We start from the raw sequence: 71,936 nt of genomic DNA, 5'->3' as shown, positions 1-71,936 counted from the left end.
ATTTGTTCATTATTCCAAGCGTACAGAGCAGTTACACAAGCTCCCATTCCTCCTAGGGTAAATCCTTCCCAGGACAAACTCAAGAACACCAGAGACAACTATATTATAAAGAATTACAGTAAAATCACAATAATTCTATAGCAAAAAGGAGGAGGAACTTTCATTACAGTCTCAGAAACTTATTTTACTTTATAGTCCATCACTTTGCTACGTACTTTTCAACATGGACTCATACTTTAAAGTGTTGTGGTGTTTGTTTTTTTTTAATTGGTAGATGTTGGCAACGTCAACAAAGTTCCAGGAACCTACACAGAGAAGTTACGTGAAGAGTCTACCATGGCAAAAGTGGGTGAGATCTCCCCACAAAACCAATCATTGCTGAAATTCATGAAAGTGAAAAAGCTACTCTGTTCACTAAAAACAAAATGCATTAAATCTTCTTTTATTATTCCTAAATTCAAAAGAAGGTAGGTCCCGACCCAAGAAACAGCTAGAAGTTACGAGAAAGCAATTTTATTATTATTTTTGACTGCGAACACGGAATTGTTGCTCATAGGAGCAAGGAGCAAGAAAAACAGTTAGTGATTATTCAACAATTTAGGAATGAAGGCTGTCTTGCCAGATGTTTTGGTGGGCAGCCCAAATGAGGAAATCCTCAGCTCTGAGTGGATTCACCATCACCTCTACTTTAAACAAGTGAAATAAAGAGCAACTGAAGATGAAAGGGGGGAATCTTGGATTCTGATCTCTGCTGGCTGAACGGTTTGTGCATCTTCATTTTTTGTTCATGCAAAATATCAAAGTAACAGGGGCAGCAAGTACCATAAAACAGGAATAATTTCTAATATTGGTCTAGCAGATCTAGTCCTAGTATCCTTAATAATGACTTAAAACAATAAAAAAAAAAATATCGCTTCTTGCTCAGCCTTTTGACACCACACATCTTGCACTCTTGCCCGGACGGTACAATCAGCCCAACAAGAGAACAGGAGTGTGTTCTTCATTTAACCAAACAGTATAAACAGTCTTTTTACACAGGAGACCTTTAGCATGCAGATTATATTGAATCTGGCTTTCATGCTTTCTGAGTGGGTGCTGATTACCAGATAACTCATTAAAGGTGACTGCATCAGGCTGTCATAAAGGCTGATGAGCCTCCCTATAGCCAGTGGGGATGGTTTCAGTCCAGAGGGGTATCCAGAGTAAGAACCTGACCCCAGTGGTCTTACCTGCCTCACTCTGTGGCTCAGGGAAGCTGAGGAAGACTGCCAGGGAGCAAAGTCAGAGCTCCTCACAGTATGGTAACTTCTCTGAATCACCTCCTGGCAACCACACAGGGACAAATCGGTGGCAGCGATGGTGCATCTAGAACTGGCATACAGTTGTCAAGGACATACAAAAATCAGCCTGAATCCCTTCACCTCTGATATTACTGCCAACCACAGAACAAGTTAAGCAGATACTAGTAATAGCTAGGGACCAGATCAGACTAGTGACTCATGGCAAAATGTACCATGAGCTCTTCAGAAGGGACTTACTCAGGAAATGAGTCTCACAAAGATTAAATTAACCACCCAATATTCCTCTCACTTCCCAACTTCGTCTACAATTACATAAAAGTGGCTGTGGCAGACGCCTTTTGTGCTGAAGTCAACATTATCAGAGCATGTGATCCCAAAGAAGCCCTTGGCACACAGAGCCCCGTTTGCAGGTCCTGATCAGACACAGGCGCCGAGCTCCTCACCCCATCGGAGCAGTAGATGGGAAACCAGAGCTGTAGGCATCTGGGAAACTCTACTGGCAAAGGCTGGAGCACTGATGTTGTCTCAGGTAGCTACAGGACTAGAGGGAGATGGTGGAGGTTGTGCATCTGGACTCAAACACACAAACTCCATCCAAATCTGAATTGGGCCCTTCAGTCTTGCTACAAGTTTGGCTCCAAAAGGAATGCTCTCCGAGGAACAAGGAATGGAAGAACAAAGAAAAGGAGGTCAGATCCCTGAAATCACCCAACATAGCTCTGCATAGTATTATCCAAGCAGCAGTTAAAAAGATTTTAGAATAAAATTGTGTATAAAAAATTCTCCTTTTTTTTTTTATTCAATTAACACTGTACACTGTTGTACAAGTGCTTTAGTTGCAAAATATCTGGCACAAATTTAAAGCCATTTCAATGCAATATATTACACCACTGCTTAGGTATTGCTCATTAGCTTTTCAGAAGGTTTTCTCCAGTCACAAACTTCACATTCTCAGAGATCTGCTGACATCTCATGGAAGCTCAAATGGCCTTTTATTTAGGTGCAGATAGTGTTTTATGTTACCTCAGTATTGGTCAGCTGCAGCAGGATAGCATGTCTTTGCTTAAGTATTTTATTCTAAATACTCTCAACTGACCTTAACTCAAACCACCACGGATGAACTGAGTCAGAAACACGGATGAGGGTTAAAGGCAGATCTTATCATGGGGATCACTGCCTCAACTGTATAAAACTATAAAATATGTGTCCTTATTGGGGTGACAGAGGCTATTTACATTAGTATTTGATATGAAAACACTCCATACCATCCACTAAATGCAGCTGGTTCTTTTTCAAAGCCTAATCTGTGCACCCTTTCTCATTTTCTCAGGTAGTGACAATAAACGAAGCTAGTCTTAACTAACTGGTTAGCTCTCACAGCTCTCTTGAAAGATCAGACTTGGAACGTCACTGGAACTGCTTAGCACTGAACTGGGAAAACACAAAGGCAATTATTCAGTTATTGTGGAAAAACTGAAAGCAGTAAGGTAGTAGAGACCATTTACCTGGGACTATGTATTTCTCATCCATGTTTTTTTTTTTTAATTAAAATTTAAAGATGTATTCTAATGCTGTTATACTCAACTTTCTCACTGTAAGCTCCCAAGTGCAAACAACACATTTTTGGCCTAAAGTACCTTGCTCACCAGACCAGATTAACCTATAACAGTAAGAGGTTTCTACGACAGCAAGCAGTACAAGCAACACATTTTCATTTGCAGCTGCACACGACTGCCATAGTCCAAACCAGAGAATAAACCACTAATATCCTCCAGTCTACAAAGGCAGAGGGTTGCATGGATTTTCAGTCTTTAAGTGCTGTTGTTAAAATACAATATATGATCAACTTTGGACCTTTTAATATAGGTTTAAATGAGAAAGGTGTAAGATATTGGGCAGGGGGGGGAACTCAGAGAACTTAAAGAGTGTCATCTTTGTCACTGCATGTTTTTAAGAGCACAACAAAGATACTAGAAACAGTTTAGGTATAGCTTATCCTTCCTTTGGACAGTGGAAAGGTCTAGATGATCCTTCAGGGTCAATTTTAACTCTGTTTTCTACTATTCTGTTACAGGGACATTAATCGTATTAGCCTGAACAACTTCAAGGGGATTACGAAGTAGTCATGCACTTAGAAAGCATGCTTGCTCACACACCGTAGAAATGTAAGCTTCCTAAAACCATGTCTGTGATCCACTTTAGTGTTTGCAAAGGAAATATGCATAAAACAATATTGTTCAACTCACTGTAGCTGACACGCATTGCTTTTTTCAAACTTCCACAAATGGTGGTTAAAAGTAGTAGTAGTCTAATTCTGAAATACAGTTTAAAAAATAATATTTATGATTAGTGCTTTGTTTAATTAACTGCACATTTTTTGATCTATCTCTGTATTGCCACCAAGGAAAACATTCATTCAAAATGTCTTTCAACAGAAAAATTATAAACTGAAGGGGGTATTTTCTTCATACAATAAACTGTCACGTATTGACCAATTTTGCACAACTTGATGTGACTCAGATTTTACAGCATGGACTCCTTACAAATTAAGGCTGAAGTTCAACCAGCACCAAATCTCTTCAATTCCGCACAGAATGCAGTCAGTCCTTTCTTTGACCTGCAGCTCTCACAGGATGGAGGGTGGAAAGAGACGAAATCAGGAGCGAATCATAAAAATGAAAGGTTAAGAGTAGGCAATCAGCTATTTCAATTTCCGTTTTCATTAAAAGTGTAAACATATGTCATAAGGATTGTACTACAAAACCTTGCATAGGTATCAGAAATAGGTCTGTTTATCCCAGATCTAACACAAGGCCTCCCATTCACCCAGGAGAGCTTGACGACATATCCAAAAACACAGCTTTAAGCAGCAGCTACCTCCTATACAAACTATGTGTCTTCTTTTGAAATCACTTCGTTTTTTTTTTCCTCAGAAAACAGTCCCCTCTATGTACCCACAATTCCCACGGGTTTTGAAATCTTCCAAAAATCAGGTCAAGCAGCTTCAAGGAAAGAAGCAAGCGAATATCATATATAATGTACCAAAAATTTCAGCCTTAATTACCTACTCTTAGGAGAGAGATAACTGGTATTGCTCTAGCACCTATGCACCTTCCAAAATTGTGAGGAACAAGTTAAGCCAAGCGATTTTAAGAGCGTTATCAAGATTTAAAGGGTTTCTACATGAGGGTTTCTACGTTTAAGTGCATGATTTATTTTTCATAGTATTTTCCACAGCCTCTCACTTACACATTTCTTACTCTACCAGCCCCGCTTTTCACCCATTGGGACCTTGAACATGCCACCATTTCTGCTGTTGCTCACAATGCTTTGCCACCAACCATGATCCCTGGAATCCTGTGACAGCTGCCTGTCACACCGGTGCCCTATTTGTCACACACACACACACCTCATTGTCCAGCACCACATCACCTCAGCACACACAGCAGGACGGACAGGCTTCCACCACCTGAACCAGTGCTGGTGCTACACGGGCTCCCCAGAACGCATGGACTCCCTTGCCTCATCCCACTGCTCCTGCACCCATCCAGCTGCCCCATAACCCTAACAGGCATACATCCCATCACTGCCCCACGCCCCCTAACACATGTGCACCCTCTCACACCCCTCACAGCCAGAGAGCCCCTCAAACCCTCAGCATCCCCCTTGTCCCAACCAGGCGGTCCCCCACTCCCTCAGCATCTCCCCCTCCAGCCCCAAACAGACACTCTCTCACACCCTGAGCTCCTCACACCCGTCACATTCTCAGCACACTCCCCCAAACCAGGCAGCCCCTCACTCCTTTAACACCCCCCACTTTAATCTCCTCCCAACCCCCTTACTCCCCCCCCCCCCGATTCCCCTCAGAGCCCCTCACTCCCTCAGCCCCCCCCCCAGACCCTCACTCCCTCAGCCCCCCCCCCAGACCCTCACTCCCTCAGCCCCCCCCCTCAGAGCCCCTCACTCCCTCAGAGCCCCTCACTCCCTCAGCCCCCCCCCTCAGAGCCCCTCACTCCCTCAGCCCCCCCCCCAGACCCTCACTCCCTCAGCCCCCCCCCCTCAGAGCCCCTCACTCCCTCAGCCCCCCCCCCCCGAGCCCCTCACTCCCTCAGCCCCCCCCCCCGAGCCCCTCACTCCCTCAGCCCCCCCCCCCAGACCCTCACTCCCTCAGCCCCCCCCCCCAGAGCCCCTCACTCCCTCAGCCCCCCCCTCCTCACAGACCCTCACTCCCTCAGCCCCCCCCTCCTCACAGACCCTCACTCCCTCAGCCCCCCCCTCCTCACAGACCCTCACTCCCTCAGCCCCCCCCTCCTCACAGACCCTCACTCCCTCAGCCCCCCCCCCTCACAGACCCTCACTCCCTCAGCCCCCCCCTCCTCACAGACCCTCACTCCCTCAGCCCTCCCTCCTCACAGACCCTCACTCCCTCAGCCCCACAGTCCCCACACTCCCCTCACAGCCTCAGCCCCCCGTTGCCCCGCACTCGCCACCCCCCAGAGCGGCACCACCGTCTATCACCATCACTCCCACGAGTTCCCCCCCGCCCCCCGATGAGATGGGGGGAAGCGGCGCCGGCGCATGCGCAGCCGCCCGCCCGCCTCCCCCGCCGCAGCCCGGAGGGTCCCGCCGAGCCCCGCCCCCCCGGCGCCACAGCGCGCGCGGCCTCCGCCAGCGGAACCGGCAGCTGCGGGCGGCCCCGGCCCCTCACAGCCCCCTCCCCGTCCCGTACCGCAGCGGACCCCCCTCCCCGTCGCCTAGGTGAGGAGGCGCGGAGAGGAGGCGCGGGGGAAGGGGGGAAGAAGGGAGGGAGGTGCCTTCCCGCCGCGGTGCCGCCTCAGGCGGAGCGGAGGGCTGCGGGCCGCAGGGGCCTGAGGAGGGGAGAAGCGAGCGCCCCCCTAACCCGCCCCTCCTGAGGCGGTACCCGGCGCGGGGGGGGGGGGGAGGGGGAAGGGGGGGTATCTCACCTGACCGGGTCCCGGGGGAAGCGGAAGAAGGCCAGGTCAGACTGGGTGCTCTTGCGTGTGCAGTTGGGAGCCGCACAGAAGTTCGGCATGGTCTCCCCCCCACCGGATTGGCGCCGCTGCCCCTTTAAATCAGCGGGCCGGAGGGAGGAGAAGGAGGAAGGGGGAGGGGAGGGTGTGTATGTGGGGTGGAGGAGGAGGACGGGGGGGGAGGGAGGGAGGGGTGATGGAGGAGGAGGAGGGGGGGGGGGAAGCGGCTCTACACTGCTGTGAGCGGCCGGGAGGATTCACCGCCGCCCTCCGCCGGGACAAGAGCCGCCTCCTTCCCACAATGCACCGCGCCCGGCCGCTCGGCGGGGCCCGGATGGGCGCTGCGCATGCGTCCCCCGCGGGGCGCCGCTCTACCCCCGGCCCGGCGCGCGCGCGGGAGGGCGGCGCGCCTGCGCACGGGGAGCGGCCGGTGGCGGCGCCGCGCATGCGCAGGGGCGGTTTGTCCCCGTGTGGAGAGCAACATATGTATGTGTGGTGCATTGAGGGTGTTTACCGTAAAAACGAGGACGTAGAGCGAGATCGTAATCTTTTGTCTATTCTTTTCTGTTTTGCTTTTTAGGAAGATGCTGTTAGTCTGCAGCCCGGATGAATAACGAGAGAAATGACAAGTGTTTTAAGCAATAAAGTCATCAAAGCGGGAGTATGCCTAGTGTGAAGACTTTGCCAGGTCTGTCATCAGTAAAAATGAAGCAAAGCTTAGGAAAAAAAGAAACAGGGAACAGAAAACTGGATAGTTGGAGGAGTGAAAAAGACTTGTTCGCCAAATGTGGCCTGCTGGTAGTGTGAGGGAGTAGTTAAAGCGGCTGCGAAATGTGTAAATGCTGGCGGCAAGTGAGAATTGTTTCAGGTGCAGCGGTGCTATGGGGTAAGAATTCTGCTGTGATACATCTTATCTATATCTTTAAAATCGCATAAAGATTGCCCTGATATGGAGATTTGCTGGGCTTCAAGAAGCATAATCCAAATTTAGGAAATAGCCAAAGTATGTGTCTTTTCAAAAAAGTGCATAAAAGAAACCAAAAAAAATTTACTCATTTGATTCCTTTTGGCTAGCTCCAAAACTTTTAAGCATCTTTTTTTTTTTTTTTAATAAGAGTAAGACAAAAGCTGTCTTTTACATGAGGAAGCATTGTCATCAAGTGCCCTTCAAACTGGAACTCTCAAAGCATGTTTGATTGGACTGATTGCAGTAACATCAATTTATTTGGTGTTAATTCTTTGCCAGAACTCTAACTCAGACTTGTAGGTAAGTTAATTCCTTCTAAGAAGTTCTGAGTAGTCATTTAAGCCAAATCTAAAGATAAGTTTAGCTGCACCTGACTGCTTTCATTTTACTGGGCAATTGCCAATGTTTTGTATACAGTGAACTCTATAAGGGAGTTATCAGATAGTAACTTTTTTTTTTAAATACACTAATTTGCCTCTAGGTTAGATTCATACCATCTGATTTGCTTTGCAGATTGCATAAATGTTAATGCTGATGCAAGGGAATGCACAGGAGAGAGCAGGATCATCTTCATTTGCAGTAATAGTTTAGAAGCATGACTGTATAACGTTAATGTGAAGTTCCCTAATTTTCAAACACTTTTAAAATTTGTTTTGGTATGAAAAAGTACTTATTCCCCCTTAAATATCTTTTGTCCAAGGTTGAAGGGCCTTTTCCCTTCCAAATCGATTCACCAAACAAAAGCGTGTGTGTGCTGAAACTCCTTAGGGTTCTGAACAAGCAGAATCAGAACATTATAAAAGCAGTTATTAAATTAACCATGGCATATAGTTCCAAACGGCTACTTCTAACCGAAGCTTCTGTTGGTATTAGATCATTTGAATCACTATACAAACATGCTATGGCTGTTATTGTCTAAATGTGTATATATCTGCATATGAGCTTTCCTAATGAAATGGATGCAATGACTTGTGCATAAAGTTAACTTACTGAAGTCTGTCAGATGATGTTTTATATGGGGAGACTAGTTTTTAAGTGACTCCTATATAATGGAAAGAAAATTAACGTAATTATTTTCAAAACCCAACAATATTACTAAAGTCCATTATTTTTAAAGAAAATTAGTTTATATTACTACTTAGTTGGAAGTTCCAAAAATTATCTTTTGTTGTTGAGTACAGAAATCTCCAACCACCTTTTTTTTTTTCTTGCAGAATAGCCTTTGAAGTGTACATATATAATTTGTACGATGGTGCTTTTGTCTTAAATAATCCTTCAGGTTATTCAAGTATTGTTCACAGTATTTTTTCCACGTGTCTGTCTATTGTCTGTTCACATTGAATGGGGATTATAGACTGTATTAGTAGTGTTGTACATATAATCTGTATTCTCTGGATAAATGATTCTTTATGGAATTCTGTGCCTTTGTGTGAATTTTTTAATAGCTTTATTTCCCTGCTGTGCCTTTAAGTTCAGCTATACCTTAAATCCAGGATTTTATATCCCATAATAGTGGTTGTAAAATAATCTCTTTCATGTACTTCTGGAAATGCACTGCGTGTCTGTTTCCCAGGGTAAAAGTCAGTATGCCTTTATTTTCTGATTGTACTGTTAAAGTATGACTGTACTCCTGCAGGTTTCCTGCTGTTTAAAGTTTGTTTGCAAGAAAATGTTTGAAGTGTGAAATATTTCTATGACTCTTACTACTATTATATTCTCTTGCAAGCCTTGTTGATGTTGGGAGAACCTGTCTGTAAGAACTAAATGGACATCAGGTTAATCCCATAGAGGTATTTTTCTATCCTTGCTCCCTTTGAGACCCGCAATGACGGGATGAAAAATAAGTTGCTGATGTCCAGGGCTTGCCTACAGTTCTGGAGAACTGGGAGGCAAAGGTGAGGAATAACCTAAGTCTTGCACACTGCATGAGGGAGGATCTCTGACACCATGTGAGTGCTTGCCGAAGTAGGCAATACTAGTGACCAATATGCAACTTGGCTCCAACCGTAAATTGGAGTAATGCAGCATCCTGGCTCCTCCCTCACGCTTAGCTTTTTGCAAATCCAAGTTAGCAATGTTTATTATGATATTTAAGGGCTATCAGACCCAATTCCCATTGCATTTTCCCTATTTCACGGGGATCTGTCTTCCTTTTTTTTATGATTCTGATTCAAAGAATGCAGATTTTCATGGGTTTTGTATCAGGTCTTTGATATGAGGAAATCCAGAGAGCTGTTGGCGTTGCAGCACTGTACTTTTATGTGAGGGTGTTGTGTCAGAGTCTGCCCAAACGACGTGGTTTTGTGCACAGGCATAGCAATTTACTCACAGCGGTCTATATTCCCTCCCTGCATAGGAAAGCAACCTGCTAAGTTCCAACCAACCGCTCTGAATTCAGTTTTCTCTTCCACCGGAGCTGCTGCAGTTTCTGCAGTGTTCAGCCAGCCCAAGCAGATGATTACAGCCTACTGTGCTGCTCTGTGGGCAGCCCATGTTCATGGAAAGACATTTCTATCACCACGAAGGAGTTAAAGTGAGGGAATCTGGCATGTCTTTTATTTTCCCAATCTGCTTGCCGCAACCCAGGAGTGACAGACCGGTTGTCATTTTTCTGCACAAGTCTTGCTAACCACCGCTGTTAAGACCAATCTCTTAAAAAGTACACAAACTTTTCCCAAAGTTTCAGTGAAGGTTGCACAATGACAAAAATGTTGCTGATTGTGGTTTGCAAACTCAGCGCCCGCTTGCTTTCCTCCTCCATTGCTGTTTTCACTCCGCAACCATACTGTGTGTTCAAGTAATCATTCATTTCCAAAGTGTTCCAGGATTGATATAATTTCTTGAATTCAGGGCAGAGCAAATGAATGGGATCCTACAAAAACAGTTGGGCACAAAGCATTTATAAATGATTGTGTTGGTAGGAAAAACAAGGTCGGTGATTGTCCAGGTAAGCAAATGCCTAGTTTCATTGGCCATTAGGTAATTATGATTGTTAACTGTTTATCCTGTTGTCTGTGGAGCTTCCTTTGTTATCCAGTCTCTGTAGAGTGATCGAATTCATCCTTTGCAGTTGATGTGTTCACTTGCTTCCCCAACATTTGCAGCACATCCAGCCTTTTAAAAATACTTAGTTATAATCAGAACCAAATCATTCACTGATGAGTTGATTTGGACTTAAAAGCAATACACAGTCTGTTGATGGGTTAAAAGTGCAACTCGAGGGAGAACATGCAATCTCCCCTAAAATACAACGCAAATCGTGTCCTAGCAGTGCTGAACCGCTGCTAATCTGGGATATGTTCTTTGAATTGCAGAAGTATGCTAGAGTTGCCGATGGTTTGTAATACACGTATGTGACTGTAGATAAGGACACAAGTTGCGCAGTGGAGTGATAACTTTAATACTTTGCCTTATTCCCACGCTTTCTATTCTAAGAAGCGCCTTTGCTTTCTTGCCAGTAAGTTTATATGTTCTTCACCAATACAGCATGCTACAAAGGGGCTGGAGGTTTGCTTCTGCCTCCCTAGATTGCAGGGGGTACCAACTTTAATTCGCTCTTTGATATGCCGCAGAATGACACAATGAAGGTGTTTTTTTTTTTTTTTCATTATCTGAGATTATCTAATCAAGTTTTTGCCTCAGTGTAGCAAAATGTTTAAATAGGTGCTCAGCTTGATGCACGGTGGCATTTTGATGGATTTAACCCTTGCTGAAGTTAGGTACTTTCAGCGCTGAAGCTTTACAATTTGTAAAATAAATACATGTGTTGAATATAATATGCATTACTTATAATAGGTGGGGGGGGGAGGTGGAATCTCTGTGAACTGGCAACACAAAGCTATCTTCAGTGAAAGCAGTTGAAATATCTTTGTGGATTTAAATACAAATCGTCCTGGGTGACAATCCCTGTATCTGTAGGCTGTATATGAAAGGCTCCCTGGCAAGCTGCCAGCCCCTAAACCATGCAGAGGCTTCTGCTCTTATCTTAACCAGGAGAAAAAAATGTGACAGGAAAGCATTTGAGGAGGAAGAGAGAGTTTAGGAGTGGTCTGAGGGCAGTAGAATGAAATTAAAATAGAGATGCTTATGCCAGGAAAGCATATGGAGTCACTGAATAACTTCTTAAGAGAAGTGGAAACTCCATTGGTTTGGCCATTTAACCTGGAAACTATAAAGACCAAGAAATAATTTAACTTTTGTTAGAATCTAGGCTATTTCTCTCTTATGCAGGACAGGGAAGATACTTTAAACCATCTTTAAATTCCCTAAAAATCTAAATTACCTACAGTGTTTCACTCATCTTCATATAAAAGAGTTTGTATATCTTTTCTCAATTGCTGGCAGACTGATACAAATAATATTATTTTTCCCTTGATTTTCCAATTTTACTTTTGAAATTACCAATGTAAGACTCTTGGAAGCTGAAAATTCACCGTTTATGGCAGAAAAGAAGCAGCTGCAGTAGCTGTGATCTCATCTAGTACCAAGCTGATGCGCCTCTCTTCTACCTGGGAAAGGTTGCTCTGAAGAAAAAGGATTATTTCCAAGTCTGTATCAATCAGGTTGTAGCGATGCGACCGGAGATGCGCTTAATAATCCGGCAAGGCTGCCGTGCTTGTTCCCTACGAGCCCCCGAAGAGCTGAGAAGTGCGGTTTTGTTGCTGGGGACCTGGGCTGCATACAAATCACCTTCTCCAGGAGAAAATCACCGCTCCTCCCTTGGGCCGTCTCACCACTGATGCTTCCAAGCTCATTGTTTTCCCTCTTCCATTGTCTCAGGGGATTGAAGGAAGTGTGGTCAGACATAGGTTATTCTGTAAGTGTCCAGAAAGTTTAATTAATGAGACCAGTGATGAGAATCGTATTATTTAACCTGATGGGGGAAACATTGCTGCTATTGACAAGTTTGTCTCTTGTTTTGCTTTCTGAACAGTCAGAAAGTGCTGTGTAATTTTGTGCTGCCTTAAATAATGACTCAGTCAGAGACCAGGGATGTAGGTAATGAGAACTAGGAAAGCGATTAACATCTAGAAGGCAACTAAGGCTAGAAAGAACACTGGCATTTTCACATTTTGCATTTTCTTCCTTCATCCACAATGAATTTGTTTATTTTACATGAATTTACTGAGAAAAGTTGCCCTGTGGGACGCGTAGCCATTTTTCTGTATTAATGAACTAAGCCTAAACCATATTGTCTTTATTTTCATTTTGGTTTTTAGTATATAACTGGAACACTCTTGACATTTTGTTCATCAAGCGTAAATAAATGCTGTCAAGTCTTGGTCTCTTTCGGGTGACCTCCCTGGGTTTGGCTAGAAGATGCAAGCTGGCTCCGTGGAGTCATTCTGAGTCCAGATAACCTTAATTTAGTCTTCTGGAAAGATCCGTGCTGCTCCTGGAACCGGTTAGGGCTTCTTGACATGAGAAGAACCTCCTGACCAAAGCCTGCTGGGCTCTGTGCATCCGCTGGTATGCACCTTGCGTTGGTGGATCCATCCCAGTTGATCAACCGCCGCAGAGCTCTGGCCTTGGTTCAGGTTACTTAATGCTTTTTGGGAATCATTATTTATGTGTTTTGGGGTGATTTTGCTTTGTCTATGGTATCTCCCATTTTTATGGGTAATAGAGAAATGATTGTAGGTTAATCTGAAGTAAGTGGCAATGGTGCTGTTGTAACTACAAGCAGAATTTGGCTTTTGGACTTTCTGGACCTCTCGCGCATATTTCCAAGTGTGCATCTTCATCCTGAATGAAAATAAGAGGTATTCTTGGAAATCATCTTACAACATCTGTAGAAACGCAGCAATTGCAGCTTCAGACACTTCATAGATAACTGGTTAATTTTTCACATCTCTCCTCTGTTCTGGTGCTGAAGGAAATGAAGCGTATACCATTTTCTTGAGTACGTACATATGTACGTACATGAATGTGACTGTGTGTCTGTAATAACTTTTCATCGCATTGGCCAGTTTCATCCACGTTTGAAAAAAAATATTAAAGATCTAAAAAAAAAGTCATCTTGATCTAATTCAGTTGAACGAATATAGCTGCTGAGCAGAGCTGAGAAAAATGGATTTGTGCAACAAGCTGCGTTGTTAGCTGAGATTTCACTGGAGAGCATGTATGAGAACAGAGTGCATTAGTAAACACACAAACTCGAAGAAAACATTCAGCTAAAATCTACACCTTAGTACATAAATTTTCTTTAAAAAAGAGGTTTGGGGATTTTCTTGCTCGCAGAATGATTTATTCTACAAATACAAGGGCCAGCTGTTAAACATCTCAGGTGCAATATAAACAACACTCTTCTAGAGCATCAAAGTTACAACTGGCAAATAAACCTCAAAAAGGTTATTTTATTCGGGTTTGCGGCGAGGCTGTCTTGCCTGTTCCCACTAACATACTCAATGGCGTTAAAAAACACATTTCCAGATGAGTTTGCAGTGGTGTGTCTGACCTGCAAAGGAAAACTTCAGCTTCTGGTACTAACCTGGTCTGCATCTTCCTCAGTCTTGTGCTGAGGACGTTTATTTTTATTAGGTAATATTATACAAAGGTGCTGCTGCTTGCCTTCAGCTGGTTCTTGTTTAAGAAGGCATTAAAAAAAGAAGGAAAATTGTTCTAGCTCTTCTGTACTGTTCAGTATAATTGTTTTCAAGTACTTGAGATTTATACCACTGCAAAGAACAATAGGAAATTGCAAGTGAGAAAATGTTCATCAATGAACACAGGGAAGAAACGTTTTTATCTATAGTTAGGTGGAAAGAACAGCACTTGCGAATCTGGAAATAGGTGTTGCGATTCAACACACAGCATCCACCTGCCTTGTCTTCACCTCAGCAAATGTCCAGCTGTTCCTGGCATTGCAAAAGCAAACTCTGAAATAAGATTTTCTGGGAGACAGCAGCATAAGGAGGAGCCCTGCACTCCTCTTCATCAAGCTGTCCGTCCCCCAGGCGCCTGTTTGCTTTGCAAAATCAGAAAGCGTGCAAGATGAAGCGTGGAAAATAAGTGCCTGCAGCAAAAACAAAGCCCTGGGAGATGGGACCCAATAGCAAAAGCTCATCCCGAAGGGGCTTTGGTATGATTTTCCAGTGATCGCCTTGCAGACAGTTATGGATCACATTTTTTTTTTTTGCCTTCTCACCGCAACACGCACCTGCAAAAAGGCAGATACATTGTTTTCAAGCTTCAGGTGCACCGCAGGGATATTTTATTTTCTATTTCTAATCTCGTCTAAGGACTTTTAAAGAGATATGATTACTACTTTTCTGGGAAATCATAGAATCGCCGAATGGTTTGGGTTGGAAGGGACCTTGAAGATCATCTAGATCCACCCCCCCTGCCATGGGAAGGGACACCTCCCACCAGCCCAGGTTGCTCCAAGCCCCGTCCAACCTGGCCTTGAACACCTCCAGGGATGGGGCAGCCAAAGCTTCTCTGGGCAACCTGTGCCAGGGGCTCACCACCCTCACAGTCAAGAATTTCTTCCTGATACCTAATCTCAATCTCCCCTCTTTCAGTTTAAAACCGTTCCCCCTTGTCCTATGGCTCCCCTCCCTCTCCAGCTTTCCTGGAGCCCCTTTAGGGACTGGAAGGGGCTCTAAGGTCTCCCAGGACCCTTCTCCCAGCTGAACACCCCCAACTCTCTCAGCCTGTCCTCCCAGCAGAGGACTTCCAGCTGTCGCAGCATCTCCGTGGCAGAAGATCAGAACCAGATCAGATGCTTTTTCTGTAAATCTGCAGAGGTGCCTCCAAAGAGAGGGACCCCAAACAAATAAATCCCTGGGGAATTACACCCTCGTGACCCACATACCCACCCCTGATGTGCCCTTCACACGCTGTCTGTGCGTTGTTTAGTCCCATGGTGATTTTTGGGCTGGGGTCTTCTAATGTCTAATTGGATTCTTTTTCTGTGTCCGGGCAGGCAGGCTCTTATCTTCTTGTTTTGCAGTTTCAGCCAAGGGTTGGAGCCTCTGTATCTTCTGGTTTACACTCCTCGTGCACCTGAGCTCACTGGCAGAATATGGGGAACCCAGGGGTCATAGAACCGTCTAGGTTGGAAGGTACCTTTAAGATCATCGAGTCCAAACATCAACCTAACACTGCCAAAACCACCACTAAACCATGTCCCTCAGCACCACGTCTACACGTCTTTTAAATCCCTTCGGGGATGGCAACTCCACCACGTCCCTGGGCATCCTGTTCCAATGCATGACAACCCTTTCAGTGAAGAAATTTTAACTAATATCCATCCTAAACCTCCCCTGGCACAACTTCAGGCCATTTCCTCTTGTCCTATCACCTGTTCCCTGGGAGAAGAGACCGACACCCCCTCGCTACACCCTCCTTTCAGGGAGCTGTAGAGAGCGAAAACAACTCCCAGACTTGGGAAGAACACTACCAAAACAGCCATGTAAATTTACATTTTTAAAAGACTAAACGCGGCACTGCAGCTAGAAAAATTACTAAGAAAATTAACCGTGTCACGGCCTAAAGGTTTCAGAAAATCTCGCAGCCTCTGCTGGGTACAGCTGAGCAAACAGCCTAAATCCCACTGTATTATAACCCTGGGTAATTTATCCTAATTAAAACTTACATATTCATGCTAAACAACTAATATCGCTTGACAGTGGAGAGCAAAATCCCCCCCTGAAGCGTCGTGGGGTTGTTGGCCCGGCCCGACACCGCGTCACCGCTTTGAAGTCAGAAAACCAAATGACGTCAGGGCCGATGTCAACCCCGCCAGACTGCGTTGCAGAAGCAGCCTTAATGCCTTAAGTTTAGGAATATATGCATTTCCACCGGTGGGCCCAGGCGGACAACGCGCTGCGGGGGTGTTTTGTCCCCTTTCGCTGCCCGTCCCCATGGCGGGACGGGCGGGCGCCGCTCCCCTCAACCCCCTCCCGCCTCTCTGGTGGACTACAACTCCCAGGAGCGCCCTGCGTCTCCGCGCATGCGCCGCGCGCCATCTCGGCACCCCTCCTGCCATCTCCTCACTCACGGAGGAGGGCGGCGGAGGAGTGGACTACAACTCCCGGCGTGCACCGCGGCGGCCCGCGCATGGGCGGTGCGTCCCGCCGCCATCTTGGCCCGGGGAAGCGCCGCCGCCGCCGCCGCCACTAAACAAACCCGAGAGCGGCACCGGGGGGGGGAGGAGGGGCCTTGCCGCCGAAGGAGCCTTTCGATGTGCCAGGCACGGCCGGGCAGGTGGGTTCCGCTTTCCGGTAGCCCCGCCGGGCTTCTCCGTCTTGCCCGGGGCGCTTCCCTCCCCTCAGGGAGAGGGGCAGCGTCCCCTTCTTCTCTTGGACGGCGGGGACCTGCCGCCCCCTCACGGGCCCGGGGCCGGCGGGCAGCGCCCCGTCTCCCCCCCCCCCCCCCTCCTCCGCAGGCCGCTCCCGCCGTGAAGCAGCGACCGCCGCCCGCTTTCTCCTTCCCTCCCTCCTACCAACGGGGGCCCCGGGGGCGGCCGCCCCCCGAGCCCGGCGGGGACCGAGGGCCGGGGAGTCCCCGGGTGGCGGCTGCCTCCAGCCGCCCTTACAGGAGATCCTCCCCCCCTCTCTCCCTCCAGCCCGGCGCTGGAAGGTGCGACGGCGCCGGGGCTTTTGTTCCCCTTGCCTCCCCCTCTCCTCCCCCCAACCCCCCCCGCTGTGTCGTTCCTTGCCCGGGGAACGCGGTGCGGCCGCGGGCTGCCACAACCCGGCTCTCCCCGCTCGCCTCCGGCTCCTCTTTTTTTGTTTGTTTGTTTGTTTTTTTTTAATTTTATTTTTCTTTATTATTTTTCCCCCTTTATTATCCTCGTTGCAACGGGGAGATGCGCCCTCCTCCTTCCCCGCCACCCCCGGAATCTCGCCGAGATGCGATCGGGCGAGGGGATGTTCCCCTGTTTGTTTGGTTTTGGTTTTTTTTGGGGGGGGGGGGGGGAGGGGGACACACGGACGGGACTGGTGCTGATACGTGGAAAGCAAATTTTCACGGTGTTTTTGCCGTTCTGTCATATAATAGGCTGGTGCTAAATGCATTCCCCGGGGGGAAGGGGTGGGGGGGGCGTGCGGTTAGCTGGAAGAGTTCTTATAATAGGTGCTCTGTGCATAAAGAGAGGGAGGAGACTCGAACATCAATTCGGAGAGCGTTACAGCATGGAGAAAAAAAAAAAAAAAAGGGGGCTTGAGAAGGAGATAGGAAACTCGGTAAAAAAGCTTAGGGGATGCATCTGAGCAAGAGAGTGTAGGAAGTCCGTGCCCTTGTGAATTCCTGCATGGCAAAGCATGCCATTGCGAAGGTTGGAGCAGGGATGGGAGCGATTGTGTCAGTGGAGTTGTGAGCAGGCTGAGGAGAGTTTGCATTAATCGGCTTTGGAAATCAATAAATGATGGACTCACCCTTACTGTGTTTATATTCCTTTTTCAGCGAGGCTGAGCTCTGTGGGAGCGCAAAGACAAGGGAAAGATGCCTGTGGTGTGGCCAACTCTTCTGGATCTCAGCAGAGATGAATGCAAGAGGATCCTTCGCAAACTGGGTACAGTAAGATACAATTTGTGGGTCTGTATGTTTGCCCTTTTAAGATTTGCCTGGCTGATGCTTCCATGAAATACTTTAATATGTCTACAGGCAACTTACAAGTCATTTCCTGCATTTTGCATGTGTCATTGGTTTGACAGCCCTGGCTTAAAATGATGTTTGGCAGATGCTCTCTGCCTGAGCAAAATGAATAGAGCAGAATTGTTTTGGTTTGGTAGAATTTCTCATGGAAGTCCTGGTCCATCTCTGCCTCGATGTTGCAGTGTTGCATTGCTGTTCTTTTTACGACTGTTAACATGAAACGGGATACTCTGTGAGAGGAGGGTCTTTGTTTTTCAGTTGTGTATTAGACACCTTTTTCTACCAAAAAAATCATGGAACCCTCATTTAACTGGCACTGTGGGACTGTGTTCAGGTTGTAAAGTATTATCGTAAAGACCTGAAACAGAAGAAAAAAGGTAGTTTGTGATTTGCATTTACACACTGATAGGGAAGAGTGAAAACAATGTTCTCACTTAACTCATAACAACAGGAGCTTTTTGCATTGTTTCAAATGTGGTCCGATATCTGAGAGCCCTGCCCAATAGATATATATTGGGAGATCTTTTTTTTTTGTGCTCTGTTCTTGTAGGTACATGTGTACAAGGAGACATGCTTATGTATGTTGGAAGTTAAAAAACGTATTTGCTCTTTCCTCGCATCCACTTTTGGCTACCATAGGAGAGAATCCTTTGTTAGATGGTCGATTTGATCTTGCACAGTCAGTTTTGAGTTCTTAGAGCTGAATTGCTTTTTATTCAGTTAAGGATTTTTTTGCCAGTTAAATGATGTGCAGCATTAGAAGGGAAAAAAACCTTAAATTTTTTTTCAGACTTTCTTCTGAGGAGCATAATCTAGGAGATGATGTCAGGAGGAAAGTCGAGGCTGCCTCTAACTTCCTGTGACAGTCAAGTCACAGCTTTTCTTGTTCTCATTTTACTTGAATTTTAAAAGATGATGTGCTGCACCTCTTAACTGTGCCAAGGTTTTCATACATTATGAAGCCATCCACTTGATTTTCTGAGAGTTGAGAATATATTTTCCCTTGGTTTGCCCTTTTTATTTCATTTCTTGGGAATCTGGGATTTGCGTTCTGTTGAAGCAGACGGTGACGCAGATGTTGCACACGACATTGCTGCTAAACTGTACATCCATTAAGGTGGCAGCCCTAGGTTTTAAGGAAGGCTCAAGAAGTACAAAAACTAGGAGAAAGTGCAGGATGCCAAAAGATCTAGACCGGATCTGTGCTACTAAATTTTGTTAACGTAGCTGTGCTGGCTAGGAGCGTGGAAAAAAAAACACTTCCACCCCAGCTGCCGGTGGTGTGCTGGCAGAACCTTGCTGGTGCAGCTGAGCCAAACAGAACTGCAGCTACACCTCCTTCAATGACATAACCTAGGCTGACAGGAAAAAAAAAATTAAAAAAAATAAATCATCTTTTTTTTTTTTTTTTTTTTTTTTTTTTTGCTGGCATGAGCTGTGTCCCCACAAGGGGGCCCTGCCAGCGTTAACAGAGGATCAGAGCCCGTCGCAGCCGTCTCCCAGGGTAGAGAAACTCAGTTTAAATAGACGCACCGCAAGATTGGAGGGTGAAAGAGCACGGGCAGGGGAATAGCTGTCTAACGGTCACATCCAGCAATATTCATCTGCTTGATAGAGTCCCACTTTACCAGCTCGCAGCCCAACATCTTATTCGGTTGACCATTTGGCAGTAGTGGGGTGATCCGTCATGAGTGAAGTGCAATGGTGTAGGTGAGGCTGTAATGCATCCTGAGGTGTGCAGCACCTAGCGTTGTCCTGCGGCAATTGTGGCTTATAACTGACTGAGGGGATGACGGTAGCGCCTTACACGTGAAGTAGTGATATTTATTTGTGAAACCTTTTTTGGCTGGTTCATGTGTTTTGTGATAGAGAGTGCACCAGTTAGTGATTGCTACATAGACATAAGGGTGAGGAAGCTGGTTATAGCTGTTCTGTAATCTTTACGAGCTTCCAAAAGGCCAGATTGTGCATTTTTAAAGCCCCAGTGTAGAGGATCTCTATTAAAAATGCAGAGAGAAAAAAAGAAAATCTATCCTTGCTAAATAATTATACGGTTGTATCTGAGAATTACTTTGTTGTTAACAGAGGAAAATAATTAGTATCTTAAATATTGTAACATGGTTGTCTAAATAAATGTTGATATTAGTAATAACCATTGCATTAATTAGCAAATGTTTTATAACTGAAGCTCTAAATGCTTCTGTAGGTCACTCAGCATCCCTGTGCAGGCTGCATAGTTAACCAAAGCGACTCTGCTTTGTGTTTTGTCTGCTTAATCAGGACAGGAGAGCAGGACTTCTTTTCAGCACAATTCCTTGATTTGATTTGTAAATTAGCCTTTTGGAATCCTAAACTGAAAGCTTTTCAGAACAGCATCAGTCTTTCTTTTGCAGCAAACTTCAGAGGTGTTAGGTTTTGGCCTGACCCTTTTATTCTCGCTTTTGGTTGACTGGGATATGTTGTGGGGTTGGTTTGGGTTGGCTGCTGAAATGGGGAGGCCGAATGAAAGGCACCTATGTAAGTATCAAAAGAATTTGTATTTCTGGTTTAAAGCAGGAGTTTCAGTAATGTTTCCTTAAACTGTGCTAAGCTTAGAACAGCAAGTCATTCTCTGGCAAATTAGCAGACTCCATTATTTGCGCTAGGTGTATTTTCACCCTGCTTAGTAGGACAAAATTCACAAGTTTCAGTAGCCTTTAACTATTCTATTTTTCGAAACACTGATAGCGTGACATTTACATAGGTCACCTGGAATTATAAATTTACGTTAAATCAGAATTGTATTTTTGTGAGTTAATCTTCATGATGGCTCTACATTTAAGAATAGCTGGATTGTTTCTTTTGTGTTGAGCAGGTTTAATTCAGTGTGTTGCATTCTTTTCAGATTCAAGCAGTTGTACCCATCAAGTAAATGGGCATAAAAGATTATGATGATCTTATTTAACAAACTAGAGCTGATATTCTTCATGCTAATTAAGCAACGGCATTACAGAAAAATCAGTTGCTCTTTTAATAGTGTATTTCTTTTTTAAACGAAGCTTTTCCATGGAACTTTTAATAATGATATGCGTTAAAGATTTTTTTTTTCTCCTGATTCTAGAGAATTCTGAGCTACTCTCCAAATTTGGGGACTGTTTCTTCAAGCTTTCTGGCTGAACTGTCAGCTCAGAGAGAGCTTGAAATATTTGGTTGGGTTTATAAACTAGATAATCCTCTGTGATGATACAATTGTTTAATAGAAAAGCTGTACGCTGCAGAGTAATTGACTGAGAGAGTTCTAAATCATCAGTCTCCTTTGAAAAGCACTAAATAATTGAAAGACATGTTCCTCTTAATGCTTTTGAAAATTAATAGAATACTGTCAGTAATACTGAAAATAACATTTTTTTCCTTTGCTGTGAGCGTTAAATAGAAATATTTGCTCTAATTCTTCAGAACTGGAGGCATATGCAGGTGTCATCAGTGCCTTACGTGCACAGGGAGACCTTACAAAAGAGAAGAAGGATCTTCTTGGAGAACTCTCTAAAGTGCTTAGGTAACTGACCTTTTTAAAATAACAACCAATGACCTGTTTTCTTTTAACGTATTGTGTGCTTTTTCTATCACTAATGTCACAAAACATATCTTAATTTAGAGAAGTAATTCTTCATCTTCTGGAGGTTTAATTCCTATTCTGATTTCAGTTTTTAGTAAGGAAAACAACTGAGCTTCTGTGGTTGAAGCTTTACTGTTTTGTTGGTGTTTTGTGAGATACTGAGTGTTAAAAGGATTGCAGCTAGCTCATGAGCATGTGCTAGCTTGGAGTTCGTCAAGGTAGGACCTCATGGTCTTTGGGCCCAAGTTACATCAAGAAAGAATGCTGCATGTTCTGTGCAAATTTTTCTACCATATGCTTTAAATTTATCGCTCTCATTAGGAGGTTGGATTCTGGCTGGTTTTGCAGGATTACCCCTATGAACAGTAATGTTCTTATTCTTCAGTAGTATTTTTGAACAGTAATACATTCATTTTTTCTGCCTGTGATAGCAGAAGTTAAGTGACAATCTCTTAAATGTAAATGCCTGTTCCCTTTTGTCTCTTGAGTAGATTATTCACAAGTTTAATTTTAGGTAGAAGTTTTAGATAAATGTTCATGTCTCCCTCTGACTAAAATATATTGCTGATTTTTTTAATAGTATTTCCACGGAGCGACATCGTGCTGAAGTTCGGAGAGCAGTAAATGATGAACGACTAACGACTATTGCACACAAGTAAGTTACGGGTCATTTTCTACGTGATTTCAAAAGGTACCCTTTGGAAAATCCATTGTGCCTTAACTGAACGATAGAACTTGAAGATTGATAGTGGTTTAAAGAACAGTAGTTAAAACTGTATGGATGAAGGAATTACTGTATCAGATTTACATCAGGGAACTAGAAACAGTTATTTAGTGCTGTTGCATTTTTGGATCTGAAGGCACCCCATTCACTGTACAAGTATGATATAAGAAACAGTCTTTTCTCATGAAAAGCTTTCTGTAAGATAAACCAGAAGAAACAGAGTGAAGAAAAGAGAGAAATCCATAAGCAGGATGAACACGTTTGGTTGTTTTACCTTTAATTTTATTTAAATATATTTGGAAATGTTCTATTAAGAGGGACATCACTAAGTAGAAAGACAAAGGGAGGGAAAGAGGTGGCAGAGATTAGTGGAAAACAGTGTATCAGCACAGAGGGGAAAAAATGGTCAGAGTTAAAAAAAAAAAAAAACCTGCAGCAAGCTAACTGATGACATCAGTGTCCACTGTTCTCTGCTTGATGCAGCTGCTGTGCTGACATCAACCGGGCTGGTTCCTCCTTGCATTTGCTTTTGCAAGCTCCACATGGTTTTGGGAGGTGGAGAGGAGCAAGAGGGCAAGTGCTTCTGTATCTTTGATTATTCCTTAACAATCTTACTTTTAAGAACTGTCTTTCAGCAGAGCTGGATTGGTAGTGTCTGTATTATTTTTTTCTGTATTACAGCCATTGATTTTTAAGTTTGAATAGTGTAGCTTAGGTGTTATGGGGACAAAAAAGGGAAATCATACGAATAGCAAGCCACTTGGAGTTAGCAATTGTCTGATCTGAGATTTGCCAAAATCAGCATACCATTTTAGTGCTGAAGAAGGACATTTAATATTTTAGTGTTTTAGTATTCAGGTTTAAAGAGTTAGAAATATGCTGTTTACCAAACAAAAGCCACCGACTTCCTTACACTCCTTTAAAGAAAGGCGGGGGGGGAAATAATGCAAATAATGAAAAATAAGCATTTAATTGTCACATCAGGATTCTTTTCTTGAATCGAGTTTCCTTTTTAAGTAGTAGTTCTGTTTTTAGCATTTTACAGAAGAAGCATAAAGTTTGTCCTGAGGTGTTGAACTTCAGATGGATGAGATATTATATACCAGACAAGGTGCAATTGTGAAGTGCTGCATCTCTTTATTTTTCCTGTGGTAATTCTTTGTAAGTGATGGTTGATAATACAGTATTTGACTTAAATAATTCTTTAACTCATTAGGAAAGACGACTTTGCTAGCTTTGCTGTATGCAACATTTGTAGTCTTATTTTTGATTTTAAAAATGTATTTTTACCTCAGCTGATGTAGATCTGCTTATACTATATGAATATGTACGAAGAACGCTGAAGCATATCAGGATTTAACAACAGAGCACATCCTCTGCATTTTACAAACTAATTTGTGGTAGCTTTTGCTGCAACTTATTTGCAATAGTTCACATGAAGTTGTTTTTCAGAATATATTAATACATTAAATGGGTTGATTTGCTTAAGAACATAACAGCATTGAAAAATGATTTGCCGTTTTGGTTTTGCTGATTTGACAAATGACTCATGTATAACAGTCATAAACATAAACACATCTCCATCTAAGTAAGAACAGCGTTTTCTGGAACCATTCTGGTTTGTGTGTAAGTATAAGGTTAGGAGAAAATTAGAGTAACAGGTTGGTTGCAGTTGAGAAAGATGCACAGGGTGTATTTAAATCATTTTTCACATTCTGTTACCCTGTTTGGGACTAATTTAATAAGTCTGAGAAACTTTTCTGTTCAGGTAAAACAAGATTTGCATCCGAAGCTGAGGGTTTTTCCCTGTAATATAATCAATTTCAGTAGTCTTTTATGAAGTCTATTGGATGTGTATGCATTTTTGTCATCCTTGGGTAGAGAGTGTGCCAACTCTACCTGAATAGTATTTAATCTAATTATGGGGTTTTGAACCATCCATAGATGGTTCCATAGAACATCCATAGACCTCTGGCCCTTTAAGGGCTCTCTAATACAAAACAGTAAAATAAAGAGCAATTCTTAAATTTTCTGTGGGAAGATTTCTACATCAAGTGGGAAAAATGCGAGTGCTTTCATGAAATGAAGAAAGTTGAAGCTTATTGCTCTAGTTTGTCTCTAGAAACTGCCTTTTAGACTTAAACTGTTGAAAAAATGCACTTAAATAAGAGTACTGAGTATTTTGGAAACTCGGCAGAATACTTAGAGAATGTGCATTTCTGTTTAGTATGTCTGGACCAAATAGCTCTTCCGAATGGTCTATAGAAGGTCGTCGACTGGTGCCGCTGATGCCACGGCTTGTTCCACAAACAGCTTTTACTGTTACCGCCAATGCTGTTGCCAATGCAGCTGTTCAGCACAACGCATCTCTGCCAGTTCCTGCAGAAACTGGAAACAAAGAAGGTGAGAGAAAGCCGGGATTCCACTGCAATCTCTGGGAATATAAAAATAATGTCACAGTATAAGTTCTTATCTTAGATTTTAAATGTTAGATATTAAAAAAAGAAAATCTGAATCATTCTTATTGCACAGCGTTCACAGAAATATGAAAAAACTTTTTTTTTCCTTTTTAGAAAGATGCCTTTGCAGCATCTGCAGCATAAGTCTGACAGCTTTGTCAGTGAGTACATTAGCAAGTGGGATTAAAAAAAAATGCCAGAAAGAGAGGGGGAAATTCACTGGTTAACTTGTAAACTCTGTAAACTATAAAGGCTTAGATCAATGGCTCAAGATTTGTAAATTTCTGTAAGCAGTGAAAAATGTTTTAGAACACTTTATTTTAAGAATGTAAATAGGTTTTGGTGAAAGTCAAGAATATTTCGTTGGTTTTCTTTTTATTGTTTGTTTTGTTTCTTTTTTCCCCCTTCAGGTTAAACATACCAAGTTAACACGTTAAAAGATTGCTTTCTGCTTTCCCTGTGCCTTTTAAATAATGCTAGTACACATTCCATCTAACTTGGCTGACTAGGCTTGAATTGTGCTTCATGCAACTAGAGAATGTGTAACGCTTCTTGAAATAGGCTGTTTTATTCTGTTTTTGTGAGAAATACTGGATCACTGTACTGTTACTTATAAGCAACGGTTTAAAATAGCTAATTAGCAAAATCAGTTGTTCATTACTGAAGGAATAATTTGGTTTCTTCAAGTGATGTACTGTTGGGGAGAGGCATTAGCTATTTTCTATCAGTTACCAGTCTAGATATCATCATTTACAGAAAAGCAAAAAGATTGAATTATTGAATTAATGCTAAAATGAAGAATAACAAATTGTAAAGTCTAGACTAGTACAAATGAAAAATCTAGAATCGGTAGCACAGATTTCTGGGGATGGGAGGAGGGGAGGTTAGTTTTCTGTGTTATCTTTAAAGGCTGATAATTCCGCGGCTACGCTTAGGCCAAACTGGGGAGTATTCAACAGTAACAGGATTGCAGAGGCAAAGATGTGGATAATGACCCAATAAGTCTTCAGCTTCCGTTTCAGTTGTTAAAATAGTGATAGAATAATGGGATTCTGCACTTCAGTTATATGGAAGGTGTCTTTTCTCCTCTTCAGTGGTGGTTTGCTATTCCTACACAAGTACCACTTCAACCCCAACATCCACCCCTGTTCCAAGTGGCAGTGTAGCAACAGTGAAGTCCCCCAGACCCGCCAGTCCAGCCTCCAATGTAGTCGTCTTGCCAAGTGGAAGTACTGTTTACGTCAAAAGTAAGTGATACTAGCAACTCATTAACAAAAGGGAAAGAAAGGGACAGTCTTGTGGCTGAAGCATGGCCTGAGTTAAGCACTCTGACCTTGGGCAAGTCATTTAATGCCTTTATGCCTTGGTTGAGTCTAAAGAATGAATTTATTGCTTCCCTTTTTCAGAGAAATTGCATTCAGGATAAATCCACTAGGTGTAAAACGCTGCAAGGAGCAGTCATGGCAAGGACAAACAAGAGTGAAAAGTATTTTGAAAATAAAATAGAGGAATTGCTGTGTATCAGGGGATTTCCAATCCAGCTTGTTCAGAAGTTGTCTCTAAAGTGGCGTGGCTCTGCTAATCACTTTGGCAGAGGACTTCCTTCTGCTTCAATAATGCATAGCAGTCATTCATTTGAGTTAGAAAACGTCTTTCCACTTTCACAGTTGACCTAGACTTTTTTAGAATACCGTAGCTTGGCAAGCTAACATTAACTACGTCTGGCCATCTTGTGATTTCTTTGGAAGTGAACCTTGGTGAGGCTTGCATTCCTAGGGAACTGTGAAAACTCCATACGAAGTCCCACCAGATTCCTGTCTTCATGTATTTAAATTTGGAAATCCAGGACATTACGTCTAGAAAGAGTCTGTCTTCTTGTCTCCCCCCCACCACCCCTGCTTCTTTGGCTAATAAATCAGCTAATTCTAAAAGCAGAATGCATCCTTATACTTATACCCAGCTCATCAAAGGTAGTTTTATTTAACTAATAATAAAAAGTGTTTCCTTCTGTCCTTATTTGGTGTTTATCATAAAGTGCAGGCAACAAAGAAAGATTAATAGTGAAGCTGATAAGTGCTATTTTTATGGTTATTGTGGATACCTTTAATATTTTAAACATTATTGTAGTCTTTAGACTATATGCGCGTGTTTGTATAAACTCCTAGGTAGTCAGAAATGTCACATTGTACATAAACACAATGTTACTTGCAAACCACCATCTTTGATGGCTATATCAACCCACAGGACCCGTTACATTAGGATTTTTCATTTTCCTGCTTTAATGCACTAATCACTCAACTTTAGTTTAAAGATTCGAGGGAAAATGTTCTTAACCTCTTAAAAATTTAATTGAGACCTCTATTGAATTATTACATGGTAATGAGGATAAAACCAGTCTAGACACATGACAGAGGGATGAAAGGTTCTCATTTTTATTCCTTCCATCCCTAGATTTCATTTTTTTCCCACTTCACGGGTGGGGTTTTTTTTGATATTTTTTTTGTTTTGGTTTGGTTTTTTTTGTTTGGCTTTGTTTTTTAAGGAATTGTGTGTCTTTCAGAATGTGTTATATCAGTCACATTAGTTTTAACAAATGTGCTTAAGAGCAAGCTCGGGAAGCCTGAGTTACAGTTGTGACTTCACCACTGATCTGTTGTGTGACCGCGTTGAAGTCACAGTCTGATTGAGCCATTAACCTCTCTGTGCCTCTGTTTCCGTGCTTGTCAAGTGTGAGTTACAGTCGAGGTGTATTACCTTTTAGCTAAATGCTTGTGGAAAAACTCGTGCAAATGCAGTTTCTAACATGAAATTACAGGAATAACATTCTTACAGAGCCCCAGCAGTGGAAACAGGAGATGAGATGAAATGAGCTGTGCTTAACATAAAATAATGTTCTGCTAGTTTAATGTTACTTCCTTACTTCTGCGTTGTGGGTTTGTTTTTGGGGCTTTTTTTTTTTTTTGTGGATAAGGACCACAAACAAATAGCTTTCTCTCCAGTATTTTTTGGTAACCCACCAAAATGACAGCTGTGTCCTGACATCCTAGCTGCATGTGGATTTTGATTTGAATGAATTCTGAGATTTTGAAATTCCTGTACGTTTTCAATGTGATTAGTGACCTCACAGTTATAAGTTTGCGTAGTGCCCTCGCAGTAATACTTAAAAGCCTATTCATAATAGACCTTAAAGTCATGTAACCAAATCTCTGCTTTATAGATGGAGATCACTGCTTGGCTTGTTCAGGGCCATAAAGCAAATTGTTGATTAGAGCTTTGAAATCCAGACTTGCAGATCCACACTTGGTCTGTACTGCTACGACCAGCTAAAACTATGCTTTGGAGGTCAAAGCAAACTGAAAATAGAGCCTTTGCTTCCCTTCTCTCGTTCAGTTTTCCGTCTTTGTGTGGATACAACCATCAGCCTTCTGAAGTGTACCTGCAAGTGAGCTGGTACTCATACTAAGAGAGAATCCCATTTTGCAGAAATCACTCGCTGTGCCACGGGGCACTTTATTCTCCATGTTAATTCCTGCATCTTCACTTTTTTTGAATGCCAGAATATTTAGTTATTTTAATTAGAAATTGTCAGTAATTAGATCTTGACCCTAATTAGAGGTTGACTGCCAACCAAGTTTGCTTGGGTTACCAGCAAGACTGCTTTTTACTGTGACAGCATTTTTTGTCTGTAAGCCCCAGGCATACAGAACAACATCTTCAGTCTTGTTCTGTATAAGGGGATCATGTATTTTCTGCATATCTCTGCTTTTTAATTGTTTAACAGTGGCTAACTTGGTAAACATAAATGCTACCCCATAGCTGTAAGAGATTTTCACAGTAATTAAACTGTCTTTCTGTAATGTATACCAATTTAGGAACTGTTTGCCTGCTTATGATGAGTTTCATATGGATTTAATATCCATTGATCACTCTCCAGAAAGAGCTATCCGTTGCTCAGCTGAATATTGCAGCAGACTTTTTTTCTACGTATGCAATGAATGATCGTGAGGAAGGATGAACTCCTTTGAGGCCGGACTTCTGTTGGTTTTAGGTGCTGTTGTGTGTTAGGTGCTGGTTTATATCTGTTGCACAAGATGCACCAAACAAGGCAGAAGCTGGTAAACTGAGGTTTGACCTTCATAGTTAAAAGTATGTCGTTAAAAAAGGATCTCAAGATGCTGTGCTGAGGTGAAAGGGAGAAGGGTACTGTAATCATAAGCACGGCATGAAAGTAGGTAAGGAGGTTGAAATCGGAGAAGACTACAGGAGGATAAACTTCAGTAGTCCAGTTGCTGTAAACAAAACCAGAAACCACAACAACAACAGTGTAGTGTAAAGTTTTAGAGTGAAATGTGCATGATGTTTTCCCCAACCCCCTTGTGTGCGTAGTCTCATTAGTCAGACTTCTGGAGACAGAATGAAATCTCTGTACTGTCTCTTACATTCTTTTAATCTCTTAAACTGAATGAAGTAACCTGGTAACTGAGTACTTGTTTTTGGGGGGTTTTTGTTTCTTTGCTTTATGACTCTATAAGTGTGGTCTGTATCAAGGGCTAAGACTGTCTGTAGTGTGATACAGGTTAGTTGTGACCATAAGAAATCATTTATCCTCTATTTCTTTTTCTCTTATTTGAAAGTGGGTATAAAACTCGGCAAGTTTGAAGTGTTTTAGAAAGTGTTGAGAGCCGCAAATGGGGAAAATATAATTTAGAAAAAGTACTTCTTTTCCAGGTGTCAGCTGCTCAGATGATGATGAAAAGCCCCGCAAAAGACGGCGAACGAATTCTTCTAGTTCTTCCCCTGTTCTTCTGAAAGAAGTCCCGAAGGCAGTGACTCCTGTCACTAAAACTATCACAGTGCCTGTAAGTGGCAGCCCCAAGATGAGTAATATCATGCAGAGTATTGCCAACTCCTTACCACCACACATGTCGCCTGTGAAAATAACCTTCACTAAGCCCTCAACACAGACAACAAACACGACAACACAGAAGGTATGTGGGGGAAGCTGCCAAATGTTACTTTGTTCTGGTTTTATCAATGAATAAGATGTGATGTTTGACTCTTCCTTTCTATGAACTGCCTAGCTGTTTTTTAAGGATCGCGCTTGGGATAAGGTAATCCCTCTTTAAAACGAACAAAGAGAAAACCAAACTCTTGTATGCATTTAGTTCACCTGTGTGTGAAGGGACCTGGATTGACAGCCGTGGAGACTGAAGCCCTCTTTTTATCCACAGAACAGGTACAGCACAGGCAGCGGGAGTGCAAGCTTCCCCCAGACTGCCCCACCAATGTGCCTCAACCCTGACCTGAAGGGACCACTTCTAGGGATGAGAGGGGATTCAGTCTCCATGCTCATTCAATTCTTGGCCTCTCTGGTGAGACTGCCAACAAGGTTGCCAGTTAGTACCATTTGTGGTGTTGGGTTTTGTGATATGGACACTAGTCCACTGAGAACTGGATCACATAGGCCACTGAACAGCCTTCAGATGGTAACAACTATTGGTCAAAGGTAATCTTTCTTATTTCTATTTTCCTTATTTATAACTATATTTTGCAGTAGTAGAATTCCAGGAGAGGTGGCATGGGCTTTCCCTTGCCAAGCCTTTTGTCTAGAGACTAGTTTTATGGGGTCTATAAAGCTTATTTTTGGAGCTGATCAAAGACTGCGGGGGCTTTTATTTTCCTTTCAGTACTGGTGTGCCATTTCTCATTCTACATTAACAGTGTTATAGTGGTCAAAATCAGTTGCATTATTTCAGCTGAGTGTGCCCAGCTTTCACCACAATGCAGCGTGTGGAAAAGGTTTTTCTGTGTTGAAATTTTGGTTTGGACTCGGATTTTATGTGCCTGATCTATGGCATGACTATTTTCCCATGCTTTAGGAAGCATTTCAGATGCGTGTACTTTTTTGTTCTTAAGATTTAAAAAAAAAAAAAGATTAATGGCTCAGACCAAGTTCATTCTTGGTACGGTTATTAATTAAGGCAGACTTGGGGGGGGCTGTGTGTGTCTGTGGAATTAATTTGGCCTTGATACCAACAGACTGATGGTAGGCTGGCCACTAACAAGCCTTTTTTTTCCAACTGTGAGAGTTTGACTATTGAGCTCAAACCTTCACACGGTATTTGTTCTATTAGTTGTCTTAATTGTTTTATGACTGTTTGGATTAGCTGAGTTCCCATGTCTTGATTTTTGGAAACTTTAAAACCAAGGAAGATTAACTGAAGTAATGTGCAATAAAGAACTCACTTTCTGGCCTTTTCCCACTTCAGAGCTCTTTGATGCTTTCATTTGATTCACTGTTCTTTAACAGTATGCTTAATCAAGTTTCATCTCTGAATACACGTATAGAAATTTGTGAGTGAGCATAAACCATCAAATAAAATATCCTGCATTCAACGCAGTGAATTCACAGCTAGGATAGGGCTTAACCTGCCCATCCTGTTGCTTTTATTAGGCTCGTCTTTTGTGCAGAAAGAATCTTTTTTGCCCTAAACGTCTGTTAGTGTTGTCTTCAGTGTTATAGTTAAAGATGGAGTGTATTAAATCTCCAAAAGGAAGCGAATGGACCGTGGATAGAGACTTTTCTGCAGTTGTGCCTCTGCTTGTCCTGACGTGGAAATTTTAGGGTTTGCTTTGCGTAGTATTATTTAACTCTCTTATTAATCTGCAATGATAGGAAAATCAAAACTTATTTCATTAGGGAGCTATAGTGGCATTTGCATATGAGCTTGTCACACTGCCCTCGTTTGTTGGATTTAGGTATGCCAAAATACATAAATGGATCGTTTTGGTGGGAGAAATTCCTTTTAGTAGTTTTAAATTAAATGTCAGACTTGTTAGACTTAAATTGGAAATGTACTATTTTAAACAAGTGCAGTTGGATATGAGTGAAGTTGGTGGATATGAATGAAATTCTTCGTTTCTGCATGCCAGCTTTCTGAATTGTTTTGACATTTTAGTAGGTTGGAGGAAGATTTGTCGTAACAACTAATAATGTCACAGCTCTAATTTCTGGATTCTCTTATAATAAAGTCCTCTGTCTAGGACACGGAAGGAATCTAGCTACTGAAGCCTCTGGCAGTTAATGCCTTTATTTCTTTGGAGACTAGGTTTCGGTGTCTCTCAAAATAGAGCTGACAGGACTAATGTAGGCTAGGAATTTGTTTTTGCCTTAACAACTAAAATCAACAACAGCAAAAAAGCAACTTTGTTTTTCTTTCAATCGGGCAGTCTTTCTGCCGTAAAATATGTGATGCAGTTTTGCTACCCATGATGAGGTTACTTTGATCATTTCAACATACACGGGCAAGTAGTATCTCAAAAATATAATTGTTGTGATTTGAGCTTAAATGCTTTCACATTTTTACCTGAAAATTTTGTCTTCAGGGTATAATTCATACATGAAGACCACTAAACTTTGTTCTGCATTTATTTTGAAAGAAGAAATAGAATAAAGAGACCCAAACCTGCTTCGTCACAGGACAGCAATCATTGAACTGTAATGCTTTACAAGCTTTTTTTCCTTGCATGATTAAATAAAGAGTTATTCAGTGATAATCTTGGGCTGATGGTTTTATCGCTGCCTTTGAATGAAGAGCAGCGGTCTTCAGGAGTTGTGATTATGCCCAGATTCATCCTACATATCTGTACTTACTTAGTTGAGATGCTGAACTTGCCCCGTTGCCCTATGGATTATGTAGGAAGCTTAATGTGAACAAGCTGTCTTTTTTTTAACTGCAAGTTGTCCTTTGACTGTATTCCTAAATTAGTTATCCTGGGTGGAATGGAGCTGGCCCTAAAATCCAAACACTTAGGAAGTATTTCTTGTATTAACCGAATAGTGAAGAAACAGGGTGAAACTCCAGAGGCACATCATAGCATCTTTCCACCTGCAAGCCTTGTACCAGAATCAGGCTGTGTCGGCTGTGTGGTCATAGCCTAAGAGCAATTTCAGAAAGGTGTTTTGATTAAATCCAGGTTAGACAGAAGGCGAAAATAAGAGTGACGCAGAGAAAACGTTGTCCCGCAATAAAGTGGTAGAGCAGCAGATGTGGAAACGTTGTCCTTCAGGCATCGGTCATTTGTGGTCAACCTGCTGTAGCTCATGGAGGTAGTAAGGCTTTGATTTTCCTCAAATCAAGATATTAAAGGCTTAGCTATGTAGTGGGGACCATAAAAACGAAGTGCTGGAGGGAAAAGAGGCAGAGGCAGCCATGGGGGTGAAATTTGCTGCTTTTATTCCATCCATGTGATTATCTCTCTTTTTTTTTTCTTTTTTTTTTTTTTAATAAATTATAAATGCTTAAACTCTTACTGCTTGATCTGTCACTTAAGTCTATTTCTGGTGCCATCATCATATTTCTTTTCTCTGTCAGGCAACGTTTCAGTAGTCCTTTGGTGGTAGTGTAAGACTTCTGGTTTGAGCTGACCCAGGTTTTCTTTACTCCTTCTGTACCTAGAGGCTAGCTCCTCTGCTTTTGTTGCATCAAATCGTTAATTTTCTAAGGTTTTAATAAATGAAATTTTTGATGGGGTAATTGCATTACTGAAACAATTTCTCAATATTTTTGCATGGTAAACTGAAAATATGTTGTATTTCAGTGCTGTGTTTTTCTATTTTAACTGTGTGTAAGTACAAGGAGTTACATACAAGCAGAATAAAAGGAATCTCTATGTAAACAGTCCCCATATTCAATACTTGAAGAAATGCTTGGTTTTCTAGGTCAGTTGCATAAGAACAGACTTCTTCCAATGTTATAATGAATTCTATGGTTTTCTACGTCAAATCAAATTCATGGTGTTGTAATTGTAACTTGCACTATGGGTAATGTTTATTGTCTTTAGACAAATGGTTTTCAGACAGATAAGAAAGAATTTCTTATTATTGAGAGCACTAATTAAAGCAGAAATGGTTTTAAACCTAAACCAGGTTTTTCACTGATGAAATATTGATTGTTTACAGCCTTGTGGATCAAAAATATTTCCTATTACTGACTCAGCAACTGCTTGTTAATTGTTAAAGAGCTAAAAAAAAATCATCTATTCTCTCACTGCCATTTCTTGATATATGTGCAAGGTTTGGGAGACTGGTGTTTAAAACTGGCTTGAAATCCCTTCGGTTCCATTTAAAATTATCTTCAGTCTTCCTGGCCAAGTTTAATGAAGCCAAGCAGTTCATTCCTGTCTGTTTGCCTTCAGACATGAAATAATTCTACTTTAGTTAGATAGGAATTGTTTTTCTTAAAAAAAAAAAAACAACAACAAAAAAACCCAAACAAAACAGAAAAACAACCCTTCTAATTTTAAGGAAATGTTTATCACCACTTCTTCAAACTCACTGAAATTTTTTGTTGCCAGCAAATGTGAATATTATGTTCTTAAATGGTCCTATTAAACATGTGTACCTAAAACTAAATGCACATTACCAGATATATTAGTGAAATTTTATGCTTTTAAAGAAATGCAAAGAACAAATAAATTTCTTGTTCTTTTTCTTCTTTCAGGTGATAATAGTAACCACCTCTCCAAGCTCAACTTTTGTACCCAACATCCTTTCAAAGTCCCACAACTATGCAGCAGTTACGAAACTCGTCCCAACGTCAGTCATTGCCTCAACTACTCAAAAGCAACCAGTGGTTATAACTGCTTCTCAGTCCTCTTTGGTCAGCAGCAGCACCAGCAGTAGCTGTTCCACTCCCTCCTGTACTGCAAATACTATTGCTGTGACTGCTGTGGTATCATCAACACCGTCAGTGGTTATGTCAACAGTAGCACAAGGTATGGCAATAACATATTTATAAAAGCTCTTTTGCTGATGAGTTAGGCTTTGTTTTGAGAATAGCATAGGGGAGATGCGCTGTTTCCATATGGTGAGTAAAGCACAGGAGGCGTGAAAGAAATCTATTGATGAAACTAATTCAAGATACCACACAAAAGTTCTCGTTGAACTCTTTTCCTCTTTATTTCAACAATTAATGTGCAGATCCTCTTTTTAAAGTGGTGAGATGGTGTGGCATATCTTTTTATTTTGAAAAGATTTTACTTGCAGCATTAAACCTCTGTAGCCTCAAAATGACTGGCTTTAAGAGCTCTGTCTGATGCATGGAAAATGGATGTTTCCGATCTTTGAAGATGATTGCTTCTCTGAAAGCCTGATTTACCAAAACTTGCCAAATTAACATCAGATAAATACAACTTATGCTAGATATTCCCAGTCTTTAGTATATTTCTTGTGGTAACTGACCTCAGTGACAATTCTGAAAAGTAGAGAAATGTTTACACGTTTTTATCTGTTTATTTTATCAGCATGTGAGTTTTCAAGTCCTTAAAAATTAAAACCTGAGTGGGCCTGGATTAAATTCCAATTTGTAATTCCCACTCTGTGTGCTAGCTTGACTGATTCATCTCTCCAGCTGCTAGCTAACGTTTGGAAGGGAAGCTGTGGGTGAGTGAAAGGGCCTCCGTGACCAACACTTGAAAAATACTGTGCCTGACAATGACAAGTGACATGGCAATTTTTCCTGGTCCCTATTTTCCATTCTTATTCCATTCCATAAAAAGTTGAGCCACCAAATCAAGGCTGAGGAGGCACTTTGCCTTCCATCTTCCTTCTGTTAATCAGGTCCTGAAGATATTTATCTACAGAGCACAAGGGTTTACAGCAGAATTTCATATTGTTTAAACTGTGGATTTTTAGTTGGTTTTGATCGTGGAAGAGGCTATAATTCTAAAATAAGTTAGGTGGAATATCTCTTTAACAGTCTTTTCTCAAGACTATCAGTGTCATTGCAGAACATGCTGGTGAAATGTTTTGTGACATAAACTGTTAATCACTCCAAATGTGGGAAAGTTAAATTTGTGAATGAAAACAGATGACCAAGAAAATGGAGAAACTGTCTTAAATGATGCCATGAGAATAGGGTTGCTTATTTAGATTGCCAGATTATGATTTATGATTTCTATCATTGTTATGATTGTTATGATTTTATGATTTCTATCATTATCACTGCCATCTTTATATGCAGAGGAGAAATAAGAGAGAACGTTTTCTTGCCATTTTCCACTACAGCTGGGACTTGGTTAAAAACTGCTTTCATAAGACATGGACTTTGTTTGTCTTTTTGGTACTTCTGGATGTGCAGTTTAGAATTACAGATGAAGCCAAATTTTGCTGGAAATGTTGTGACAGCTCTGTAAGGGAATGACAGGAATAAGTATTAAGATTTATTTGGGAACTTTGTCTTTCCATCTTACTGCAAATTTGGTTTAATCACTTTGTTACTTGTAAGATTACTTTAACTATAAGCACAAAAACTGTGTTCCACAGTTTTCTAAATTACATACCATTACTTGATTCATTCTTTTAGAATAGCATTGCACTCACTAACAGATACTCCCTTCTAATATTGATGAGTTTGATGTTTGTCATCCTCATATCCTAACTTCTTGTAGTCATGATTTTCACTATGAAGATTTTATTTTCATGGAGTTTAAAGATCAGGCTTTGAAAATATTTGTGAATTCTTTGTGCTACAAAAGGTGCAGGAAGTAGACTGGGATTGTCGTCTTTCTATTAGCTGCTGTTCTGCTGCCACGGTGATAATCTGTAAGAAGCTCCCTTGCGTCTGAACAGAGCGCTTCTGCTGTGTGGGAGCTTTTTTTTTTATAGCTATTCATCTTTCAGTAGTAAAGACAGCTTAAATGCAAAAGTATTTAAGAAATTGTAATATTTTTATTTTGTGTTGTACTATTTGATCTTAAACCATTACTCTTTCACAGGTGTGTCTACATCGGCAATTAAAGTTGCCTCTACCAGACTACCTTCCCCAAAAGGTTTGGTTGGGAATCCAACTCAGATCTTAGCACAGTTTCCCAAACAGCATCAGCAATCCCCAAAACAGCAGCTGCACCAAATACAACAGGCCCAGCAACAGCAGCAGCAGCAGCAACAACAGCAACAACAACAGCAGCAGCAACAACAGCTGGTGCAGTCTTCTGTCGCTCAACAGCAGCCACAGCAATCTCAGTTGCCACCTGGCATCAAGCCCACCATTCAGATCAAACAGGAATCAGGTAGTCGGAGTTAATCTTGGTTCATATTGCTGATTGGTGAGGTCTAACCAACAACTCAAGAAAGTAGGGCAGAATTCTGTCCCAAAATGTGCATGGGGAGCTATCATTAAGGCATAATTTCTTGAGTACAGGATTTGGCGTTAAACGTGGATATAAATAGATATGAAGGATGTCTTAATGTTTTCAGCTAACAAGAATTGAAGGATTTGGTTTGCCACTCTTCTTGTTTGTTCAGGTATGCAGACCGTGCTTTAGGAATAAATGTTTTATCTTTAGAGATTGAAAGGTATGTAAGTATCTTCAAAAGTTACGTGACTGGCAGCCTGGAAGACACCAGTTTTGTGAAGATCCAAGAGCTGTTCAGCTGTATCAACTGGAAAAGGGAGTTAATTCATGTTTTTAATTCTTTTCTTGGGTCTAGAAATCAAAACCTACTTTTGAGGTACTTGTCAAAAGAAATACAATTAGATCTGGAAGTTGGACTGGATTATTTTTGTAACATTGATTCGTTCAGTTGACTTTGGGCAAGTCGTGTAATTTTTTTATGTTGGCTTTACTCTGCTGTAGAATACAGTTCTTATCTCTGTAAGATTTAGTAAGAAGTAATGCTTGCAAAGTTATCTAATTCTAAAGGAAGAAGTGCTATAAAAGTGCAAAGTATTTTTTCATCCTTATTTTATATTAATCATGTCAGGAAAATTATTATTTTACATTCATACTGTATAGATCAAAGAATTAAAATAGACTGTAGAATGAAAAAATGAACAGCCCTACTCCTGTCCTTTGGTAAATGTCTTTTGGATTATAGGACCATTGCCTAAGCAAAATATCCCCTAATTAATACAGATAAGAGGCCTCCATTCTCTGGTCACCGAGCAATATATGATTAATAGGAGCTTCACTCCTTGCCTTCTTCCATGGATTTAGGCTCAATGATAATTTTAGTTAAAGTTTCCTTGGAAATACCGTCTGATACTTATTCTTTCTGGAAGATGTGAATCAGTTTTTGCAGAGACTTGGTGCAGTTTTGTGTCTGGATGATGCAAAGGCTCCAGTTTCTTTCCTGACTTCAGGTAGTTCATTATTTAAGTTTGGAGCTTGTTTGCTCCATACTGCTTTTATAATCAACATAGAAAGAAGAAAACCTCTCTGGAGGATGTTTCACGTCCCGAGTGGACAAAATTGTTCACCTAGAAGTATTTGTGGACAAATATAAGTGCCTACATTTAGATGGGATTAATTCAGTTTGGGTGTTTCGTGGCATTTGGTCAGCACACTGCAATGCATTTACCTCGTCAAGGAATGTAAGATGCGAGTGTCCTGGATATACTTTTGAACAGATGACATCTCCTGGTTTGCAACTGAGAAGTGAATCTCGCAGAGGTCCCGTTCTGCTGCACAAATGGAGAGAAAGAGAGTGGAATCCTTGCTGTATTAAGGTGTTTCCTCATCCTTTGTTCTCGGTGATTCTGCTCAGAGCTTGTTTCAGCCCAATTCCTTTGTGGCTTCAAGATAACCAATAACTCAAGAGGAGAGAGAGCAGTTTACTTAAAGCAGCCTTCCCTAGCCAGTTTCACAGTCGCTTACTTATGCCCACGAATACTTTTTGTGAAGAAAACTTCTTTTAATTTATTCAGAGGGATGAAATTCAACTCGGCTAATTAAGACATATTAGAACTTGCAGACTAAGTTGATGAAGAACTATGTCACTTTTAGATGGTTCATTGTATATGAACCAATTCAGTATTGGTTGTAACCTGTTGATTCCTGGGAAATGTTCTATTTTTTGAATCATGGACCAGAAAAGATTAAAAATCACTACAATCAAATCAATGTAAAGGAATCCCATGCCTCAGTGGGAGTAGCTACGAATTGAAACAGGCACACAAAAGGCAGAGATGATGACTGTCTTGTTATTTGCAAAACAAACAAACAAAAAAAACTCAAGGAAAAAAAAAAAAAACAACCAAAAGAAAAAAAAATATTTTCAGGATCAAGAATACATGGGCTCAGAATAGAAGCCTCGTGAGGCTACTTGCCCACTAGGGCTTGGTCTGAGAAAGCATTTCAGAAAGTACCTTTTCGTGCCTGTATTTTAACAGTGACCTTTCTCCTTTCCTAGGTGTTAAAATAATCACCCAACAGGTGCAGCCCAGTAAAATCCTTCCCAAACCAGTTACAGCGGCCTTGCCCAGCAGTAGCAATTCACCTATTATGGTGGTTAGCAGTAATGGGACTATCATGACAACTAAACTGGTCACTACTCCCACTGGTAAGTTATGGCTCTGAGAAGGGAAGGGAGGGTAAACCCAGACATACAGGTGATCAAATATGGTTTATTAAGGTAAAAGAAAAGCAATTCTCTCTTGTGAACAGTGAGCGCAACAGCACATTCACAATCCTGTTGATATTTATTCTAGATTAGGATTTTTGCACTGAGTGCTCTTTTATTCCTGTTATGATCTTTTTGAATTAGTACACAAAAATGTGATTGTTCATTCCCCACTGGGTTTATTTTAAAGGAAGTTTTCTTGCAACTTACACTGATACTTTGCACTTCTGTAGCACCTTATATTAGACAATTTAGATTAATTTAACTTTTTAGGTACTTCAAGCAGATAGGTCAGCATCATTCCTGTTTTACATATATGGACTCTATAAAGACAGGTGACTTGCTCATAGTCCTGCAATGAATTTATAAAAGGGCCAGTAAATTGAATTTTAAACTCCCATTGTTTTTCTGGAGATCTAATTGTGTTTGTGTTTTCTTAGTGGTTAAAGATCAAAAATAATGCAGGCTGTTCAGATGGTAAACTTAAATGAGGAAAACTTGAAAGGCAGCTTTATGCTAGTTTTTAGAAAACTCTAATTAATTTACTTCCTGAATTATTAGCATGGGTTGGGAATATTAGCATAAACTAAGGGTTAATATTCTTTCTTTAACCTTTGAAGTACTTCACAAAACCATTCCTAAGTACGTAAAAAAAGTCCAGCAGTTTTGCTGTTCATCTAATTGGTAAAACCTGTATTGTGCTCTCTTGGATTTGAACACATGGCTTTCTGCTTATAACAGTTTTGCTCTGTGATCTTTAGCAATTAAGGTCTGTAGTGCAAGCAGAATGGAATTACAGTGTTCATGTAGCTGTTGACTCGAATTATTTTGAGCAAGTTTCTTCTGTGGACTCAGTTCTGTTTTCAGTCTGAGAAAGGAGTAGGTCTGAAAAAAAACCCAACCATTTATACCATGTCAGGAGGTTTCTTTTGTACTGCTGAATGCTAAATTCATAAAATTACATTACTGTTGTGAATTATGTTTTTCTCTTAGAGAGATATGTAGACCAGTCATTGGTTGTGTTCTTCATAAACAATTTGTTATGTAGGAGAAGTGATAGTATGGGTGTCTTTCAAGAGAGGAAGGGATCAGGTCTGGTAGTGCCATCAGATGCCTTACTCTTGGGCTTCTAAGGGAGCAAATGGCAAACATGCAGGCAGAATCTAAATACCTGTTGAAAATTAAAATCTTAGGCACAAGGATGTGAATTAAAATATGGCAGTCATGGAACACTTGGTAAAATACTTCAGAAGACTCTTACGTTTATTTGAAGTTGGCATATACTTGAATATTGTTCTGCGGGATTAAAAAGTACTAGGAGAATTGTAAAGGGTAGTAATAAATTGCAGTGTGGGGTCTCTTTGAATAAAACGTAATGCTTTCTTTCTCAACTAACTTATTTTTCCACAAATACTAGTAGAGGATCATGTTCTAACAGTGAACTTTATTGTCCTCTCTCTACAACAGGAACTCAAGCAACATATACGCGGCCAACGGTTAGCCCCTCTATAGGGGCTCGGATGGCTGGAACTCCAGGGGCTGCTACTTACGTGAAAACTACAAGTGGTAGCATCATTACCGTAGTACCAAAATCGCTGGCTACTCTGGGAGGGAAGATTATCAGCAGTAATATCGTTTCTGGTAGGCATATGAGTACTTTGATATTACATCTTATTTCAAAAGTAACTTTAAACTTGCTCTAATTGTTCAAGGCTTTTCTGCGGGTTACATTCTCAAATAATTATTAGGACCTTTATTGGAGAAGAAATTAATCCAGAAGAAAAATAGCTGAGGATGAAGAAGAAAATAATGGGTAGAAGCTATGGAGGTAAAGTGTTCTTCAGGATTGCGGTAGTTCTTGTGTTTAAGGATGAAACATCTAATGTGAGGGAAGCCTGGGAAGAAAAGAGAAATACTATAGTGCCCTCTGTTAGGAGGCAGAAAGATCAGAAAACTATCATCCCCAATTTAAATTATTTTATAATCTGGATGCTACCCTTTTCTATTCCACTGCATGTCCAAAGACAGAATAAAAATGAACTGTGTATGTGAAATTCAGCTGTGCAGTCCCCACCTTATCTTGTTCTTTTATCAGTGACAGCCTGTCTTTTCCTTACCCCGTGTTCTAACTTAAGTTTTCCTTCCCAGCCTCGTGCAGACCAGCCTTGATGCTCCCTGCCAGTATAGCCTCTAAACATAGGGTCTCTTGAGGAGCAGGACCAAGCACGCTCACACCAGTTGCAATTTTGTAATAGCTGTTTTGGACTTTTAACAGTGCTAATGCAGAGAATGCTGCTGCATTTCCTACATAGGTGCACATGTATGGCAAGATCTGCTTGGGTCTCTTCATCCTGTCTAGTAATAGCTTTAATTTACTTGGCGGTCCTGCTGTTGGTGTTTAGGAAAGACCTGATGTGGCACCAGCCAGCTCCTGTCACTGAACGGTGCTGCGTAAGCTATCCAGTAAACCCACTCTGGGGCGTAGTTTGATTGAGATACCTCGTTTTTTCCGATCCCGAGTTCTAGAAAATGATATTTAGGGCTGATGCAGTAGCTACTTTGAGAACAAGTAACTTTTTTAGCCTGTTGTGGGTACCATGAGTTGTTAAGAAGGTTTCTAGATCTACTAGTGAGTTTGTACATAAATGCAAGTATTATTCTGCTGAGCACCAGCTATTGTGTGGAAACCCTTGGCTGGTCTTGATAAGGATAATAACAATTGTCCTGAAACAACACAAGTTTGGAAAGGATGCCTGCTTTTTTTTGTTTCCCTTTTGTGGTGGAGTTTTTTTGGCTTGGGTTTTTTGTTTGGTTTTTGGGGGTTATTTTGTTATTTTGGGGTTGTTTTTTTTGCTAAGGGAGCAGTCTTTAGATGCCTTGAAGTCAATAGATTTAAGTAAATCATGATCTTGTCTCAGCATGCCTTCCCTTTCCCAGAATTAGTTCAGATTAATAACTCTACTATCTAGTGAAGTATCTATAGGCATGACTAATGGGTAGAAGGTAGTCAGGGGAATCCTTGGGTTTGCAGCTCTGCTGTGATGGAGTGATACTTTCTTCAAGGAGAAAGTGGAAGGTGTTGATAGAAAGCTGTCTGAGTGGATCTTGAAATAGCAGTCTGATAACACTGATGACTTACGTATCAGTGTATGTACTCTTGTAGACTGTAAAGGACTGACCAGAATTACCTGTCACTGCAGGTAAATAAAAACCTGATACAGGGAATGAAACTAATTAAATACTGGGAGAGAAACAGAAATGGCCAACACAGCTCTTCAAAAAACAAAATAAACTCTCCCCCTCACTTCTAAACTCAACTTTTAAGAACTGATTGTAAAACAATAGCACGTTTTTCTTTTTTCCTTCTTTCAACCCACTACTCGTCACTTGTAATACAACAGTTCAATGCCAGAAAGAGCTGGTATTTCTCTTGACCGGAGATGCATTCTTGGTATGTAGATTCTTCTGGAGCGGTTATCTGTAGAACAGTATTTGTCTGTGCAAGTAGGACCTTCAGTTGAGTAGTGGTGATGTCCTTATCCCTCCCTAATTCTAGCCTTTCAAAAATTACACGTTAGCTTGAGAAAGCTGTATAAGTCTGCTCTGTAATTTACGAGAAGGGGCTGACTGTCCTAATATAGAATAAATTACTCTGTCCTGGGTGTGCCTGGTTTTATTGTAGGTGAAAGATTTGTAGAGTGGGTATCTAATATTAGTTTATATGTTGCGTTGGGTGACATAAATTCCCATGCCAGATGCTGCCCTTTCATTTTTTGTTGCGTTGTCCATTTTAAATAACAATGATTCCTGTATGGCTCACTGACTTCTATAGCGGAAGGAAATGGACATGTGATAAACTGTACGTTATTTCTTTTCCCACAAAAATTTAGGAACTACAACCAAAATCACTACAATTCCAATGACATCCAAGCCCAATGTGATTGTTGTGCAAAAGACTACTGGAAAAGGAACTACAATTCAAGGGCTTCCAAGCAAAAATGTTGTCACAACGCTGTTGAATGCTGGGGTAAGTAAGAGTTTCAAGTCTCAGATCGATAGCCAAGTGACAGGCTGCGTGGTGGCTGCTGCATTCGTTCTGCTAAAGTCCCTATTAAAAGCAAACTGTGCATGAGCTCCTTAACAGATACAGCATGTCTTAATGTCAGGGATGTTTGAAAAGCAAATAGGTTTTACAGGATATGAAAGATGCTTAAAATAAGCTGGGAACGTTCTCAAAGTTAAAGGAAAATAAAAACTTTAGAGCTTGCCTTTTTTCCATGGTTAATAATTTTGCAATCCTGAAGGGATTAAGTAGAAGACAATTATTGGAATAGTACCCTGTTTGTGCTCTAGTGGGAACCATGGTCCTGTGTTATAGACTTGCATCTCCAGCTGGTTATCTTCTGGATTTAAAGGGCAGAAGTAAACTGTCCCTGTGCAGTAAGAGTACCACCTTTCAATTTATGTGGTGTGTAACACTAATACCCTGTACCTGAGTATTGTATAGCGTTCAGTTATTTTTAGGATAACCTAATGTGTACTAAGAGCCAAATCAAGTTTCCAGCTTCAAGTGGGTTTACCTACAGGTGCTAGTAAATAAAAACGATGAAAATACTTTGGGTTCCGAGATAGAAATGTGAGATTTAATGAATTAATCACGTCATCTTTAAAAGTCTACTTGAGTAGCAGGGCTGAGTAGGGAGGTTTGGTTTTGTTTTTTTTTAATATAAAATATTTCAGGGTTTTTTTTTTAAGATTTTAAACTTTCCTAGTTTACAAAACTTAAAGCTTTATTTTTCACACAAGTGGAAATCTTGTGACATTGCGCAGTAGGAACCACCAGAATGTGATGATATTCCTGAAGCAAGTATGGTTCTTGGGATTTCCAGCTACTTGGGGGGAATTGGTAGGAATACTGGGAGAAGTGGTAACTAATGTGTTTTTTCTCATCTGGTTTGTTACTGTGCGGAGCTAAAGAAAAAAGAGCATGCTCAATGTTTTTGCTCTGAAGCTATCAGGAATCTAGTCATATGTCGGCACTGTTCCAAAGTCAAATGTTTCCTGTGAAATAGCTGTGAATCTGCATTTTTTTAATAAGTGAACTTTTAGCTTAACAGAAGAAGTCCGTACATAACTAATGTCTTGATCATGAGGATAATACAAAGATCGATATTTAAGTAATTTCTTTTTAGAATATCAATTCAAGTTTTGCAGATGTCTTGCCAAAGTTAGTGTTAAGAGAAATAAGAAGTTTTAAAAAACATTTGCGAAGGATTTGAGGGAAGTTCCAACTTACTTGAGTTCTTTGAGGCAACTTGAAAAAAAACTTGTCAGTGTCTTCTAGTTACTCTTTTTTGTTCACTCCTTCAGAGCAGCTCAAAAGGTAAAGCGATGGAAAAGGGGATTTTGGTAGCTTTTCCGTTCAAAGCCATAGAGTTTTTTTGTTCTTGGTCTTTGAATGTTTTTTGTATCAACTACGTCTAGTCGCAGCAGCAGGTTGATTTCATGGTACACACGCTTACCTATAACTGTGTATTTTTTTAGAGAAGTGGGTCTCTCTGAAGAATTTCACTAAGTTAACCTGTAAACTTTGACTTCTCTACAGGGGGAGAAAACTATTCAGGCAGTGCCAGCAGGAGCAAAACCTGCTATCATCACTGCCACAAGACCCATCACAAAAATGATTGTTACACAGCCAAAAGGAATAGGGTCCACGGTCCAGCCAGCCACCAAAATCATCCCAACTAAAATTGTTTATGGTCAGCAAGGGAAAACGCAGGTACAGTGAGGACCCATTTCTGTCTTGAAATGTACCCCTAAATTTTAATGGGAAGTAAATAATTTTTCACTGTGTTGCCGCATTTGTTGCAGGATTAATATATGTCTATGGGGAATGAAACTTAGGGGTGTAATGAGGTGGCCTTGATTCTGATTTCTTGAGCACAGCGTTTGCATTTGTTAGCTGTTTCTGGAGGCCTAGAGCAAGCCAGCAGTATTTAACTAAGCCTTTTACATAGCTGAAACTGTCTGGTCTTTGCTCTAGATGCCCGTTTAAGTCTTACGGCTAATGGCTAGATCGTGAGAAATAAAGACGCGGAGTCTGGACATAGGTCATCCATCCAATCTGAGGTTTTATTGGAGTTATTTTCTGGTTAATGTTTGTCCAGGTTGTCCCTGCAACCTTGTGTAGTTGGTGGGGCTGTATACAGAAAACCTGGCTTTCAGTTTCATTTTTTTTTTTTCCTCTGGTTGCACTTAGTATTTAAAAGAGCTAAACTTTTATCAGGTATGTTATTTTGCATGTCTTGATTGTTCAAGACTCTATTTATTGTGGACTGCAGAAAAGAGGTGCTTGTCCGTACCAGTGCAGTGCATGTTCCAGCTCACTTGCGTAGCTTTCTCTTGTCACACCATACTTGTATCCAGCCCTGAAAAATGACTGTTTAGTGGTTTATTGTGTTGAGTACTCCAAATTACTGAGAAGTACATTCTTGTGCATTGCCATTTACTTGGGCTTTACTTGTGGTTTAATAATCAGAGCTGCTGAATTTACAGGTAGACTTTTTCAGTAAATTAGGAATATTATGTAGGTCTTGCACATTGATCTATTTGAGTGGCACCCTGCACTCTGATTGCTCAGACCTGTGTTTTTTGAGTGCTTTTACTCTACACAAAGTTTGTCTTTCTAATTAGGTTCTCATAAAACCAAAGCCGGTGACATTTCAAGCAACGGTTGTGAGTGAACAAACTAGGCAGTTGGTGACCGAAACGTTACAGCAGGCATCAAGAGTAGCAGAGACAGGAAACTCCTCTCTCCCAGAAGTGAAAGAAGAACCACAAACCTACACTGACAGCAGCTCTTCTTCGACAGAGTCCTCCCAGAGCTCCCAAGGTGTGTATTGCTGTCACATTAAAATACAAACGAACTGTCTCCCAAGCACGCTAGCTAGTTTCATATAACTCAGTGTCTCCTTTTAGCGCAGGTTTTCACCCAGTCTGTTAACAGTAATTGTCATTGTTTTCTTCCCTTATGGCTTTATTTATCTTTTATGAGCTATTTATTCTGTGCCTTCATTTCCTGTGTGAAAAGGGGACATAATGATTTCTTGCTGGGCTCTGACTTGCTGGTACAACGCTTGTGGCCTGCAGCCTGTTCCCTCTTTTGGGGGAGTCTGCCAGAAGTAGGCAGTGTAGCAGTTTTGGGTTTGTTTTTCTTTTTTGGTAGCCCATGCTCTGCCACCCTCTTTCCTGAGTGTATTGAAGCGTCTCTCCACTGCATGACTGAAAGCTGTCATTTAGAATCATAGAATCAGTGAGGTTGGAAGGGACCTTTAAGATCATCAAGTCCAACCATTAACCTACCCTGATAAAAACACCACCACTCCTAAACCATGTCCCTAAGCACCTCATCTACCCTTTTCTTAAACACCTCCAGGGATGGTGAATCCACCACCTCCCTGGGCAGCTTATTCCAATGTTTAATAACCCTTTCAGTGAAAAAATGCTTCCTAATATCCAATCTAAACCTGCCATGACATAACTTGAACCCATTTCCTCTCGTCCTATCACTTGTCACCAGGGAGAAGAGGTCAGCTCCCATCTCTCTAAAACCTCCTTTCAGGTAGTTGTAGAGGGTAATAAGGTCTCCCCTCAGCCTCCTCTTCTCCAGGCTAAACAACCCCAGATCCCTCAGTCGTTCCTCATAAGGTTTGTCCTCCAGACCCTTCACCAGCTTTGTAGCCCTTCTCTGGACATGCTCCAACACCTCAATGTCCTTCTTGTAGTGAGGGGCCCAAAACTAAACACAGTACTCGAGGTGAGGCCTCACCAGTGCTGAGTACAGGGGGATGATTACTTCCCTAGTCCGGCTCACCACACTATTCCTGATGCAGGCGACCAACATATGCATTTGACCAACTGATGCATTTGACCAACATAATTTTTCGTCCTTTTATAGGCACCTATATCTGCATCAGGACATACATCAGGCATGCAGTCCTGATGGGGATGCTGCCATGGCGTCAAGCTCTTTGTGTGGTAGAGGAGGATAAATAATAAGGCATAAATAACATAAATACATAAAAACATAAATAGCCATTGGTCAGTAGAGTGTATCACTGCATCAAAGCAAATGTCTCTGTGTGAAACGTGGGTACTTATGTGCATTTTGGTCACTCTTTCTATGTAGTTTTATAGCTGTTGGTCTATACTGCCATGTTAAGTAAATTTTAAAAAGTTGAAGATTCAACAAACATAAAAAAATTTGGAGCTGTTAATTCACAATGCTGAATACTTGTTGATCACCTGAATGACTAAAACTTTCTAAAAAAGAGTTCAATCCAAGACAAACTCATCATACAGAGAAACCTGCTGAACTTCGATTGTTCAAACCAAAGCTTTTACAAACAACTAAGATCTAGGATCTTTTTTTTTTTTTTTTTTTTTTTTTCTGGAAACTGTTCGTAACGTCAGCAGTGTTTTACTTCAAGAGTCAATTGTAATAGAAACTAAAGCGTTGCAGAACGAGAGCATGCATCCTTGGCAGTGTTCAAAACGTTAATGGATAACGTGTAACCTGGTCTAATTTAGAACTCTAGCCCTGCTTTAAAGCAAGAAGTTGGACAAGAGTCCTCCAACCCCAAAGGGTTCTGTGATGACTTGATGTGTCTTTGTTCTTTTGCAAACAGATTCTCAGCCTGTAGTCCATGTGATTGCTTCAAGAAGTCAAGATTGGTCAGAACATGAAATTGCTGTGGACACAAGCCCTACAATAATTTACCAGGATGTATCCAGTGAATCTCAGTCAGCTACTTCCACGATAAAAGCTTTGCTGGAACTTCAGCAGACAACAGGTGTGGGAACATGTGCAGTTGTTTAGGATAACTTCAAAGCTTATTACTTGCTCAAGCAGCAGTTTGTAATAAGTTTTGTAAGCACCTACCTTTGAAAAGCACCTGTCTTGACTCAGCTTGATTCCTTTCTTCTTATCCTGCAACAGTTTGTTTGAATCTGTTATATAATGTTAACTATGTATTTAATTAAACATTTGCATTTATATTGGAGGTTTATTTTATTATGGATGTTTATATATTCGAAGTTTATTTTATAATTTCTTTTCTTCTAAAGCAGTGAAGGAAAAGATAGAATCGAAGCCACGGCAGCCTACCATTGACTTGAGCCAAATGGCTGTCCCAATCCAGATGACCCAAGAAAAGAGACATTCTCCAGAAAGTCCTTCGATTGCTGTAGTAGAGTCAGAATTAGTTGCTGAATATATCACAACTGGTAAGTGACTACAAGGTAGTGTGATGGTGGGTTTACAGTTGAAGTCAGAGGACTTAATTTTGGAATTTTCTTACAGTAGGTTTGATTTTTGTCTTTTCACTTTAATTTGCTGTAGAGTAAATGAGTCTTTTCTTCCACTCTTGAAACCCTGTGCAGGGGACAGAGATTGCCTCTGCTTTTCTGGGGCATAGTGGAGAATGTTTCTAACTGAAACAAAGGGCGGTTGCTTCAAGACATCCTAGTTGAATAGATTTTCTGGTCCCTGATCTGATGGAGAGGACAGGCTGCCCCACTTGTCTTTAAGGAAAATGTCTAGTAAGGAAAATGTAGTAAATGAAGTTACGGGAACTGTATAGTATTTTTTGTACATATCAAGAGGAGTCAGACTTAGAACTTGCTTACCAGGACTAAGTGGGTTTTTAAGCCAGGTGTGCATTTAGCATGCAAATGCAGTCCCCAGTTTCTTCCATTTGCTAGAAAGCTTTGAACTGATAAATTTGCACTTTCTAAACAAATAAATGATTCAAATTGAAATTATGGTTGGGATTCAGCTCTAAACTGTTTAAACTCTTGACTCCTCCTATCTGGTTGTCCATTTTGTTTAAGTCCTTGACTCCCTTGTCTCTCTGATGCTTCTTTACAACCCCAGAACGCGAGGTGTGAGCCATTTCCCATACATACATGAGAGGATCAAATTACCTGTTTTCCATTTTAATTTCTTAACCCCACATTATTGGTTTCCCTACTTTATTTGGAAAATAGAAGCAAAAGTATGTTGAAAATCTGCATTGGAAAAGAGGAATAAAACTTGGTTATATTAAATTGCATAAGTACATATCTGTAACTCCAGTGTTTTTAGTGTTAAATGGCTAATCCGATATTTTTATTTTTCATTTTCCTGCTCTGTACATCCTCCCCTCGCTTCCATCCCTTGTATGGTCTAAATTTAAGTTGTGTGAAATTGGAGCTGGGGGGGGGATGTTATTGTTATTCTTTTAAATAACACTTACTGTATCTGGCTTCAATTTTGAATGTTTGAGTCATGTTCCTGCTCTTTTAAAACAAACTCAAAAGTATAATAAATAGTGTTAAAGGGATCTCCAATTAACAGTCTGTTATCTTCACTGGCACAGATACTGTGCATTGAGCTTCTGTTCAAGGTTCCAGTTTCTGCTGGGTCTGGCTGTAAAAGTTGATGTAAAATAGGGCCCTTTGCAGGGAGGAGGGGAAACTACAGTTGATATCTTTGTAGACTTAAGTCCTTCCCTGCAGCTTAGAAGCCATATAAAGTACAAAAGTTGAAAGTTCCCTTGAGCTATGATTACTCTTTGAAATACTGGGATTTTTATAAACCTTGAGTTGATATACAGAAACGCAGGCTGTTGGGAGTTGACTAGCGGCAGTTTCTGCTACAGCACAGAACGGGTTATTTTGCTCTTAGATTTTTGCCCCTTCCCCTAGTTTCTGTGATGACAGCCAGGGAATGCAGGTAATTGAGTTTTTCTTTTTGTTTTAGTTTCTGCTTCTCAGGATTCATCGGTAATCCGTTTCTGCTAAAAATTCAGTAGTAAGATAGTAAACAGTCTATAATTTGTTGAGAGATCTCCTGCATGCGCCTAGACCAAAGGATTAGGCACACTTTAATCTATGCGGGAGCTGGGATTCAGCATGTGCTTCCTCGCGAGATGAAGGGAGCGGCTCACACATCTTAGTGTCACCATTTTTTGTCTGTCTGCAGACTCAGGAAGACAACACTGTATTGGTTCACATTCGGAAGAATATCTACACAACCATATAGGTTAGAAACTTTATTTTTAAATGAAGTTTTCGATTGTGCAGGAACTGTTGGGGGATATCCACGACGGATCTGGCACAGCATGCAGGCCGGTATTGATATAATCCAACTCCTTTCTTGGAGTCGGAAAGTAAAATCATCATACTAATCCAAAACATGACCTTTCTTTTAACTTTCAGGAAGGTCACTAGAAACTTTTTATCTTTAAGTTACGTTACAACTGGATTTAAACTTTGCTTGTTCTCCTTCAGTTATTAATTATTTTGTAACTCAAAAGTTAATTAAAGCAGATACTTACATATTAGTGTGGACAGGCATAAAGTAATTTGGATTCATGTCTTATCAGTGACTGCAATATAGAATGGTTTGTGGTTGGTTGTTTTTTTTTCTCAGCAGAAGATCGTTTCTCTGTCAATCCACTATTTAATTACAGAGTCATCACTGTAGCTCCATAACTCATGCTGGATCTGTTCTAAAAAGTGACATAGACCCACGATAAGGTCTCCATTTTTTGGTCTGTGATTTCTGATCAACCTCACTTGCTTTCACGGTACCCAAATGTTTTCTAATTGCTAATCTTTCAAATTTAGCCTATGCTCCGGAGAGTATTTCTTGCAGTTTATCAGTGGCAGCAATTCAGTGAGCAAGGCTTGCTGTTCTTAATTGCAGTCAATCGTGCAGGTGCTTTTAACAGTGTGAAAACCACAGGATGACTTGTGTCATGACATTGTGACTACCATGTCATGCTGGTGCTGTATAAAGAACCCAGCTGAAAATTGAGTATAAATTCTGCTTGCAAAGTTGGTGTGATGGGAGAGGGAGGCTGGAGGAGGTTTGGACCAAGCGTGATTACTCAGGAGACAGAGACAAAACCAAAACCCCCGAGTTGCTTCTTGAAGAGGCATCTCAGAATAAATATATGCTTTAAGGTTGAAGCTGGCATACAGTAACAGATGTTTTTCATACTGGGATCTTTATTTCCCTCATATACGCTTTCAGTTGAAGCTTAAACGCAAAGCAAATAGTTGAAGTTACTGCAGTTAGTTCTGGAGAAGTGCCACTGACCTCTTTACTTTCAGTCAGTCATCGGTCCCAGCCCCACCAGCAGTCATCTCAGCCCCAGAGGACCCTGCTGCAGCATGTGGCCCAGTCACAAACAGCAACGCAGACTTCTGTTGTGGTGAAATCTATCCCCGCATCCTCCACAGGCGCAATTACCCATATCATGCAGCAGGTTGTACCCTTTCTTTTCCCAACAGTCTATAAGCAGCAGTAGGTTATGTGAATTATATAGGATCAGGGCTTGCTCTGAATGAATATGTCGTGTTGCTGCCGTTGAAAATGCAAAGTGTAAGGGCAAATTAATAACTTAATTTTAATACTGCCTGTTTTGGTGGGGAGGGTGGTGGGATGAAAGGGAAGCAGGTACTGAGATTACCTGAGACTGTTAAGTAAGCGATATTAACAGCCACTGTGGGAAAGATAGTGCTTCCTGGACGAGTTCTTGCTGCCTGTATGTCGTCTCTTCAACAGCAACAAGCTGGTTTTGTCTATATGTCGTGTTGCAGGGGCCTAGGCTCTTTACATTATGTTGGTGTTAGTGTAGGGGAAGAGGGATGAAGCAGAATCTGGTCTACACAGAGGACACAGTGTCTTTTTCACTGGAGGGATTTAGTTTGTGAATAAGCAAACTTCACTGAATGAAAAAGTAAGATTGTATTTAGACCAGTACCGTGAGGATCCCAAACACTTGAAACAAACAGTGTAGCTTGTGGTGGAATCTTACTGAAGCCACTCCGATGCCGTTGTTCAAGACCCCCTCAACTCTCCAGTGCTTTAACTTCTAGTAACCTCAGCTGTGGACCAGGACAGTACCACGTTACAGTTATAAACCCGCTTCAGAGAGTGTGTTTTCACAGGTGTTTGAGTAGGCTGCTTCATCTTGCTAACGCCATTTATTAATACGTTTATACCATGGTATACAAAGCAGAGTAACGTAGATCTCTTGCTCCCTCAAATCCCTCAAAAAAATCAAACAATGTTTGTGCAATGCCCAAGAAAAATTGCAATAAAATTTTGAGGAAGGAAGAGAGGCTCTCTGCTGAAATAGGGTAGACTGTAGGTATGTGGGGAGCTGCGGAAGAAGTCACGGGGAAGATGCCTGAGCTCTCCAGTGGCAGAATAAGAATTTATTGTGCAGAGAGACTCTGGCTTTAATGAGGAGCTACTGGTTCAACTGCCTGCTGCTTCATATCCAGCTGCCATGCAACTTTAGAGGCTTTGAACCTTAGTCTGACACACGCGAGGGCTACAGAATCTCCACTGAGGGTTAGTTATACAGTTAATGTCACAGAGAGACGTACCATGTTTTAACATGATAAAAATAGCTGTTGGTTGCTTACGTATTGTGAAATTCCTGTGCAAAGGTATCTTTTTATACGTGAAATGGGAGTCTGTAATGGTAAAATAAGTTAAACTAGTCCAGTTGAAACATTAAAAATTCTTTTTAGATTGTGTATTCTTAGAATTTATATTTCTCTTTACTAACTGGCTCTAACTTCTTCTTATTAAGGCCTTAAGCAGTCACACCGCATTTACCAAACACAGTGAGCAACTTGGAACTGAGGAAGGAGAAGTGGAAGAGATGGACACCTTAGATCCTCAGACCGGCCTGTTTTACAGATCCGCCCTGACACAATCGCAGGCGCAAAAACAGCAAAAACTGAGTCAGCCGCAGCTGGAACAGACTCAACTGCAAGTGAAAACTCTGCAGTGTTTCCAGACTAAGCAGAAGCAGACAATCCACCTGCAGGCCGATCAAATCCAGCACAAACTCCCACAAATGCCCCAGCTTTCTATAAGACATCAAAAACTAACCCCCCTGCAGCAAGAGCAAGCACAGACCAAACCAGATGCACAGCACCCCCCCCACCACATGATGGCCAAAGAAAGGCAACTCCCTACCTTAGTGGCACAGCCACAGCAAACTGTAGTACAGGTGCTGGCAGTAAAAACCACGCAGCAGCTGCCCAAACTGCAACAGGCACCAACGGCACAAAAAATCTACGTGCAACCCCAACCCCCCCAGAGTCAAATGCAGCTACCTGCCTCTTCAGAGAAACAGCCAGCAAGCCAGGTAACGGAATATTGATAGCATGCAAAATACAAGTCGCTGTTCAAGGAGACAAAAAAAAAAAAAAAAAAAAAAAAATTCGAAACACCAACCCTGTCGCTGTAGCAGTGTTTTATCCTGGCAAGAGAGAACTCCTCATTTCGCTGGTATTAATTGCCCCGTCAGAAGGTTGACACTAGGAAAGAGAAGCACATGTTAATAGGGGAAAAAAAAAATCCATAGAGCTCACAGATGTGTTTTGTTGGACAGTTTTTTATGAATTTCTGCCACCACTGGTGCATGGAATTTGTCCCTAATTATTTTCTTTTAAGTTTTAGATATGACACGTTATTAATTTCCGTTCCCGTAGCACTTTTTATTTCTGTGGAAATAAAGATGAATACACTGCAGTCTCCCAAGGCTCTCCATTGTACGTCTTCCTTTGTAGTTTACATCTTCCTGAAATTATATGGCTTTCGTGTACAGGAGTAATTTGATTTTCCTTGGGAGGGGAAAATGTAAAGACAGGGAACATGGCGGGGGCGGGGGGAAGAAAAGTATTTTAACTCCAGAAAAGTACAATTTTTTTTTTTTTTTTTTTTTTGGCCCTTTCAGGAATACATGTGAAAACAAGAGGGTTAACAAACTTCACATGGGGATGTAAATCCCAAAGGAAAACAAAGCTGCTGTGGTATTGTACTGCTACAATCCTTATCTAGCAGCCTATAAAGCTGCTTTTTCCCCAGACTTCGATTAACTGTTACCGTATCGTTGCTAATTCCTTTGTTAAAACACTTGAGTTTCAACTGTCTTCCTAATAGCAAGTATGTTGTTTGTACCATACTGTCCTTGGAAATATTGATTAGATTTTCAATTTAAAAAAAAAAAAGAAATAATAATCTAGCTGTAACATGCACAACAAAAATTTGATTTTCAGGTGCAGCATCCAATTATAACGCAAGGATCCACTGTTACAAAGATAACTTTTGAGGGGCGTCAGCCTCCTTCTGTTTCAAAGGTAGCAGGTGGCAGTTCTGTGCCCAAACTGGCATTGCCGGTTACCAGCCTATTTCCCACGCAGGCATCCGCGAAGACAGCAGTAGCAGATCTTTTGAGAGTGTCTATGGTGGAAGCTCAGATTGATACAAACCTAGAACGTACGATAGTGGATCCCCCAAACAAGGCTGTGTCCACTAGTAAACTCGCTAGCGAAGGAGAGTCGTCACCTTGTACCCAGGTGCCGAGGGTGACTGCAGTAGGGATGACGGCAACTTCCATCCCCCAGCAACAGACATGTACAGAATCCAGTTCAAGTCCTCCTGCTGTTGGTCCTACTTTAACAGAGAGGAAACTCGATGCACAAGGAATGCCTCCAACAAACCAGTTTATACACATTCAGAGTATATCACAAAAGAAAGCTGAAGAGAGTTCATCAGAAATTGTTATCCAGGTAAGAGAAGACCAGAGCAAATAAGGCAAAGGTTGAGCAGAGCAAACTCATGTCTAGTGTGATGATAGCAACTGAACGGTGTTCGAGTATTTTTGTTTTCCTTCCCCAGTTTTTGGTTCTTTTTCTACTCTTAGGCTTGTAATGAATTACTACTTCCAAGTGTGCGATTCTTAAACTGAGCTCGAGTTTCTCTAGCGCTGTATCATTAGCTGTGTCCTCGGTGTCGTCCTTTCTTTTTCTGTTAAAACCAACCAGGCTTATCTAATTTTACAAAGTGCTTTCGTTTGAAACGCTTAAAAATGCGGTCTTCACCACTTACTATGGAACTAGATCTAGAATTTTTTGTAGTATCAATTAATGTTAGCACTGAGTATAAAATTAGTGCTAAAACAAATGAAATAGTGGGGTTTGCTTACGGGGAAAGTTCAGGAAATAAGGTCTGGATTCAGAATAAAGTTTGTTAACTTCACTTATAACCAGTCTTACCTCTTCTGAGAGAAAATTACTATTGATCTTCAGCCTAAATGTTTTGAGTTGTTGCCTAACTGATATTTCCATTGATTCTGCTGTCTTAACTATGATGTTTTATGATGTAATACGTGGTCAGAATGTCAACTGAGGAAGTATTTAAGTCATCCGAGGACTCACAGTGGTATAATACGAATCTTTGTAGACAAGTTGGCACTGTAGACGTTCACACAAATGATAGCATGGTTTGAAATGGTTTTATCGTGTATTATGTTTGTGTTGCAGTGAAAACACTTCTGATGTGGGGAAAATAATCTGTGTATAAAGATTTCAAATTTTTCATGCTACTTTGTAAAACCTTCATTGCCGCTAACTTCGCTTTTGTAGAAATCAGCATTTCTGTTCTCATTTTTAGTCCTCATTTCCCTAAATAGACAAAGGTAGATTTTGATTTTACTTCCAATTTGTATATTTTGAGAATCTGCATTATTTATCATTGTGTTGTGCTACGAGCTGTTTCAAAAGTCAAATACTTTCAGTTGTGTAAAGATGTAGATTTAGTTTGTAGAACCTATAAAAGTATAAGCAGAAATAAATAGCTCAGATTTGTTGTGTTTCCGCAGCCTCTGTGCTGCTGCAGCTCTGAGCAGGGCCGGAGCTCCTATTGTGTCGTACATGAAAAACCACAGCTAGTCCAGACACTCATATCTGAATGTCTTGTCTGAAAAAAGATAAGAAGAAGATAAGGCTGAAGAAAGTATCGCCTCTGCTTTGCATTTGGGGAATGATAGATGGTGGGCATTGGGGCTTGAGCTGTTGGTTGTGCTGTCACAGACCTGTAGTGAAGATCCAAGGCCAAGATCAGTGCCTTAACAGCAAGATTATTCGAATTTTATCTTTCACCACCTAATCCGGTGAAAGGGGGCTTTGGACCTTTATCTAACCTAATATAACATCCCTTTGCTAGGGAAAATTCCTCTTGGCATCCCAATATCCCTTTTCCATGAGTACCCACGCTTGTGCACATGCCTTTCCGTGCGAAAACTATGCGTGTTTAAACTTTAATCTTTTCTTTCTTTCAGACCATCCCTCACTATTCCATCCCTTGTCACTCCAGCTCCAATGTGGTAGTGGAACCCAGCGGGCTCCTGGAGCTCAACAACTTCACCAGTCAGCGCCTCGACGATGAGGAGACGACGATGGAGCAAGATGTGGACAGTAGCACTGAGGACGGCACTGAGCCCAGCCCCTCTCGAAGTTCTGCTGAACAATCCTAAAGGAATTGGGACACTGGAGTGCACTTTAAAATATCTTGGGGATTTTGAGCATCCAAGATGCCCTCGTATTGTGATGTCTTAGAGCACTTTGCCTATTAAGAGTTGTTCATCGGACCCTTGAAGCATCAGTGTGTTTTAACAAGATGGTCTTGCAAAAGCTGCATCTTTAAAATTCTCTCAAAAAAAAAAAAAAAAAAAGGAGATGTAGTTACTGAGATTTAGTAAACCTGTGACAGTGGAATGTACTCCTGTTAAGAAAAAAAAAAAAAGTCCGCAGCGATGCTACAGCCCGTGCGATTTGAAGCCCTTGCTCAGATACTGAAAACAGCTTTCAGTGAAAAGGGATTGTTATTTTGCTGTCTTTTCGTTAGCTGTTGAGCAAAACACTATCCAAAAAAAAAAAAAATTTAATAAATATTTGTATTTTTAAATAGCATGTGAGAGAAAAAGTGTCTCTGACAGTGCTGGAAAAGCCCCAGAAATTTTGGAATTGGTTAGCTTTCTTGCACTTGTGCTCACTTAGAGTTAAGATTTTTTCATAAGCCGAAAAATATAGTTTATTTTTTTAAAATTCTTGTTGGTGAATGTTTGGAAATAAGCTAAATCACTAACTGGTAGCAAAGTGGATTTGCTAGTGGATTTTTGTTTTCGTGCTTTACAAGAAGTAGGGTAACGGTGTACGAGGCATTTCTTTGTGCCATAAGCACATGAAGTGCTCATCTACTCTAGTTAATCTTTGATTATTTATTTAAATATAAAATTTAAAGTGAGGCCAAGTTGTTTAAAAGGTTCCTGTGAAACAGGCAGGTGTGTTAACTCTAATACAAAGGGGGCCGGGGGGAGGAGGGGGAATGTATTTTGCTATAAATCAATTTTTCAAAAATTGGGGATAAGTGGTTCAACATCTTTCTCGGTTGAACCTCAGAATTTAGAAGTGAGCTAAGCCTTTAAAAAAAAAAAAAAAAAGAAAAATCTGTATTTTACTCTTACATGCTGTTTGTAAAGTGACCATTTGGGGAGTTTAAAAGCTTAAATCAGTATACAGTGGTAGGTTGCAGAAATTAGCCTTACAACTCGGCTTGTTGAAGCAATACGTCGGGGTTTTGTGATCGTTACAAGCCACCGAGAGAGGTTTGGGTTCAGGTGGGGTAAGAGAACCAGTTTTAATACGTTCTGCTAATGAAGACAATACTTTTTTTTTTTTTTTTTCCAAATGTATATAAAAACATGTTTTTAACTGTTTTGTATAGATTTCATTATAAATAACTGAGCATTTTAAGACTTGGACATATTTAATTGTATATACATCTATCAGCCTAACTCTGCCCACTTTTTGGTGCTGAAGTACTACTGTAAGTAGATTTCATCCAAAGTCTAATACAGCTTTTTGCGTCAGTCTTTTTTTTTTTTAAGCTGTGATTTCACTGTTGATATTGTAGTTAATCTTAAATTCCAACTAAAGGAACTCAAAACTAAAAATACAAAACCTAAAAGACCGTTTTATCTTACTTGTCCTGAGTATCCACCTATGTAAGAACGCTCAGTAACCCCTAGATGGTGCTCTTGGTTTTTCATCGCAGTTATTTTATAAATTAAGTCCCTATGACTTTCATACACTTATTTTTTCGCTTTTGTTTTCTTTTCCATCAGCATTAGTTCCAAAATAATGTAGTTTATAATGGTGAAGTGTCCTGATAAATTCAACGTGCAAATGCTGGAATAGTGGGGTAGGAAACTAATTATTTTTGCGTTACCTTTATGTTGGAATAGATATTGGTTTGGTTTCTGCTGTACTTTAGTGCTCAGGGTGGAAGAGAATAATGTATTTGAAATGCAACATACCGTATTTCTTTCTCTAGTAAAAAAAAAAAATAACCCTACAACTATGCCATTCTAGGTGGTTCAGGTTTTGATAGTTGTTGGAGAGCTTTCACTCCTGTTTTAATGAAATAATGGTGACCAACAAGGGTGACCAAGTTATGATCTAAGTCCTGAAAGTTCCACGTTGCTCCAGAATGACAAAAAAAAAAAAAAGCTATTTGATAGAGATTTTACCGCCGGTGGGATTGGACAGTCTGTTGTGGTTTGCAGATGCCAGCCTGAGGCGTAGTCTGTAGTTTTCCGTACACGGTTATGAAAAGTCCAAAGCAGGTGACAGGCAGTTCTGCTGGCTTGTGTCACGTTCTCATTGTCACCCGGGGTCCTGCAGTGTTTTGAGTGTCTCTGGCAGATCTGGGACTGAAAGGCCGGGAGAATACAAAGTAAAGCAAGATTTTTCTTAAGCGCTTTTGCCCAAGAACTTTGCCTTCAATTATAGTTTAAGGTTTAGGTGAATGTATATGCTCTCTCCGGCCACAAATAGATACTAAGAAATGGTGTAAGGTGAATGCCACACTCCTTGTGCAGTATGTAAATTGTTAAATTCTGGTCCAATTTATTCCAGTGGTTTATGTAAGACTTTTGTTTGCATCTTTAGTGGTGACTTTACAGCAAAGGTATGAACAGCTACAACAAACTATTCAACGGTTCCTTGAAAACAGCAGATCTCCTCTTTAAAAACAGGAAAGCTTTTCGTGCTGCTATGAGAGGTAATTGTTTTCAGCCTGGCAAATTGAAGCCCGTGGTGGGGGCACCTAGGGGTCGTGCAAGAAATTTAGAAAAAGGACTTTTGTAGTCGATGGATTCGTTCTTGAAACTCCTCTCTTGATGCTTTCCCAAACCGAGCTGAATTTTTTCAGATTCTCTAATTTCTCTGCTCTAGCCCTTCACCTTTAATAATAAGAAATATGCAAGTTGAGCTAAAATTTAGGGTCAAGATGTTATTTCTTTTCCTAGTTATTTGATTTTTTTTTTTTTTTTGAGAACAACTGTAAGAAGACACGCTTGGAGCATTTGTCCTTCTCCCCCTTTTCATGAACTGTTCCTTCTCCTGCCCTGCAGATGTGCAGATTTTTCATACCTGCCCCTGGGATACTCACTTCGTCCTACTGTGGCCACAAGTCTGCTCCTCGCAGCTGCAGAAATATCACTGAGCTGCTAAAAATAAAACATCAGTGTGTATGATAACATTTGCATATCCCTCCTCCCTAATAAGCTGCAACTTCCTGAAATTAATTTGGTGTTGGAGCTCTATGATCTTCAAGGTCCTGTCCAACCTAAACCATTCTATGATTCTATGATGATGATGATCTTTAGTAGTAGGGAAGCTGTGGGTGAATTGAAGAGCAGGTGAAAGTCACAGGGTCACAGAATGGTGGGGGTTGAAAGGGACCTCTGGAGCTCACCCAGTCCCACCCCCTGCCAGAGCAGGGGCACCTACAGCAGTTGCACAGGACAGCGTCCAGGCGGGTTTGCAATGGCTCCAGAGCAGAAGACTCCCCCCCACTCTGGGCAGCCTGTGCCAGTGCTCTGCCACCCGCACAGGAGAGAAGTTCCTCCTCATGTTGAGATGGAACTTGCTATGGTCAAATTTGTGCCCGTTCCCTCTTGTCCTGTCACTGGGCACCACTGAAAAAAGACAGTTCCCATCCCCCCTGGCACCCTCCCTTGAAGTACTGATAAGCATTGATCAGATCCCCCCCCTCAGTCTTCTCCAGACTAAAAAGCCCCCAGTCCCTCAGCCTTTCCTCAACAGAAAGATGCTCCAGTCCCCTCATCATCTTTGTAGTCCTTTGCTGGACCCTCTCCAGCAGTTCCCTGTCCTTGACCCGGGGAGCCCAGAACTGGACACAGATGTGGCCTCCCCAGGGCAGAGCAGAGGGGGAGGATGACCTCCCTCCACCTGCTGTCCACACTCTTCTTGATGCACCCCAGGATGCCATTGGCCTTCTTGGCCACCAGGGCACATTGGTCACCATGGTCATTGTCTCTGTAAGCATAAGCCCTTTGAGCTGGATGTTTGGTCAGGCCAGGCTTTTCCTGCAGATTAGTTACTCCTTAACTGCCAAGTTACTCTTTGATATTGCAGACTTTTTTAAAAGCAGAGCGAGGCACTGTGTGGAGTATCTTTCGCTTGGTGCCTGTTCCAGGTCTCTGTTTTCGGAATTCCCTTTGTTCCTAGGAAGCTGCTTTCCCCAGAAGTTTAATTCAGAGCTGTAATCTGCTCTGCCATCTCCCATTCTTCCTACAAGAATCATAGAATCCTAGAATATTTTGGGTTGGAAGGGACTTTTAATGGCCATCCAGTCCACGCCCCCTGCCATGAGCAGGGACATCTTCAACTAGACCAGTTTGCTCAGAGCCCACTCCAACCTGGCCTGGAATGTTTCCAGGGATGGGGCATCTCCCACCTCTCTGGGCAGCCTGGGCCAGTATCTCACCACCTTCATCATTAAAAAAAAAAAAAAAAAAAAAAAAAAAAAAAAAGTATGTCTATAACACGTAATTTCCATGGAGAGAATGAGAATGCTTTCACCCCCTTCTTGCAAGAAACTTCTCAGTGCTTGAGACCTCAACAGCAAAGGGCTGGAAACAGTTCTTAATGCACTCTCATGGTCAGTGAGGTTGGCAGGAACCTCGGGCGATCATCTGGTCTAACCGTGCTGCTCAGAGCAGGGTCAGCTGGGGCAGGCTGCTCAGAACCATGTCCCGTTGGATTTTATGGAAATATCCCATCATGGAAACTCAACAACCCTTGCCAGTGTGTGACCGTTCATTTCTTCCCCGTCGTATTTAAGTGGAACTTCATGTTTTTGAGTTTATGCTCATTGTCTCTTGTCCTTTCCTTGGTCGCCACCGGGAAAAGTCTGGTTCCATCTTTTTCACACCCCCATCGGGTATTTATATACGTGGAGAACATTCCCTTTCAGCCTTATTGCCCAGAAACCTGAATGGTTGCAAAACCAATGATATAAAATACTTTGAGAAATCGTTTCTGCTGTAAGTTTTCAATAACCTGGCCCAAGGCACGACGCTTGTCTTGGGATGTTCGGCTTCTGACACCAGTCCCCGCTGGTGGGAGGATTTCAACGGCAAGGAATGTGAAATTCACTGTTTTTGGGGCTCTGGGAAATAAATGCAGTTATGACTATTGTCAAGGCAGCTTGGAGGGATGATAGCCATGGGCTTTTGGGAGTGTGGAAAATAATACCAGGAAATGGTTTGAAATTATACCCAGAGAGGCTGGAATAAGATTTTCCTGTTGTGTATCACATGGAGAAGATGCTGCCTCCTCCAGAGTCAGGATCAGGCGCTTTCTGTGGGGAGTCTACGTGTCCCAAAGGACTTTGTTCAAGGTTACGGATTTATCCAGAAACTAATTTCTCCCAGAGAAACAAGAACACATTATCTTATGGGGTTTAATTTATTTTATTCTTTGTTTCTTTTTTGTTTGTTTGTTTCTTTCCTGTCAAGATTTTTTTTTTTTCTTTGTTTGAACTAAAATGTCACAGTGAGATGTCATAGCGAGCCTGGGCTATTTATAGTGGGAAGCAGCAGTATCTTGACTTTCAAAGTCTCCAGCACAGAATTAAAAGTGCAACTTTTCTGGTCAGGAAATGGCAAAGGTTTGTTTTGAAATAAGCAGTAAAAGCAGAGCCTGCAGTGTAAACAGCTACTTTGGGGTACTGTGAGGGAGGAGGAGTACCTTTTTGGGCACAGGGACTGTGTAGAGTAATACTGATCCTGAGCCAAAAGTGAGATGATTTTTTTTTTTTTTTCCTGTTGTGATTGCCTTTCTCCTTGTCCTGGCAGGTGGTTGAAGAAGATGCTCATTCCTCTGTACTTACACCTTTGGGACCTTTTCTCCTTTCGTCAATTTTCAGCCCTTATCCTGTTACCATCTGCTGAGAAGGGTGGTCACAGGAAGGCAAAAATGCGAGTTATTTCCATCCATCATCACAGTGAAGAGCGGATGTGCCTTACTGCTGCATCTGAAAATGGGGCTGGTTCACGTTCATTTGATCGTGTTGCTTTTAGATCAAAATTTAGACACTATTGAATGGTTATTTGAATAATAGAATCATAGAATGGTTTAGGTTGGAAGACCTTGAAGATCATCAAGTTCCAACCCCCTGCCATGGGCAGGGACACCTCCCACTAGCCCAGGTTGCTCCAAGCCCCGTCCAACCTGGCCTTGAACACCTCCAGGGATGGGGCAGCCACAGCTTCTCTAGGCAACTTGTGCCAGTGTCTCACCACCCACACAGTCAAGAATTTCTTCCTAATATCTAATCTAAATCTCCCTTCTTCCAGTTTGAAGCCATTACCCCTTGTCCTACATGCCCTTGTAAAAGGCCCTTCTCCAGCTTTCTTGTAGGCTCCCTTCAGATAGTGGAAAGGTGCTGTAAGGTCTCCCCGGAGCCTTCTCTCCTCCAGGCTGACCCCCCCAACTCTCCCAGCCTGTCCTCCCAGCAGAGGGGCTCCAGTCCTCGCAGCATCTCCGGGGCCTCCTCTAGCCCCGCTCCAACAGCTCCATGTCCTTCTGCTGTGGGGACCCCCTGAGCTGGAGGCAGCACTGGGGGAGGTCTCCCCAGAGCAGAGCGCAGCAGAGGGGCACAACCCCCTCCCTCACCCCGCTGGCCACGCTGACGGGGATGCAGCCCAGGGTGCCGGGGGCTCGCTGGGCTGCCAGCGCACATTGCCAGCTCATGGCGAGCTCCTCATCCACCAACATGCCCAGGTCCTTCTCCTCAAGGGCTGCTCTCTATCCATTCTCTGCCGAGTCTGGAGTTGTGCTTGGGATTGCCCCAGCCCACGTGCAGGACCCCACACTTGGCCTTGTTGAACCTCACGATAAGAATTTATCTCAATGGTCCACGATGGTAGGAAGAACTGTCCTAGATTGCCGTCTCTTTTCTGATGCGTTGTAAACTCTGCAGTCTCCTTCAACCAGTATGCACCCAGGAATTAAAGCATCCTCAGGAGACATCCCAACCTATCAAGGACTGAGCTTGGAGTGCTCATGGTACAGGATCCCACTGTGGTGGAAGTGAAAATCCAATGTAAAGTGTCAAGATAAAGAAATGCTGCTTCAATAGCTCTGAAAAAATATTCTCTTTATTTCTTTGGTTTTGCGTGTTCTCGAAGCATGTGGGACACATCTCTTTCTCATCCCATCTGGCCATTTTTCTTAATATGAGGATGTAGCCATCAGGTAAGAAAAGCCACCTTTAAAGCAGCCTGTCCAGCAAGAAATCTATCTCTTGGGTTGTTTCTTTTTCCCCAAACCAAGTTTTGTTATTTAATTGGAAAATAGAACCTACTCTTTATTTAGAGGCACTGCAGTGCTGCTTTTTGTAATAAGTTAAAATAGGAACATGTGAACTCATTGGGGGGGGGGGGGACACCAAAAAAAAAGAGAAGAAAAGAAAAGAATTGACCTAAATTGTGGCTTAAATCCTTTTGGGAATGAAAAGGTTTCTGTTGAATTGTTTTTCGTATGTGCTGTGTTTTCTGTTTTTTCCTTGGTTTGTTTTGGACGTGAAATAGAAATACTATATTGGTTTGAGAAGAGGTTAAAAACAGCATGAGAACAAACCACAAGAAGTAGGAAGTAGCACAAGTTTAGTGAGAACAAAGTTTTGTAGCTGCAGTGTTCCCAGAAATAGGGATATTTGTTTTCCTCTCCGGACTTTTACTCGTCAGTTCTCCCTGCCGCCACGTTTGGACTGCGGTGACGCAAGGCACCAACAAAGCACTGTCATGAGCTCCCACTTTCTAGTATTTCTTAATATTGAAAAAGCGTCCTGAGGAGGATTTGGGTGCTCAGAAATTTGTGTTTTTTTTTTTTTTAACTGCATCAATTGACAGTTGGCTGCAATAGCTATTAGCGACCACCGTGCAGCCTCCTTTTCTTGCATGAAAATATAAAATATAGATCCATGGGTGACCACAGCATGATTTTTAGCTTTGATTTATGATTTTTGCTCAAACCTACCACGTGAATGTGCAACACGCAAGCCCAGAAAGACTAACTTGAGAACTGGAGGATTACCTTCCCTGTAAAGCAGTGATTTTGGTCAGGACGGAGCCTGGCTAGCTTTGCCTTGAGGACACACAAACGCATTCGGTTGCTGATGCTGCTTCAGTGCCTCCCTCCAAGTTTGTCCTGAGGGGTGGACAAGTTCTCCTGCAATAGATGGGATTGAGGAGACCAAAATAACACTAAAGATCTACCAGAGCATCTTAAGACAAAGAACCCAGGAGGATCACAGAATCATGGAATCAGAGAGTCTCCTAGATTGCAAAAGACCTATAAGATCATCTAGTCCAATCGTTAACCTAACACTGACAAACCCACCACTAAACCATGTCCCTGAGCACTCTATCTACATGACCCTTAAATACCTCCAGGGATGGGGATGCTGTGAACCAGAGCTGGCTGAGTACAGAAGGTGTAGGACAGGGCTTTATTACGAATGAATGTCATCAAGTGTCTTTATTACACATAATCGTTATGAAGTTAGACTGATATTAGAGCCTGGACTCAGTGAGCAACTGCCTGGTCTGACCACGTACCATGGGGCTTGGAGTTACCATTGGATTAGGGTTGGCACAGGCGCTTTATGGAAGATTATTGTGGCCATGTTTGGAAATAAGTGAGGAACCTCAAGCTGAAATAATCTGGGGTTGGGGAATGGGGGTTGCAAACTTTGAAGGTGAGGGTAAATGTAACCTGGATCATTTCAATTCTCTCAATCAAGGTGCAGGAAGGCACAAGGACAACTCTAGCCCTGGAGCTTTGGTCCCCTTGCAAGAGTTGAGCAGAAGTGCTCTGGGAAATTGCTTGCCTTGGACGTATGTGGCACCTACAGATGGTGAGTAGGACATGGGAAATGACAGTGTGCAGATGCAAGCAGGGCAACTGGAGGGGAACTACTGAAATCCCCTACTGAGACCTGCAGCTCCTGTTACAGTGAGACATGGTTGGCCTTAGTTTGTACCCAGCTCATAGAGTCATATGATCATAGAGTGGTTTAGGGACCTTGAAGATCATTGAGTTCCAACCCCCCTGCCATGGGCAGGGACACCTCCCACCAGCCCAGGTTGCTCCAAGCCCTGTCCAGCCTGGCCTTGAACACCTCCAGGGATGGGGCAGCCACAGCTTCTCTGGGCAACCTGTGCCAGGGGCTCACCACCCTCACAGTGAAAAATTACTTCCTAATATCTAATTTAATTCTCTCCTCTTCCCATTTGAAGTCATTCCCTATCATCCTATCACTACATGCCCTTGTAAAAAGTCCGTCTCCAGATTTTTTGTAGGCCCCCTTCAGATACTGGAAGGATGCTATAAGGTCTCCTCGGAGCCTTGTCTCCTCCAGACTGGTGGCTGATTTGATGGTGGCACACTTGTTTGCAAAGGTTACAAAGGTTCTCAAAGTAAAACAAAGTTATCAAGTTCCTGGCTGAAGTGGACTAAGCACCCCATTGCCTCATTCCTCCTCACCTTCCACCCCTAGAAAACAAATTTTAAATTCCCCAACTTCATTCCTAAAGCTATTGAAAATCACTTTTCCTGTCCGACAACTTTCTTATGAGAGTGAGGTTTGTTTTCATCACAAATCACACCCTTGTTCTTGGTTCTGGCAGAAAGGATGTCCTTTGTGTGGTTGCCAAAGGACTTCATGTTTTTTTTTCCTTTTCCTTCTTCTCTGTCCTTTTCTTCACAGAGTTTGCGGTCATGTTACAGTAATCTCTACAGCATAGCGATTAGGAGGATGACTGTAACATAATGAATGGAGGTGTTCAGGTCAAATCTAAGTGTAGTTCCCCGTGGAAATCACCAAGATATTCTTTGGTTGCTTAGCATGGCTGTGGAAAAGCATGGGGCCCCTTCCCCACCATAGGTCTAGAAAAGAAGAGAGGCCTGCTGGGGGATGGGACATTTGGGAGGAGCGTGAGTGGCTGCATGGCACAAAGCAAGATGTTGATGTTAATGGGGACCTGGTGGACAACAAGCTCAGTATGGGTGAACGGTGTGCTGCTGCGGCAAAGAAAGCCAACAGTGCTGGGTGCTGGGATGCATCAACAAGGGCATCACCAGCAGAGATAAAGAAGTTATTATCCCACTCCACTCAGTGCTGGTCAGGCCGCACCTGCGATACTGTGTTGAGTTTTTGTCCCCGCTGTACAAAAAAGATGTGGACAGGCTGGAGAGGGTCCAGAGAAAGGACCACCAAGACCATCCAAGGGTTGGGAAGCTGGCTGTGTGAGGGAAGGCGGAGAGAACTGGGTTTGTTCAGCCTTGAGGAAAGAAGGCTTAGAGGAAACCTTTCCACCACCCATGTTGCAGTATTTCAAGGGTGGCTACAAAGAGGATGGAGACTTCCTTTTTACAAGGAGTCACATGGAAAAGACGAGGGGTAACGGATACAAGTTACTCCTGGGGAGATTCCAATGGGACACAAAAGGAAAATTTTTCACAATGAGAACAATCAGCCATTGGAATAATCTCCTCAGAGCAGTGGTGGATTCCCCAACATTGGACACTTTCAAGATTTGGCTGGACAGGGTGCTGGGCCATCTTATCTAGACTGTGCATTTGCCAAGAAAGGTTGGACCAGACGATCCTTCAGGTCCCTTCCAACCTGGTATTCTGATTCTATGTTGAGTTGCATGTGTTTGTTGTCTTTGGAGAGATGCATGAACTACCCCACAGGCCATTGAGAAGCAGGAAGGAAAAAAGAGGGACCTCTTTTGTAGCCCAAGACTGATGAGCTCAATAGGTCGATATGAATGGATGCATGAGCTTGCAAACTTCAGGTTGTCAATCATGCCATCACGAGGTGTGATGATATCAACCATGCAATCACTACCACTGCCCCATAGGATGTGCAAAGAGTCATGGATGTGATGACATTTTACAATAGTGAGGACAGAAGTGATACTAACCCACAAGGACCTGTGGAGTTTCCTGTGAGGAACCTAATGGGCCTCCATCCTCCCCCTTGTCTTTTGTTTGTGTGCTCTTTGGTGATACTATACTGTCCTCTGCAAATAAGCGAGCCTGCACTTGCAAAAACTTTCACCCTTCCTGGATGCCCCCTTTGCTACAACATCTATGGCAATGTCCCTTAAATTAGTGACAGCTCCTTCATTGGTTTTTGAGATCACTGGTGAGCCCTAGAAGATAATAGGCAGTGGGAACAATGGGATGCACCTGGATAGCCTTGATAGGATGAAGGGGAATGACTTCAGACAGGAAGAGGGGAGACTTAGATTAAATATTGGGAAGAAATTTTTCACTCTGAGGGTGGTGAGACACTGGAACAGGCTGCCCAGAGAAGCTGTGGCTGCCCCATCCCTGGAGGTGTTGAAGGCCAGGTTGGACAGGGCTTTGAGCAACTTGGTCTGGCGAGAGATGTCCCTGCCCAGGGCAGGGGGGTTGGAACTGGATGATCTTTAAGGTCCCTTCCAACCCAAACCATTTTGAGATTCTGTGATTTTGTTCATGTGGAAAATTTTTGTTTCTCCTACAGATTTAAGATTTCCTTGTTCTGTTTCTAACTTTTTATTTTGTTGATTTATCAAAATTCAAATGTTTGTGATTTGAGCCATCCATTGATTATATTCCATCCGTCCTGTTCATCATACTTTTCACCATAAAGTGTCCGTCCCTCATTGCCACTAAAACACTGCGAGAAGCCAAATGAAACGGAGCAGTCTCGCTCCTGCAATTCACGCTGTTTGGTGTGTCTTGTCCAGCGGACTCGTCTTCTGCTTCCCTTGGCCAGATGTGTTGCGTATTGCAGCGTAGTAAGTAGTAACTTGTGTTAACATAACACTCACTGTTGCTGCTGTTGGAATCTTGCCAAAAATATTGTTGAGGTTTGTTTGTCGGGTTTTAATGCCAAAACATAAATAATCCAACCCAAGAGAGCTCAGTGTAGATACCTTCTGGTTGGCTTGGCAGGGACCCAGCCTAGCTGTGCGTTGACACAACACGCTCCGTGCTGAGCACGGTGTCTTGGCTACGGTCTTGTTCCTCCGCCTTCGTGCCAGTGACGTTCCCGCTTTGCTGTCGCGGTCTGTACGAATTCATCCTGTTCTTCCACAAACCATCCGGTTTTCAAAAGCTTCCTCTTAATGCTAGTGCCTGGTGCTGATCCATCTTCTCCTGACCAGGGAGGAGTCACCATGGAGGATGCTTGCAAAAGAAACTCTGGGACTCGCTCCGGCTGCCTCTCCCCTACAGTTTTGTAATAGCACACAATTTTAGATTTCCATCACTGTTTAGGTGGCACCAGTCTCGGTGGCACCAGTCTCTTCTGAACTACGCAGAATACTGCTGATTTGTGGTAATAAAAAAGCAAGGGGGTCCCTGAGGTTTCTGATGCGCTAAGGACAATGAGAAGCTCAAGGACATGTGTAGCGTGAATGGGTTAAACCACGACACTAAAGGCCACCGTTACTTTGCATTTCTACGGGTGCCACAGCTTCAGCTCCTGTTTGCTTTTAGGTGCAGCTACTGAGAATTCTAAGAAAATTAAAAATAAAATAAAATAAACCAAAATAAAATATATATATTGTTTTGTCAAAATAATAGAACTTGATTATAATGGAAGATGGCTCTTTGGGAAAGACTGGCTCGTTTAATTGGGTGCTTCATTTCTGAAACATGAGCCCATAACGTTGTATGTTTGGGTTTTGTTTTTTTTTGTTTGTTTGTTTTCTTTTTATTGACGCTGAAGGACTGAGCTGGCAGAAAACGTACGTGAGTTTTGAATTAAACGTAGGATTTCATTCCCCTCCTGCCCCTCCCCCTCCCCCGGAAACATATACTTATTGACGTAAAAGACGAATCAAAGGGTCAGGTGTCTATCGGATGCCACCTGCGTGAAGCTCTCTAGGAATGAAGCCGGCCTTCTGCGGCCACGCTGCAAGCTCGCTCTTGTTTTTTGCAGGAGCATAAACAACCCTGTGCAGATGTTTCACAGCGAACCCAAGTCGGAACAGCACAATCGGCATCCCGCTGAAAACACAGTTTCCTGTGAAGAACAATAAGACTTAATCGCTTTTTTTATGTTGCAGTTTGAGCTCGGTGGCAGGCTGGTCTCCTTCACGATCCCTTGACAAAAGAAATAGCTCCAAAAAAATCAAATTACTCCTAGAAACACCCAAAATTCTTTAATCTGGTCACGCCATGTGCTATGATATTATAAATATGAATTCTTCGCTTTTTTCCCGGACTCAACTGGAAGAGAGAAATGATGCTTTTTACCAATCCGCGTTTAGTTTCTTATTCTGCTGTTCATGCCTTGACATTTGAAATGATGTCCAAGAGTGAACAAAAAAAGGTTCTGGTGAAAGTTCAGTTTAATTCTTTATACGTTTGGGGTTTTTTTTGCAGCTCTTAAAGGGCGACATTTTCCAAGTGATACACATAGGAATCGAAAACCTATTATTATTCTTTTCAGAAGCATCTTAAACAGACTGTTCCCCAAAGTCCATGGTTGAAGAAACTGCAATGGGATTAAGTTCACTGGTTAAAATATTCGTTGAAAATCCTCAGTTATGTGTCCTTATAAGAAGGAGGAAGGATGGTGGTTTCCTGTAGAGGAATAACGGGATTATGCTAACGACTGAAGGAAGCGTATATGAGAAATGAGGATTGGAAGGAATGAGAGCGGGGAAAATATAATTAATTTCTTACCTGTATACAGGAAGTTAACTTTGCTTAGGACAGCAGCTCTCCTGGTGAACATCACAGGGGGTTTTGAGAGATTTCCTGATATTTAATCCGATGCGCTTCCTGTTATATTCTAATGGTGTCTAAGGACAGGTGGTGGAAACCGTAATGAAGACTCCTGGGCTGGGCAAAACCCATGGGGAGTCCTGTAGGGAACCAAACACAAACCTGCTGTGAGTCATGGGGAAGACATGGTCAGTGTTCTGGTCTTTATTAAATCTCCACGGTTGCCATCCAGCTTACATTTCAGAGGGTAATGTAAAACGCTGTTGGAAGAGGAAAACTGAAAGCTCCTATTTATGGAGAAGTAGGGATGAGCACCTGTAGTGGAGGAGGAGGAATTCTGACTCTTGCATAGATGATGCATCTCCCATACTCTGCTTTTTCAGGTGGACTTTCATAATAGAGCTTCTAAGCATGGAAGCCTTTCACTGAAGGAAGACCACACTGGATCCAAGTGACTAGGAGATCATCCAGCAATGGTCAATTTTCGTATTGGTAGTAAGCAGCCAGTCTGAAAACCACCAGGGAGAGCTGCTGTGTTGGGGAAAATATGCATTACCCTCACCAAGCTGTTCAGACGGTGGGAAGCGCAGCTGGGAAACCCATGGCTTCCAGGTCAGGAAGGATGCAGAAGTCCTTTTCATGCAGCCTATGGAAAAAAAAAACATGGATGGCCTTAGTGGACCAATGTCTCACCTCTCATGAGGACCCATCATCACACTGCCCTCTCTCATGAGCTGACCCAATGGTGCTATTGCACCTGTGGACATATATAATAACGTATTTTTTTCCAGTGGAAAATTTTTATAATAACAAAGTGATTTTAGTTTTTGTGCATGTGTGTGAAATTTCTCTCCCTCTATTAGTGTTTTTTTATTATCCTCAGGCCTTTCTTCTCAAATAAATAAATAAATAGTAAATTCTCAAATAAATACCACCAGGTTGCTGACCAACTTCCCTCCTTCGGGGAAAGCATGCCTTTGTGGTGAAGAGGCTGAACTATTGCTCGCATCATCTGGGTTAGACGGTCTCAGTGACCCCAGGCAAATAAATCACTGTCTCTGCTCTTCTCCTTGGCTCCCCGAGCATTTGGCCATCTCCCTACACCACAGGGTAGCGTGAGGATAAAATCCATTTGTGATTCTGAGTTGCTTGGATACCGTGTGGGCTTAGGGCTAAATAAAAAATAAATAAACAGAACAATGCATCTTCTAAAGTCTTCCCTCTGGTCTCCAGCCCTCCTCATCTAATTAACAAACCCCTGTGTCTTTCCTCAGGCCAGTTTGCCATCCCAAGCCGCCTCTCTCGCTGCTCATCTGGTGTCCTCGCTCAGCAGCTCCCCACAGGGCCCTGCAACTTCTCTCCCTAATTGGCAACTTTTAATTGGCAAATCCTTCTCTTCTTCCAGCCCCATTCTTCCCTTCCCTGCAATGTCCCTGGGTGATGCCTAAATGATAAAACACAACTGATGTCCTCTTCCAGGGCTTTCCCCACACCCTCTGCTCCTCAGAGGAAGCCTATGCCATTGGTAATGAGCAGTGCTCATTTTTAGCCTTATTTTGCTCTTAGGTTATATGTTATTTATGCATATAAATGTTATCTCTCTCTATATATAATCTTCATTACCTAAATCCAGGCTGAGACTATGAGTTAGACCGAAGAATCCTTAGAAGTCGTAGCTGCGACTATACAAATATTACCATGCAGCGATGTCCAAGGTGTTTGCAGTTCTAATATGAGATAAAGTGTTTTGCAGGGTTTGGTTAAGAGGGTTTGGTTGGGTTCAAAGGGGGTGTTACATCCATCAGTTGATGGTAGTAGAGCTACACGAGTTGAAACCTGCTCGCGAGCTCTGATTCTAATTAGTTATGTGCCG

The 71,936-nt window shown here is 41.9% G+C and overlaps 1 protein-coding gene across 1 annotated transcript; it reads left to right on the top strand.

The window, feature by feature from the left end:
- The first annotated feature begins 16,354 nt into the window (after positions 1-16,354).
- On the top strand, positions 16,355-57,402 carry EMSY (EMSY transcriptional repressor, BRCA2 interacting). Its single transcript, XM_082498169.1, has 20 exons — positions 16,355-16,469; positions 17,670-17,778; positions 21,297-21,396; positions 22,037-22,111; positions 24,408-24,583; positions 25,734-25,886; positions 29,368-29,627; positions 34,143-34,416; positions 36,418-36,711; positions 38,834-38,983; positions 40,511-40,684; positions 42,934-43,070; positions 44,649-44,822; positions 45,737-45,935; positions 47,731-47,895; positions 48,173-48,328; positions 51,203-51,357; positions 52,696-53,259; positions 54,317-54,685; positions 56,236-57,402. The coding sequence occupies exons 2-20, from the start codon at positions 17,709-17,711 to the stop codon at positions 56,428-56,430; spliced, it is 3,840 nt and encodes a 1,279-aa protein (XP_082354295.1). The 5' UTR covers positions 16,355-16,469; positions 17,670-17,708; the 3' UTR covers positions 56,431-57,402.
- Positions 57,403-71,936: the final 14,534 nt, after the last annotated feature.

Source organism: Vanellus vanellus (genome assembly GCF_965231255.1).
Source record: "Vanellus vanellus genome assembly, chromosome: 1".
Taxonomy (NCBI): domain Eukaryota; kingdom Metazoa; phylum Chordata; class Aves; order Charadriiformes; family Charadriidae; genus Vanellus; species Vanellus vanellus.
The sequence above is the reverse complement of the archived record's forward strand: the minus strand, read 5'-3'. Positions and strand labels throughout refer to the sequence as shown.

Bases quoted from the DNA above. Each gene is read 5' to 3' on its own strand.
- EMSY (XM_082498169.1), top strand. From the start codon at position 17,709: ATGCCTGTGGTGTGGCCAACTCTTCTGGATCTCAGCAGAGATGAATGC. The intron at 24,584-25,733 runs GTGAGAGAAAGC...TCTCCTCTTCAG, and splicing joins AGAAACTGGAAACAAAGAAG to TGGTGGTTTGCTATTCCTAC. The intron at 48,329-51,202 runs GTAAGTGACTAC...CTTTACTTTCAG, and splicing joins TGCTGAATATATCACAACTG to TCAGTCATCGGTCCCAGCCC.